The 71,669-nt window shown below is 42.3% G+C and overlaps 4 protein-coding genes across 9 annotated transcripts in view; 3 read left to right on the top strand and 1 right to left on the bottom strand.

The window, feature by feature from the left end:
* Nucleotides 1–13,801: 13,801 nt before the first annotated feature.
* jund (JunD proto-oncogene, AP-1 transcription factor subunit) lies at nt 13,802–15,706 on the bottom strand. Its single transcript, XM_057333911.1, has one exon. The coding sequence runs from the start codon at nt 15,448–15,450 to the stop codon at nt 14,668–14,670; it is 783 nt and encodes a 260-aa protein (XP_057189894.1). The 5' UTR covers nt 15,451–15,706; the 3' UTR covers nt 13,802–14,667.
* A 170-nt stretch (nt 15,707–15,876) lies between these two features.
* pgpep1 (pyroglutamyl-peptidase I) lies at nt 15,877–26,704 on the top strand. Of its 5 annotated transcripts, none has more exons than XM_057333913.1 (9): nt 15,877–16,648; nt 20,229–20,364; nt 20,782–20,851; nt 21,239–21,319; nt 21,417–21,449; nt 22,226–22,278; nt 22,559–22,675; nt 23,867–24,099; nt 24,484–26,704. In XM_057333913.1, exons 3-9 carry the CDS (start codon nt 20,791–20,793, stop codon nt 24,674–24,676), a joined length of 771 nt encoding a protein of 256 aa, XP_057189896.1. In that variant the 5' UTR covers nt 15,877–16,648; nt 20,229–20,364; nt 20,782–20,790; the 3' UTR covers nt 24,677–26,704. The 5 variants fall into 5 exon arrangements, with proteins under 5 accessions (XP_057189896.1, XP_057189895.1, XP_057189900.1 ...); XM_057333912.1 differs by having other exon boundaries at nt 20,217–20,364; XM_057333917.1 differs by lacking the exons at nt 15,877–16,648; nt 20,782–20,851 and having other exon boundaries at nt 19,569–20,364.
* Nucleotides 26,705–27,164: 460 nt separating this feature from the next.
* On the top strand, nt 27,165–44,996 carry upf1 (UPF1 RNA helicase and ATPase). Of its 2 annotated transcripts, none has more exons than XM_057334160.1 (24): nt 27,165–27,519; nt 29,115–29,251; nt 29,679–29,768; nt 29,889–30,056; nt 31,473–31,653; nt 32,132–32,293; nt 33,339–33,423; nt 33,667–33,765; nt 35,513–35,621; nt 35,742–35,901; nt 36,076–36,194; nt 36,830–36,994; nt 37,416–37,530; nt 37,767–37,910; nt 40,373–40,586; nt 40,734–40,851; nt 41,354–41,510; nt 41,691–41,833; nt 42,594–42,768; nt 43,049–43,130; nt 43,245–43,406; nt 43,607–43,830; nt 43,917–44,039; nt 44,407–44,996. In XM_057334160.1, exons 1-23 carry the CDS (start codon nt 27,349–27,351, stop codon nt 44,034–44,036), a joined length of 3,300 nt encoding a protein of 1,099 aa, XP_057190143.1. In that variant the 5' UTR covers nt 27,165–27,348; the 3' UTR covers nt 44,037–44,039; nt 44,407–44,996. The 2 variants fall into 2 exon arrangements, with proteins under 2 accessions (XP_057190143.1, XP_057190142.1); XM_057334159.1 differs by having other exon boundaries at nt 33,339–33,426.
* A 3,184-nt stretch (nt 44,997–48,180) lies between these two features.
* Nucleotides 48,181–71,669, top strand: part of LOC130553758 (homer protein homolog 3) — a 58,642-nt gene continuing 35,153 nt past the window's right edge. The window contains exons 1-3 of the mRNA XM_057332889.1: nt 48,181–48,523; nt 49,181–49,230; nt 61,932–62,088. Coding sequence (XP_057188872.1) covers nt 49,208–49,230; nt 61,932–62,088 — 180 coding nt within the window. The 5' untranslated portion in view covers nt 48,181–48,523; nt 49,181–49,207. The remainder of the gene's footprint in view (nt 48,524–49,180; nt 49,231–61,931; nt 62,089–71,669) is intronic.

The raw sequence follows: 71,669 nt of genomic DNA, 5'->3' as shown, positions 1-71,669 counted from the left end.
GTTTGTTCAGTTTCAAATTGAAAATCAAACTAACAAGACGTACACGGACCACGGACCCATATTTAGGCCCAAATCCGTTTTTTAAACAGCAAACGCAAACGAAAAATAAAATATCGGGCCAAAAACAAAATTTCCGTTTGGTGAACTAAACGAAAAAACGAGAAACTAGTCATTTTTCAATTTCTCGTTATTTGATTTCGAATAGGATATCAAATGAATAAAACGTACGACCCGGTCCGTGGACCGGTACACGGACCCCGGTAGCTTCGGATAATTCATTTATTCGTTTTTGTTTTCAAAACAGAAAAACGAATAAACCGTTCATTTTTACATATTCCACCGTATACGAGACAAATTTTTGGTTTGTTTTCCTCAATATTTCTTTGAGTGCATCAAATTAATATACAACATAACCAAACCAAAACATCACGTATTTTTCTTAACAAAGCGCATTTTAGTCCACCGGAAGTTCAGCTGCACTGCAGCCTCTGGCGAGGAGTGGTAGTAGCACAAGACCACTCTTATAATTATACAGTATAATAAGACACTATAGTGCACATTATAGGAGTAGTGAAAGTGGAATATTGTTCTTAAGGAGCAGTTATCTGTTTAGGAGGGAGATTGCCTGGGGGAAGAAGCTGCTTCTGTGTCTGGAAATCCTGGTGTTTGGTGCTCTGAAGCGCCGGCCAAAGGGCATTTTTGTCGTATTATATTACACATATTTATTTATGTCTTGTGTTTTGTGTTACAGGTGCTCTAAGAATTTTGTTGTTTGTTTTGCCTGCAATGACAATAAAAGCTATTCATTCATTCATATTCAGGTATGTAAAGGTTAACCGGTCATAGTGACCCATGATAAAAGTAGGGAAGAAATAGTTTTTATAATATACAGTCTGCTTGATCAACATGTAATGTCTCATATACTACACACCACTCACTACATTTGATTAAGAATTTTTAAAAAAACAATAGAACCCTACCCAAAACACAATAGAAAATGTAATGGATTTATTAGTTATAATGGGAATTTAGTTTTGGTTTTAATGCATAAAAACCCAAAGGTTCATAATGGTATTTACAAGGAAACCATTACATTTTATATGGTATTTTGGGCGGAGTTCTATTGCAATGTAATAGAATGTAACGTGCAATGAAAAGTACAGGTTTTTGATTAACTCAGCTTATTTTTTATAAACATAGCATCATGTCGATCTACATACAGTATAAAATATAAAAGATAAAACACTTCTACATGTATGTAGAAGTGATTTGTCTTTTATGTTAACATTTTTATGAACAGTGCAAACAAAGTGCAAATTTTTAACACATTAAAGTGCAAAACGCGCCTCTCTCACCATTTAAATTGTATTTATACATGTATATAACACTACCTACTTACAACATTATACATTTGCACAAAACAGTACATACAATCTGTTAATAGGCCCATGTAAATTCTACTGTATACTACCCTGTACAATGTGTCACGGTTCTCGGGTAAGGTGAGACAAGGAGAGAGGACCCAGACGCAGACAGCGGGTAAGGGGTTAAACAAGGCTTTTTAATAAATAAAACACAAAACAAAATCCCACGAGGGGGAAAACAAGGGTATAATAAGAACAAAGACTAACTACACTAAACAAGACTAAAAATAACATTAACAACATATTACACAGGACTAAGCTACACTTAACAGGACAAGAACTCACCCACACGAAACAGGACAGAGTACAATGAACCAGCACGAGACAGAAGACACAAGGGCATTATAAAGGGGATAAATCAAGAGGGGACAGGTGCAGGACATGAACTAATTAACAAACAATAACGAGGAGAAGAAAGGGCGGGAACAGAGACGCCACACCGGAGAGTGGAAGACCATCAGGGACAAAACGTCACTCTCCACATAAAACAAGAGGTTCTGTCATGGTTCTGCCACTAGGTCAAGAGAAGCAAGACAAGGTGGGGCAGAACCATGACACAATGTCTCTTATATGTTATTATCCCCCATTTTCTGTACAATAGTCTTTTATTTTATATATGCATATTTTAGAATCTTTTATACTGTAAATATTATATTTGTGTTGTCATTGTGTTGAATGTCTGTACTAGAAGCTTCCAACACCAAAGAAAATTCCTTGTGTGTGCAAGCACACTTGGCAATAAAGCTCTTCTGATTCTGATTCTGAAAAAAGTGCAAAAAATTGGCAAATCAGCATTTTGACTAATCACTGTAGAATGACCAACAAGGTAATAGACCAGATAAGGGAGATCTTCAAGTGCAGAGAGATAGCGGAGTCGCATTTTAACATTTTCTGTAGATAATTGTTTAGGATATTTATTGTCCTGGGATAGAAAATCGGCTATGTCTCTAAATCGGCTAGTGTGCGTTTTGGCTGATCTGTAACGCCTGCCAGATGGGAACAGTTCAAACAGACCGTGACCAGATTGAGAGCAGTCTAAGGTGATTCTTGTAATTCTCAACCTAATAAACTTTTATTTTAGACACTCACTACAATCTCTTAGTAGTTTTAACTTTTTATCAAACTCAGCTAGCCTATAATGTAATATGGGAGGGAAAACAAGGAGCAGATCCAAGTGCAGTTTGAAATTTAATTAAATAAACAAAGACAAAACAAACCAAGGTAATCTACGAGCAACACAGGAACGCAAAACAAGGCATGATACAAAGACCGACACCAAACAAATGATGAAACACTAGGGCTTAAATACACTGGGATAACAAGGAAACAAGAAACACCTGGGGAAACTAATTAACACAAAAAACTACAAAGGACTACAAACATGGCACACAACAGGAAATAACATAAAAGTCCAGAACAACATGGGAACACAGACTAGGATCGTGACAGAGCCCCCCCTCTAAGGGTGGATTCCAGACACCCCCCAAAAATAAAGTCCAGGAGGGCGGTAGAGAGGAGGTGGAACCGAGTGAGGGTTGGCGGGTCAGGCCCATGAAAGGGAATAGGTCCAGGGTTGTGGAGCAGAGGCGGACCTGGGCCGTGGTGAGGCGGCCAAGAAGGAGCTGGCAGGGCTGGAAGCCACGGAGGCGCTGGCAGGGCTGGAAGCCACGGAGGCGTTGGCAGGGCTGGAAGCCACGGAGGCGCAGGCAGGGCTGGAGGCCATGGAGGAGCAGGCAGGCAGGGATCTCAGGAAGATCACAGGAGTCCATCTTGGACGTGGTAGGAAACTCAGATACGCCGGACGGGACCGGCTCGAAGAACACAGGAAAGCTGGACAGGACTGGCTCGAAGATCTCTGGAAGGCCGGACGGAACTGGCTCACAGATCTCTGGAAGGCCAGACAGGACCGGCTTGAAGACCTCTGGAATGCCGGATGGGACCGGCTTGGGGAACATTAGAGTGGCCAGCTCATCAATAGCCTCAGGAACGGGAGAGCAGTGCACTGCCCAAACACACCCCAATGCAGCAACCATCACCAGCGGGGCAGACTCCCAGGTCTAGAGCTGAAGATCTTTGCCCGAACCCAACGGATCGGGCTTAATTTCTATCATTTTACACGGGCTCGGGCCGGGCTCGGGTTTGCGCGGTAAATGAGCGGTCATGTGATGCGTTACGATTAGCGCGACAAAGATGCAAAAATGGATGCTGAGGGTTGCAACACATTCTCACTCCCGACTCGTCACATATTTATGCTCGGTCAGCGCCCTTCGGCGTCACTTTTGAACGCGCAGGGTACTCCTTTGACGTCGTTTTTCGATGTGAAGGGCACGCGAATTTCACCGTCTTTATGAAAATGTATATTAGATATAATTTGCAATGATGATGTATCGGGTTTAATTTAAGTTTAATGGCCAGGATAATTGCATTTACATGACACTATTCAGACAGTTTGAGCAAGTAATGTTTATTGAATGTTTAAAACAGTTTATTTATGGTAATATAAAACACATAATACAAGCAGTCACAATGTCGTTCAAAAATACAGATATTTCAAGGGTACCAACGCGAAACGATCGATTTGTATGAGGAACAGATGCGAAAGCGATCACCGTCCGCCGTAAATCTCAAATCCAGTGAAGAACGACGTTCAAAATTTGCCGCCAGAGGAAGTTACGTCAGCTTCGATGCCATTGGCTTTCCCGTGTCTCGTGTCCGATCGCGTCATTTCGTTGGCTTTGAACGTGAAACGGTATTGGCTCCCGCAACCGACTGCATCTAGCTGTTCCGGTTTATCTTTTGAATGGGAGCCTCAGCCGAGTTCATGTATTCACGGACACGCACGGCATCTCCATTGTAATGTTATCGTAAGGCTTTGGTGCAAAAAGGTATGCGAAACAAGTTGTTTGTTTTATTTTGTAATGCTTTTGGTCAGTTTGTGTAATAAATACCTGTGACTGTACTTTTATTCGCGTGTTGTGTTTTATATGGCTGAGAAGTGGTTAGGGTTAGGTTTAGGGTGAGGTTGGGGTTAGGTGCTACAAAATATTAAAACCATAAATAATTATGAAATGCTAAGAATGGCACGCATCTCGGTCTGGAGCATTTAGAAAACAGCAACGCAGTTCCCTGTTCGTCGAAAAACAACGCCAAAGGGGTACTCTGCGCGTTCAAATGTGACGCCGTGGGGCGCTGACCGAGCGTAAATATGTGACGAGTCGGGAGTGAGAACGGGTTGGCTGAGGAGGTGAAACGGAGGCTTGCCTCTGGCGATTACGTTTTGGTTGCACCAGCAACTAAAGCAAAGTCTGAGGTGTGGAAAAGTTTTGACCATGTGCATAATGAGAATAATGAGCCAGTGGGATATGTGAGATGTTACAGAGGACTTATTTATTTCTTTGTTCCAACATCCAAGTGGCCTATAGCCTACGTTAGTCATTAATAAATTATGTTAAAACATGTATAAATGACTCATTCTTGACAAAAAGCTGTGCGCGTGCGCACATTTGAATAGCCTAATGTCGGGCTGTAAACGGGTTTGGGCTTTTAAAAAGCTGTCAATCAAAATGTACTTGTCGGGCTCGGGACGAATTCTGTCGGGCTCGGGCACTGTCGGGCCTAACTTTTAAGGCCCGATTACAGCTCTACCCAGGACAGGACCTCAGGAGCAGACACCTCTATGACCACTGGACTTGGGACCACCGGCTTGGCGGCCATGACGGCTGGAGACTCTGGGCTGGCGGCCATCTTGCGAGCGGACTCTGGACTGGTGGCCATCTTGCAAGCGGACTCTGGACTGGCGGCCATCTTGCGAGCGGACTCTGGACTGGCGGCCATCTTGCGAGCGGACTCTGGACTGGCCACTGCAAACTCCGAGCCACCGCCTTCCCCCAAAAAAATATTAGAGGCGATCTCCTCCTGAACCTCGCCCACAGTAAAGGGGGAACCGACAAGACACAGAGCATAGTCCATATGTTGTCTAAGTGACCCTCGAGGACCACCACGGGTAAGTTTGTCCTTGAGTGGCTGGTTTAGTCCATAAATGAAAAAATCTATAAGCATGAAGTCCGGGAGATTGGAGGTATTGGCAATGTTCAAAAAATCCATAATGTGGTCCTCGAGGGTGAGAGTTCTCTGGCGTAGGCGGACTAGGGTGACTGCTGGATCCATAGGTCGGTCTTTCTGTATCGATGAGCAGAGGGAAACTAAGGAGCAGATCCAAGTGCAGTTTGAAATTTAAATAAATAAACAAAGACAAAACAAACCAAGGTAATCTACGAGCAACACAGGACCGCAAAACAAAGCATGATACAAAGACCAACACCAAACAAAGGAAACACTAGGGCTTAAATACACTGGGATAACAAGGAAACAAGAAACACCTGGGGAAACTAATTAACACAAAAACTACAAAGGACTACAAACATTGCACACAACAGGAAATAACATAAAAGTCCAGAACAACATGGGAACACAGGCTATGGTTAAACCTCCCTTGCTGTCAGCTTTGCACGCACGCATGCACACAACACACACACACATTCTTTATTTCATTAACTGTATACTTCTACATTGCTGAATAATCTAACTCAACTCAAGTTTATTTATATAGTGCTTTTTAAAATTGTCATTGTTACAAAGCAGCTGTACATGAGACATATTGACTATAAGCAAAACAATTAAAGTTATACCTGTAAAAACAAGAAAAAGGTGATAACACAGAAGACAGACATATCCACATACAAAACGATACACACACACAATATGCACACGTACTAACACACATAGACATAGACACACACACGGACACGCGCACACACACACGGACGCGCCCACACACACACAGACAGACAACCACACACACACACAAACAAGCACGCACACACACACACACACATACACAGACAAGTACGCACACACACACAGACACACACGTACGCACACACACACGCTCAGTGAGAGCACACATTTAAGATAAATTAGAGAGAAGCACAGGTCAAATATAACAGACTATAAATTCCTATATGCAATATTAATTAAGTAAAACTTTAAAATTCTAATTCTAAAGCAGCCCCCCCGGCCAGGCAAATAGTGCAAAGCAGTATGCAAATGGTGGCGAGGAACCCAAAACTCCAAAGGAGAAAACAAACCTCAGGAGAACCCAGGCCCCACCAGGGGATTCCAGTTCCCCTCTGGCAAAAGCTGCTGCCTCTGCACAAGCTCGACAGTGCTTGCACAACAAGGCTAAATAAAAATATATATAAACTTACTAATAAGGTAAATTATAGTTTTAAGATTATCATTAATAATCTAATAGCATTTTAAATTTTGTAGTGAAGACGTGTCAAGTCGCCGCATCCTTCTTTATCCAGCTCTATCATCTAAGCTCTGTCAGGTCGCTGTTTCCCATTCTCCGCTCTACTATCAGGTCTGGGCATGAACTGCATCCTGCTCGCTGTGGTAACCTTGGAACAATGAGACAAGACTGGCTGAGAGTAGAGTACGTCTCGGGTTACTTGGCTGTAACCCTGTTCCCTGAAAAAGCGGGGACGAGATGCTGCGTTTCAAACGCTATGGGAGAACAGTCTTTGTTCGACCGGTTGTGAAGCACGTGTGTCAAACACGCCAAAATTGTTTTGGCTTTAAATAACCTCGACAGGTGACGTGGCTGATTACACCAGCACCTGCAGGTTATAAATACGCGTGAAAGCGGACGCGTCTTCAGGTTCCAACTTTGTCTGAAAGGACGTCCGGGCACGCCTACAGTGCGGCATTGAGGCGCAGCATCTCGTTCCCACTTTTTCAGGGGTCAGGGTTACAGCCAAGTAACCCGAGACGTTCCCTTTCAAAAGCTACACTCGATGCTGCGTTTCAAACGCTATGGGAACGAGAATACCAACGCCGCCGCACTGGAAGTGTCTGGACACCCCCAAGGTTGTGTGGTGTGTGTGCACAAGCCGAGAGGAGGTCTCAGACGTGAGTCTGGGATGTAGACTCCAGGACACCTGCGCCTGGAGTAGCATGGACATCCAGACTGTAAAATCTCACAAATGTGTGCGGAGAGGACCAGCCCGCCGCATCACACACTTGCTGCAAGGGGACACCTCTTCTGGTCCGGACTGGGTGGCCGAACTGGTCCGGAGTGGGTGGCCGACACTCCGGACGCTTGAGCACGGCGGGGGACATACCTCACGAACGCCTCCTCGTGGCGTCTCGCCTCCCGGAACCTGGTGACCACGGTGTTCACCGCGTCACCAAAGAGTCCGGAAGGCGAGATCGGGGCATCAAGGAGGAACGCTCGGTCCCTGTCCTTGATGCCCGTGAGGTTTAACCACAGATGTCTCTCCGTGGTGACCAGTGCAGCCATAGAACGGCCGATGGCACGGGCCGTCTGCTTGGTAGCACGGAGAGATAAATCTGTGGCCCGGCGTAGCTCTGAAAATGACGTCTCATCTATCACCCCGCCAGTGCTCACGTCATCAAGCAGATCAGACTGGTACGCCTGCAGAACCGCCATGGTGTGCAGTGCAGCACCAGCCTGACCCGCTGCCTGAAAAGCCTTCCCCACCAGCGCAGATGTGACTCTGTAAGGCTTGGTGGGGAGAGAAGGCTTTTTCAGGGACGACGATATCCCAGGGGAGAGATAGCACGCCAGAGTCTCTTCCACACGGGGCACCGTCATATACCCCCGTGGTTTCGCACCAACGATAGTCGAATAAATCGACGTCGATGGCACAAACACACAGGAGGAGTGAGGCTTCTGCCACGAGCGAGATAACTCGCTGTGGAGATCCTCGAAAAAGGGGAGAGCGCGATGTTGCGGCTCCTCCCCCCGGCCACCCGACAGATATCTGTCGTCAAGTTTTGATCCCTTGGGGGTCTCTTGTTCCTGCGGCCAGTCGAGCTTGAGGCGGTCGACTGACTTGGTTACAGCCCCGAGTAGATCCTCAATCGCTTTCACATCGCGAGAGGACCGCCCCGAGGGGGTACTTTCTAACCCCGCAGAAACAAGGGAAGCCTCGTCCTCTGCTGGCTCAGAAGAAGTGCCGAGGAGCGCTTCAGACGCGGACGCGAGGACGTCGCGGTTCGGCGAATGCACGGGAGAAACGGACGGATCCGTCTCCCGTGCCTCAGCAAGCTCAAATCGCGAACCCCAGGACGAGGAAGAGGTGGATCGGTCTCGCTTAAAAAAGGCGAGCCGAGCACGCAGAACCCGGAAGTCAAAGACATCACAAAGTTCGCACTCTCCCTCAAGTCCCTGGGCGGCATGATCAGCCCCCAAGCATTCAAAACAAAACTCATGCTTGTCGGCATCAGAGAGGATCCGCTCACAGGGAGGGACACATCTCCGATCCGAGTCAGCCATGGTAAGATCTTTCCTGTTATTTAACACTAGGCTAAGTGACTAAAAAGTGCTTAGACACTAGCGAAAAATACACTTTACTTTCTTTACTTTGCAGCTCTCTGCAATCAAACATAAGAGGGAGACTTCTCCCTCACAACACAGACACAACGCACACAAAGCGGTGCTTGAAGACAAAAGAACCTGAAGACGCGTCCGCTTTCACGTGTATTTATAACCTGCAGGTGCTGGTGTAATCAGCCACGTCACCTGCCGAGGTTATTTAAAGCCAAAAAATTTTTGACGTGTTTGACACACGTGCTTCACAACCGGTCGAACAAAGACTGTTCTCCCATAGCGTTTGAAACGCAGTATCGTGTGTAGCTTTTGAAAGGGAACTGTTCTGCACTCTTTGATGCAACAAGTACATCAGTTGTTGTTGGAAGTGTTCCTGGTTCCGGTTGATCTAACTAATGCAGCCTAAACCCTCAGAGGATTTATATTATGGAAGTGTAGTGTATGCAAGATTAAAAAGATGCGACTTTAGTCTAGATTTAAACTGACGGAGTTTGTCTGCCTCCCAGACAGTGCAGGGAAGACTATTCCAAAGTTTAGGCGCTAGATAGGAAAAGGATCGACCACCTGCACTTGATTTTGAAATTCTAAGTATTACCAACTGACAGGACGCCTGAGAGCGTAATGAACGTGAAGGACTGTAATACAGGAGAAGTTCACTCAGGTACTGAGGAGCTAAATCATGTAAGGCTTTATAGGTAATAAGCAAGATTATATAGTTAATGCGATGCTTTATAGGTAACCAGTGCAAGGTTGACAGAACCGGGCTAATATGTTCATACTTTTTTGTACGTGTCAGAACTCCAGCTGCCTCGTTTTGGACCAGTTGGAGTTTTTGTAATAAACCTGCAGGGCAACCATCTAACAGTGCATTACAGTAATTGATGTCATGAATGCATGAATTAACTTCTCTGCATCTGACAGCGACAGCATATGACGTAGTTTAGATATATTCTTAAGATGGACAAACGCAATTTTACAGGTTGTAGGGTCTGGTCGGATCAAAGGTTACCATTTGGGATCGTAAAACACAACAAGCTTCAACCAGGCACCAACGAGTCTGGTCCAACTGCCCTATCTCAACACCTTCATCACTGACCAGGACAGATTCTAATACTCTCCCCTGGACTTCAAAGGAGGTTCTTGGGGGGGACAGGGCTGTTCACCAAAGTGAGAAAAGCCATGTGGCCCCCAGGGACTGAGAGCCTCAAATTCTTACAAAAGAATGTAACTTTCTCTTTCCTTAGCCACAAAAGACAGGTTTAAAGTGTATATACATGTATCCCCACATTGTATGCTTGTCCCCATGTTATTCTCCTTCACCTATAACCTCAAAGGCATGTGTGCTTAGTGGTATTCTGTGTATATTTACATTCTTGTACAAACTACAGGTCAATGTAATTATAATCCTTTCATGTTTCATATCTAAATGTTTCCCTCTTCATTTCTTAGAATATGGTGTATAGCACATTAATGTATTTTATACCATACTCATTTTATTTTATTCTAAGACTATTCCTGCTCCAAACTCCCAGGCGACCATAAATGCAAATGAGTTAGTGTGCCGGACACAAGAAACATGTTTTCGCGCCCAAAAGCATCTCATCATATTGGACCGCCCACCTTGGAGGGGCGTGACGCCCCCAGGGTTAAAACATCTGTGCACGGAGGAAACAGCGCTCGCTCGTGTGTGTTCGCGCTCACTCGTGTTCGCGCACCCTCTCGAGACCTGTCTCTCTCCTCGGAGACAGCTTCTTCTGGCAGTTTGCTTCGGCTAAGTTCGTTCTACCTTCGTCAGCCAATCCGGTTCTAAGAAAAAGAATCCGACGGACTCACCCGCTCGCTTTGAACTCATCAGGACTCTGAAACCTTTTTGCACGCACACCAGAACTTGTCCCAGCACAACCAGGAAGCCAATGCAAGTATCTGATCTATTTCTAAATAGCTGAGCTTACGCTTTGCCCCTTTTAAATAAGGAGATTGTCCTTGATGGTTTATGCAGATGCGAATAGCTGATTTAATACTGCCACTCTTTGCTTTGTCTATTTCTTTCATTCTTTACTGCTTTTACGTTTTATGTTTGTTTGTTAGTGTTTGGTCTTTGTTAGTTAGTTGGTTTTATTTCCCCTTTAGTGTAGTAAATAAAACCGCATTTGTATCCATGCTCGAATCGTTTCTGTGTTTATTTATCACATATCAACCTCACTTAAACTGCTTGATTTCGTTAAGATTTCTGAAGTGGTACTGTACTACAGTAAGAATATTGTTTTTCCAAGGCCAGGAAAGTAATATTTCTTAGAGTTGATATACGATCTGCTGATCACTCGCTGGAGGAGTACATTTAGTCTGTCGCTATTATTAATTCTGCTGCATCAGATAAAGTGTATAAAATAGTTAATGGTTAATCACCATTAATTATACGTATGTTATTGTGGTTAAACTCATAGTTTCCCCGAAATACACTACAAGGTGTTGGCGACATGGCTCTCAGATTACTATCGAATAGAACGCCAAGATTCTTAGCTGACAAGGGTTTTATGGAACATCCGTCAATAGTTAAGAAGTATTCTTGGTTGTTACGGTCCAATAAGTAACACTTCTGTTTTGTCCGAGTTCAGTAATAAAAAGTTGTTACTCATCCAGTTTTTTATATCGACTATGCATTCCATTAGTCGATGTTACTGCTGTGTTTCATGAGGCTTCGAGGAAATATAAAGTTGAGTATCATCAGCATAGCAGTTGAAAGCTAACTCTGTGTCGCTTTATTATATCTCCTAGAGGTAGCATGTATAATGCGAAGAGCAGAGGCCCTAAGACTGAGCCCTGTGGTACACCGTACTGGACTTGCGATTTGCGTGACACCTCATTGTTTATTGCTACAAATTGAAAATGGTCAGATAAATAAGATTTAAACCATTTCAAAGCTATTCCCTTAATGCCGATGTAATTTTCGAGTCTATGTAGGAGTGTGCTGTGGTCAATGGTGTCGAATGCAGCACTAAGGTCTAGCAGCACCAGTAACGAGATACAACCTCGGTCAGACGCCAATAGCAGATCATTTGTAACTCTGATCAAAGCAGTCTCTGTACTGTGACATGCTCTAAATCCAGACTGGAATTCTTCATTGATGTCATTCCTTTGGAGGAAGGAGCATAATTGAGTTGAAACTACTTTTTCCAGAACTTTAGATATGAAAGGTAGATTCGATATAGGCCTGTAGTTCCCTAGTTCTCTAGGGTCGAGTTGGGGTTTTTTGACAAGGGGCCTTATAACAGCCACTTTATATGCTTTAGGCACATGTCCTAATGTCAGAGATGAGTTAGTAATACCAAGAATAGGATCTATAATTTCTGGGAACATCTCTTTCAGTAGATTTGTAGGTATAGGGTCTAGCATGCATGTTGTTGATTTAGATGATCTAATGATTTTAGACAGTTCATTGTGATCTACGGTAGAAAATAATTGCAATTTCTCTTTAGGGATGCTGTAGTTAGTTTATTCAGCGGGTTTCACTTCTGGTTGCATTGTCATAATTTTTTCTCTAATATCTTGGATTATATTTGTGAAGTAGTTCATAAATTCATCATGGTTATGCTGATATCCAGAATTTGAAGTCGCTGACAATTTATTTTTTGTTAATTTAGCCACTGTGTTAAATAAAAACCTAGGGTTGTGCTGGTTTTCTTCCAGTGATGAAAAGTAGGCAGATCTAGACGTTTTTAGGGCTTTCCTGTATTTTCGAATACTATCCTTCCATGCTGTACGAAATACCTCTAATTTAGTTTTCTTAAAGTTGCGCTTGAACCATAACTGTGAGTGTAATCTAAGAGTAGGCTAAATAGTATTCTAACCATTTATTGTTGGTTATATGGCTGTAATTTTGTGTATATTGCGTGTGTGAGCTTTCTAAATAAAATCAGAGACGTTTTGTGCAACAATGCATTTTATCACTAGATGGCACATTTTCCTCCTCAACAGCTCAGATGTGCATTGACATTAGGACAGTCTAGCTAGGGGACATCAAAAAATGTAATAGACATTCAAATAAGATTTAAAAAATAAGATAAAACAATCAAGATATGTTTTAGTGTTTGGTTATTTCATTACTAATATACACCCTTACAGTTATACCATGATGCAGTATATTTGAGAGGGTGGTGGGAACTGTGAGTGTAGGGCCTTAAAATATTGTTGTGAACAATGTGTGGGTCTTAAAGTCAAAAAGGTTGAGATCCACTGCATTAAGGTTAGTTTTTGATATCCACAATTATAATCTTAATTTACATGGCCTATTTTTATACACACTGTACATTTCCATGTCACATCATACTTTGTTTCAAATATTTCAGTATGTAAATAACATATTTATTTTCTTTTTCTCAATATCAGAATAGAACAACGGTTGGATTTTAAATAATTTTATTGCTTTTGTTTGAGTGGATGTGAAACACTGGCATTTTATTAAAAAAAAAACATTTTCAATGTTTAATCATTTTTTATTCTCTGGCATTTTTTTCTAACCATTTTAATAGCCTTATTATTTTGTTATGCCCCTTTAACTAATAACAAGCTAGTTCCTTAATGGTGTCATCCTTCAGGAAGTGACATAATTTTTGTTGCAAGAACCAAAACAGTGGGTAGCAAAAGACTTGATACATTTAAGGAACTAAGTTTGTCTCACTCTAATAAATGAAATTATGTTAAAAAATTATTTCAGAAAATCACTTCAAAATAAAATCTAAATTCATTAAATTAACTACCAATGGAAAACTTTTGCTCTTTATTTCCACTCATTGTGTCCAGCTCAATTGCTTAAACACATCAACACTTTGAACAAAAGTATAGCCTATTCCGTTTTAAACATAGTGTTCAGGAGGCGCTGCGTAACAGGAATGATTCGATTCAGATAAGACTTGTCCCGTATATTTAGAGGTGTTGAAAAACGTCATTCAACACAGATAAGCATGGTGAACTGAACATATTTTAATGACACTTAATGTACAAATCACACTGGAAACATATAAAGATCAATACAGGACATGTGACAGGTGAAACGTTTACATTTACATCACGACACACATAATCCAAAACAGCATAAAATAAGACATCATATAGTATAAAATAGATACAGTTGTTGATTAATAAGAACTTGTCATGAGAAAAGGCCTTTAACATGAAGCGTACATGCATGACATCTTTGTTGGGTTTGGGTGCACTCATTTTGAGTTTGTCTCAAGCATGCAAAAATACAGCTGCTTAGATCTTCAGTGATGAGATCGAATAATGTTGCACGATCGTCTCTCAATGCAACCGGGAGCACGAGTCCATTTGCTACAAAAGGTTGTAAACATAACTTTTATTTACATCAGCACCTGTAGTGTCCACTTCAACAGTCCAAAGAGAACAGAGACATCATTGGAAGGGTCAGTATGCTCTTTACGCATCAGCGAAGGAGACTGTCAGTGTTTTAAAATAAGCTTAAAACTTGTGTCCTTATTATATGTATTATGAAAGCGACAGGGCACTTGAGGCTGTGCTGTATTGTTTCCCACCTGGAAATAGGAGATATTGTGGTTTCCAGACCTGGGAAAGTCATGGAAATATTTATAAAGGTTTCTGTTTTAGTTCCTCTTCGTTCTGTCTCCACGCAATGATCACAAAAGCGCGTTATGGAAATAATTCAACAACGTGCCCAACAACGCCCTTTAGTCGTGACTATTCACAATACAGCCCAGCTTGTCGTGCATTGCTTAAATACACAATAAACCGAAAAGCATTCTGTTTTATTTGTCAACTACTGAAATACTGATGTGTGGAGATGAATGTCCTCTAATAAGCTTGAACTTGGTTGGGCAGCAACTGGCACCCGTTATTAACGTGATTCATGACCCTCTGTTTCAACTGCGCCACTTGTTCTCTCAACACGCTCGCCGTGGACGCCAACTCCGTGTTCTGGTTTTTTAGGCTTTTCACTTTGTCCTCCAGTCGGGATATCCGCTCCAGTTTCCTCTTGCGGCACTTGGACGCGGCGATCCGGTTGCGCAGCTTCTTCCTCTCGGCCTTGATGCGCTCCTGCGTGTCCATGTCAATGGGGGAGAGCGGCGGACTGTCGCCGAAGCTCTGCATGTCCGGTACAGTCTGCGGCTCGTCCTTCAGGGCCTGTTGCGCGCTCGCGGGGTGCGCGGGTGGTTGCGGCGGCGGTGGGAAGGGAATAGTGTCCGTGGAGTAGTTCACCGTGGTGCCGTACGCGCTCAGGTTCGTGTACACGGGTAGGTCCGTGGGCATGGTGAGGGTGCTGCTGGTGAGTCTGTTGAGCGGAACGCACGGTCCTCCGTTCAGCTGGTTCTGCTTGTGGAGATCCTCCAGGGCTTTGACGAAACCCTCCGCGAACTCCTGCTCGTCGCTTACCGACTTAGGGTAGACGAACTGGGACGTCGGGGTGGTCGTCACCATGCCGTTGGACTGGATGATGAGCCTCTCCAGCTCGGGAGACGCCAGCTTTAGGAGACCCAGGTCCGGCGAGTTGAGGATTCCCTCGGCATCCCTCAAATCCGGCTTTAAACTGGAGCTGTTCTGGTCGTCCAGGTTCAATCTCATGTCTTTCTTCATCATTGTGCTTGATATTCTTTAGATTTACTCTTGTGGATAGAAGCTCGTTCCCATCCTACACCCTGTGGAGGGGTGAGCAGGGTTTAGTGTCCGAATAACGCATCCGCTTTCTTCTGCTTTCACGCAAAGTGTCCCGTTTGTTTTCCCTTGTACTCGAAGTGACAGCGTTTTACTTTCACTTGATCGATTTATGATGTTGTTGTCATGATATTGTCGTTTCTTCCCAGCGCGATAAGCCTTGTCTATGGGCGTCAATACGCATTTGCAAGTTTTCTATCCCTAAAAATTCCATTATGTCACTTCAGAGCGTTCAGATTGGACGAAGATGACGTTTTCTTCCGGTTGTATTTGCATAGGGGGCCGCGCTCGCAGCTGTCGCCATAGGGACGGCGAATAAACGGCAAACAGCGCGGTGCATTGTGGGTTGATGTCATAGAGAGTGCGTAGAGCGCGCGAGGGTGGGGACAGAAACAAGGCTCTCTGTCTGGTAGAAAATGTTATTTTATTGTATAACATGTGAAGGGTTTTGTTGTTTGATGCAGTGTTTCCACTGTAGTTTTAATCTAACGTAATAATTCACACACGGCGCGAGTACGCTGTTATAACAGATAATGAAACTATAAAGTGCACTTAAAAGGGAATGTTCGGCCAAAAACAAAAATTATGTCATTATTTATTTCCCCTCGTGTAGTTTAAAAACTGTATATGACTTTCTTCAGTGGAACACAAAATAAGATATTTTGAGAAATGTCTCTTGTTGTTGTTTTCATTCATTTTAAGTAAGTGGGGTTCAATGTTGTTTGGTTATCAAAAAAAATCTTCTTTTGTGTTCTGGAGAGGACAGGTTTGGAATGATATATGCGTGGGTAAATAATTATTGAATTTCTATCAAGCTCTAACAAGTCTATAGAGAAAAATCTGCATAAATGCCTTAAAAACTAATAAATTACTTTTTGACCTTTGTAATAAAACATATTTTAGGGACGCTAACGATGATTGGAAGATAAATTGAATAATTTCAAGAATTCAATTGTGTGGTGTGCTGTTGGATTTCTAAAAATATCTCTGCAGGCAGGGAGAGAGGATGAGGGTAAACACATGAATGGGAGGCGATGACGTACAGAGACGTGTGCATCAGAGAATAGAAGCAGCATCATCCGTTGCTATGGCAACAGTGACATGGGGCCTGACGCAGACGCAGGTGAATGGAGCGGGGGTGAGGATGTAGCTGCAGCAGATGTAGCTCATGAGTGGGTGGAAAAAGTTTTTTTTGACAAAAAGGTTTTTTCTATCATTTAAAAGAAGAAAAAACAGTAGACTCACACACAGGCTATTAGAGTTTATTATTATTTATTTGTTTATTTTTATACAATACATTTTCTTCAATATGATGCTATTTCCCAGATAGGTCAGGTTTTTAAAAACCTTTCATGTTCGATAGATTCTTTGCACATTTTACAGTTCTTTTTATTTTGCAAATACAGGGTAAAATAATGAAATAATGAAATAAACCTAATTCAAGACATTACGTCTTTTCTTACAGCTTTGCTTATGAATAAAAATATATCTCAGTTAATTGATAAGATACTGTCAACTGAGACTCAAGACATTTAACTTAAATGTTTTTTATACATTTAATGAACAGGATAGAAAAAACTGTCAGTAAGCAATGAAGTTCTCTTAATGTGTGTGTCATGGCTCTGCTTCCTTAGTCAGGTTTTTCTTGGTCCTGTAGCAGAGCCATGACAAAGTCTTTGGTTATGTGTGGAGAGAAACGTATGATTGTCCGTTTGACTATAATATACGTTCTCTCCAGTGTCTTGTCATTGGCCCCATTCCTCTCGTTTCCTCGTTATCTTTCCCTGAGTGTTTAATGTCTCACACCTGCCCCATGTCGTTATCCCTCGTTTGTGTTTCCCATAAATACCCTCTTGTTTCTTTGTCTTGTGTTCGTGGATTGTGCGTGGTGTACCATGTTTGGTGTTTGTCAGCGTCTCAGCCTTGCCTTGTAATGTCCGTGATCCAGTTTTGTTTAGTAAGTTGTTTTAGTGTTTAGTGTTGTTTGATTACGGTTCTTGCTTTTGTTTTGCCCCCTCGTGGGAAGTCTTTGTTTTCTGTTTTGGTTTAGTTCCTGTTTGATACCCCCTCGTGGGTTTTTCCTTTGTTTTGTTCATTTAATAAATATATCTTTGTTAACCCCTTCACTGCTGCCTGCGCTTGGGTTCTTTTCTGCCATATCGTGACAGAATCCACGAACCAACACCGAACCCAGCGGGCAGCATGGAGGAGACGGACGAGGCGTTTAGGAGCCGCCAGGCTCACACCTTGTTCGGCTTTCGCCAGAAAGGCATCCCCGTCAAGACCTTCGCCATGGACTTCCTCTCCACTGCGCGCCACTCAGGGTTCGACGAGGCGGAGTTGAAGGTTATCTTCAACAGCTGCCTCGACGAACCCTTTGAGCCTGCGGAGATGCGCAGGTTGAGGCCCCTGGGCTTCGTAGACCAGCTCCAGATCGCGATGGATCGCGAGGAGTCCAGGGGACTGTCCGTGGCGGGGTCTTCTACGGGGCTGGCGACGATCCCGGAGGGCCAGACCCTGCAGCTCGGAGTCGTGGGCATTGCCACACCGCTCTCCTCAACCCCTGCAGCCTCCCCACCAGTCAGCCTACGAGGTAGGCGAGGAAGGAGGGAGTCTGGACCACCTCCGAGGAGTCCCAGCCGGAGCCAGCCGTGCCTTTACCTCCTTCCATACCCGACCACCAGCCGGGTGGCTAGGCGTAAGAAGAAGAGGCAACGGCGGGCAGCGTGGTCTCCTTCCCGGCCGGTGCAGCCGGCATCCAGTCCGGTGCAGCCGGCATCCAGTCCGGTGATCAGCCGGCGTCCAGTCCGGGTCAGCCGCGTCCAGTCCGGTGTCCAGCCGGCGTCCAGTCCGGTAGCCCGTCCAGCCGCCGCGCGTCCAGTCCGGTGAGTCCATGCCGGCGTCCAGTCCGCGTGATCCAGCCGGCGTCCAGTCCGGTGATCCAGCCGGCGTCCAGTCGGTGATCCAGCCGGCGTCCAGTCCGGTGATCCAGCGGCGTCCAGTCCGGTGATCCAGCCGGCGTCCAGTCCGGTGATCAGCCGGCGTCCAGCCGGTGATCCAGCCGCTCAGCCTGATCCAGCCAGCGTCCGCCGTGATCCAGCCGGCGTCCAGCCGGGATCCAGCCTTCCAGCCGGCCTTCCAGCCGGCGTCAAGCCCTGTCCAGCCGGCCTTCCAGCCGGCGTCAAGCCCTGTCCAGCCGGCCTTCCAGCCGGCGTCAAGCCCTGTCCAGCCGGCCTTCCAGCCGGCGTCAAGCCCTGTCCAGCCGGCCTTCCAGCCGGCGTCAAGCCCTGTCCAGCCGGCCTTCCAGCCGGCGTCAAGCCCTGTCCAGCCGGCCTTCCAGCCGGCGTCAAGCCCTGTCCAGCCGGCCTTCCAGCCGGCGTCAAGCCCTGTCCAGCCGGCCTTCCAGCCGGCGTCAAGCCCTGTCCAGCCGGCCTTCCAGCCGGCGTCAAGCCCTGTCCAGCCGGCCTTCCAGCCGGCGTCAAGCCCTGTCCAGCCGGCCTTCCAGCCGGCGTCAAGCCTGTCCAGCCGGCCTTCCAGCCGGCGTCAAGCCTGTCCAGCCGGCCTTCCAGCCGGCGTCAAGCCTGTCCAGCCGGCCTTCCAGCCGGCGTCAAGCCTGTCCAGCCGGCCTTCCAGCCGGCGTCAAGCCTGTCCAGCCGGCCTTCCAGCCGGCGTCAAGCCTGTCCAGCCGGCCTTCCAGCCGGCGTCAAGCCTGTCCAGCCGGCCTTCCAGCCGGCGTCAAGCCCTGTCCAGCCGGCCTTCCAGCCGGCGTCAAGCCCTGTCCAGCCGGCCCCTGGGAGACTCCCAGGGTCAAAGACTGTTCCCCCCAGACTCCTCCTAAGTCCCCCAGGACTCGCCCCTCGAGCGCAGCCGGGACTGGGACTTTCCCCACCCCCATGGACTGCCCCCATGGGCCTTGTTTGGCCCCACCCCCCCTCCATGTTTGTTTTTTTTTGCTCACCCATCCTTTGTTTTTTGTCTTGTCTGCCACTGATTTTGTTTTCCATGTTTTGTCTTGTCTGTCTCAGTCTGCCCTGTCTGTCCGTCTACCCCTTGGTGAGCACCTGGAGGTGCTCATTAAAGGGGGGGCTTCTGTCATGGCTCTGCTTCCTTAGTCAGGTTTTTCTTGGTCCTGTAGCAGAGCCATGACAAAGTCTTTGGTTATGTGTGGAGAGAAACGTATGATTGTCCGTTTGACTATAATATACGTTCTCTCCAGTGTCTTGTCATTGGCCCCATTCCTCTCGTTTCCTCGTTATCTTTCCCTGAGTGTTTAATGTCTCACACCTGCCCCATGTCGTTATCCCTCGTTTGTGTTTCCCATAAATACCCTCTTGTTTCTTTGTCTTGTGTTCGTGGATTGTGCGTGGTGTACCATGTTTGGTGTTTGTCAGCGTCTCAGCCTTGCCTTGTCCTGTCCGTGATCCAGTTTTGTTTAGTAAGTTGTTTTAGTGTTTAGTGTTGTTTGATTACGGTTCTTGCTTTTGTTTTGCCCCCTCGTGGGAAGTCTTTGTTTTCTGTTTTGGTTTAGTTCCTGTTTGATACCCCCTCGTGGGTTTTTCCTTTGTTTTGTTCATTTAATAAATATATATTTGTTAACCCCTTCACTGCTGCCTGCGCTTGGGTTCTTTCCTGCCGTTCCGTGACAGTGTGTGTGTGCGTGTGTGTGTCTTCACCTCATTTCCTGTGTTGAGTGTGACTCATAGGTATACACCAGTTTGAGGCCTCAAGGAACACTGCTAATGAAGTATGAGAATTCATTCTCTAAGGATACAGGCCCATTGAACAGCAACAGGGAACACAAACACGTCTAAACCAGATCTCAGCTGGGTGTTGGCACAGGTCTGTAACACCACACACTCCACAATAAACCAGATCCTTGCTTGATGCATTTATATAAGTTCAGTTACAGATAGTTAACGATAGTTTTGGTGTGTTTTATATATGTGCTTGATATTTTTTTCAGCCTAATGTTTTTTTTGGTCAAGCACACTTTAAGCTGATATGCTTGCTTTTGTTCTGTTGTATAGATTTAAAGCTATACTCCACCGTAGAATGAAAATTCTGAGCGCAGATTGTTGGTTACGTTGCTTTCTATGGGCAGGAGTCAGAAAGTTCCGGGACCTCTTTAGATTCAAAACTTTCTTAATTTGTGTTCCGAAGATGAATGGAGGCCCATGACAGAAAATCATGACAGAATTTTCCTTTTATGGCAGACTATCATTTTAATCAGCACATTGTTTGGGTCCAACTTTATAGAATGGACAGATGAACAGAACAGAATGGAATGGAATAGAATCTTTGGTGATAGAATCTTGCACATATCCAGGTACAACATCAAGATATATAATAATGCAATTAAAGAGTCAATGGAAAAATCTAAAAACATAAGACAAATTCACAATGTATATTCTGTGAATATGTTTACAGATGCTGTGCAAAGGGTTATGTATAGTATCATGCAATGTAAGTCGCTTTGGATAAAAGCGTCTGCCAAATGCATAAATGTAAATGTGACAAAGACATAAGTAGGTAGAAATGAATTGAACATGTTGCTTGCGAAATTATTCAAACCCCTTTATTTTATTCACATTCACATGTTGGGGCCTTGTGTTAATCTACTTTAACAGTTCGTGACAGAAATGGCCTGGGAAAAAGCTACTCAAAAGATAAAAGCACAACTCTGTGATTGTTGTTTCTGTTAATGCACCTCCAGGGCGACAGGTGGCGCAGTTGCGCATTCACCGGTTGATCTCAGTTCAGAGGAAGAATAGTACAGGAAGAATCCTGGGAGATGGTGTGTTTATATTGATCGTGTTTTATAAAAATCTCATCTGATGAAACATTGTCCTGTTCCTCATCGAAGATCACTTTCATTCCTGTCGTAACATCAGAGATGGACCAGAAGAAGACGGTTATTGTGACAGGTAAGCACCGTTCATAATCATATCCAGCGAATGTGTGAGTGTTTTGAGTGTTTATGTATATGACAGTCGTCTGTTATAACAGATGTCATGGTAGACAACAAACATGTGTAAAATGGAAAGAAAATTAATTTGACACTATATATTGGACTAAAACACGAGAGACTTCACACTTTATCCGAGAGCATCAGGAACAGACATGAAGTACCATCATTGTTGCTATAACCACAATCCAGGGGATGCTTACCTAAAAGTTTTAAGCTTACCTAATTTTAAGAAAAAAAACAGAACATGTAAATAATACAAAGTTTGGTTCACCTGAAAATCACATGCAAAAGTTACACATTACAATCAGACCTTAGACTTTGATCTACTGCGTTAGATTTTGCTGACACTGCTTTTACTGAACACCTGTTGAGTTATATATGCTGTAAAAGCTATGAAAGACATGTTATAATGTGTGGTCAGATGGTCTTTAAAGGTCTCTTATAACCCTGAATGAGTTTACTTTGTTATAATGAGCTCGTCATTCTACTTATTCTATCACTACATACCGCTTACATAAACAGAACTAAAATCAGTTTACTGTGTGAGAATAAAGACAGTGTGAAGAGATACGAGAGATGAAACCAACATAGCTATGCAGAAAGTGTACAGTGTAGTGGTCAATACACAAAAATATTTGACCTGTCAGAATGGCGTATTTCAGACATATGTGTATTTTAACAGATATACATGACTGTTTCCAGAAAGTTTTTTGTTGTCTTGTGGTTTTCTAGGTTTTGAGCCTTTTGGAGAACACACTGTTAATGCCAGCTGGGTGGCAGTACAGGTATGATATTTGCACATGTAGAAAATGTTCAGCATGAACTATTGACATAACTATGATATGTTTTTTAATTGTTTCCTTGTAAAAATCTGCACCAGGTTAACATAATTTGCATAAACACAAAGCAATCCAATACAACTGTAATAACACAGTGATCACTGGGCACTTTTATTAGACTTTTAATAATCCTACTTTTCAGATAAATCTCTGAGAATACCATTAACTCTTGTAAGCTATTCCAGCGTAACCTCTAAACAATGAACATTAACTGTCCTCCTCTCAGGAGCTGAAGAAACTGGGTTTGGGTCACAATATAAACCTTCATGTTGCTGAAGTACCTGTAGAATATCAGGCGGTCCAGACTCTTCTACCTTCACTATGGAAGCAACACCTGCCACAAGTAACGTATCAATATTTCTCCACATTGTTTAAGAGATGTGAAATGTTAATATAATCTTTTGGTAAATATAAGTGGATCAACCATTTCACTATATTATTATGTAATTTTCAGGTTCCAGTTTAATATTGGGAGTGACCTGAAAATAGGGCTGTTCAACAATTAAAGGATATTTCACCAGCAAATCAAAATGTTCCCATGTTTTACTCACCCTCAAGGCATACTGACTGAATATGACTTTCTTCTTGAAGAATAATGCAGTCGGAGTTATAATACCCCATATCATTTTACTTCCAAGCAGTAGAATGGGAGTGAATGGGCGTCGACTTTTTGAAGCTCCAAAAAGTGCATCCATCGATCAACTGCTTGACACGGCTCCGTGGTCTTAACAAAGGTCTTATGAAGCGAATCGATGCGTTTGTTTAAGAGAAATATCCATGTTGACACCACTATTAACGTTCCATTATCCCTTGACTGCACGTGAACCTGGTGACAGATGCAAATGACGGTGACAAAAGTTCCCGCTTAGAAGAGGCGATATGCTATTGGAACAAAACAAAAAATGCTGTGTTCCTCACCGGCCTGCGTCATTTGCAGGAAAAACAAGGCTCAGTTTCACGTGCAGTCGATGGATAATGGAAGCTAGACATCAACGTTAATAGCACTGTCAATATGGATATTTCTCAATATGGATAATTCTCTTAAACAAACGCGTCGATTCGAAGATTCGAAGACCTTCGTTAAGACCACAGAACCGCGTCTAGCATTTCTTTGATCGATGGATGCACTTTTTGGAGCTTCAAAAAGTCAACGCCCATTCACTCCCATTCTACCACTTGGAAGTAAAATGATACATGGTATTATAACTCAAACTGCATTATTCTTCAAGAAGAAAGTCATATTCAATCAGGATGCATGCATTGAGGGCGAGTAAAACATGGGGAAATTTTGATTTGCTGAAATATCCCTTTAATCGCATCCAGAGTAAAAGTTTGGGTTTATAAATACAAAATGAATATGCACAGTACACAGACATATATTATGTAAACACAAACGTTTGTTCTGGATGCGATTAATCGCAATTTAGTTTGCTATATATAAATAAAATTCAAATATAATAAAACATCATCATAAAATTCATAATTATATTTTATTACTACAAAAAATTTGAATTTTGCTTTTCTTTTGGTAAAGTTAGTGGTCCATGTTGGAGTTTCTGGAATGGCCACCACGGTAACACTCGAAGAGTGCGGTCATAACCATGGTTACCTGCGTGTTGACAACTGCAGTTTTTGTCCTGAATCTCATTGCTGTATGGAGGGGGGGGCGGACTGCATTCATTCTGTCATAGACATGGATGCTGTGTGCAGAAGAGTCAACTCCTCTGGGCTTGGAGTCACTGTGTCTGTATCAAAGGATGCAGGCAGGTATGGACTGTTCTCTAACTTCAACTACAACACTTGTATTGTGCAAAGTACTTCACTTTTTACATTTATTTTAATGGAGTTTCTTGTTAAGAAACAGTGCTTACAACCATGAGCATAAAAATACAATGCATGTGTAAATATAGGATTTAAAAATATATTCATAAAATTAAAAATAGTGTAAAATATAACATTTTTATTTGGTTGTATTCAAATTATTGTTTTCAACTTTTGTCATGTCTTATTGATGCATTGTGGGATTAAATTACCTGTGAAGATTGCATGTTGCCATCACTAGAGGTTTAGAGTTTGTTGCTCATTGGGTTTTGGACAGAGCTATAACGTGTATGAATATGTTCTTTATGTAGAATTTTCTTTGTTCTTCAGATATCTGTGTGATTACACCTATTACACGTCGCTGTACCTGGGCAAGGGCAGATCTGCGTTTGTGCACGTCCCCCCCCTTGGTAAGCCCTACAGCGCAGAGGAGCTTGCGCGCGCCCTCAGGGCCGTTGTTCTGGAGATGCTGGAACTGATGGAGCACAACGACGGGAGGAAACACTGCCTGCACGATCAATGAGACCTCGCTTAACATGTAGCATCGTGTGGGATTCAGGGGTCCTTACACATTCAGTGTCTTAACTTGTGTGCTACATTAAAAGAGCATTCAGCTGGTTTGAGATACACCCTGTATTTTAGACTCGATCCAACAGTTGTGCTCAAACAGGATAGGAGCACTTTTATGGGGTATACTTGAAACATGCAGGGATTGGTATTGTGCATGGAGTCCTTTAAAAGCTTTTAAAGGAACAGTTCATCTAAAAGGGAAAATTCTGACTCATTTTTTTCTTATGTGTTGTTGAACACAGAAAGTGACAACGATAGCTGCTTGTGTAATGTGAATGGGGATTGTGACTGTCGGGCTTTATGGTGCTTTTATGGGTTGTTTTAATTTGGGACCTCGACAGCTTCAGACCCCAGTCACTTTTACTATAGAGGAGTAGCCAGTGTATTTTTAGACAACACACATTTTGTGAATAAAAGTCAGCCATGAATTTGGAACAAATAAGTGTGAGCAAATTTTAATTTTATGTCAACTATTAGTTTAAGCATTCATTCAAAATACTGGTGGTACTGGCTTTTCTGTATTCGTTTTCACTGGATCATGTATTTCTGCAGTATACAGTGTTTAAAAAAGGTTTATCATCTGCAGCTTTCAAATATACCCCAACACACACACATACTGGGCAGAAGTGCAGCCTCCCTGCACATGAGCATTTTTTTTTTCTCTAAGAGGAACAGTTCATTTGTAGCAGAGATCTGAGACTACATCCAAGTGAAAGTAATGTAGACTGATTGGATAGCAGAAGATATCATCTGCCTGCTACCATTGAGGATACTAGTATTATTAAAGTGCCAAAGTCCACCAAAGTACAGTGTATATGGAATAGGGTTACTGCCATCATAACTTCAGAATCCAAATAATGCATAAAAGTCCCCACCAAACACAAAGGAAACTAAATATGACAACTTTGTAGTAACCCAAGGTCTATTGCTATCAGTCTGCTGTACTTAAGACATCAGGGCTGCTGTATTCTCAACCAACTGTTCACATTTGTCTTCACCAATTATATAGTGTAAAATTGTGAGACAAGTGTAGAATCATGTATCTCAGTGGACATTGTTCCATATTTCTTGTTAATGGACAATATGATATTATATATGTGACCCTGGATCACAAAACCTGTCTAAAGTAGCACAGGAATATTTGTGGCAAAAGCCAACAAAACATAGGCCTATGGGTCAAAATTATAGATTTTTCTTTTATTCCAAAAATCATTAGGATATTAAGTAAAGATCATGTTGCATAAGGATATTTTGTAAATTTCCTACCGTAAATATATCAAAACTTTATTTTTGTGAGTGGATGCTGCAAAATCTCAAACAAAAATGTCCAGAAACACACCTACAAGATTCCAGAGTTTTAAATAGTTGTATCTCTGCCAAATATAGTCATATCCTAATGAACTATACATCAATGGAAAGCTTATTTATTCAGCTTTCAGATGATGTATAAATCTTGATTTTGAAAAATTGACCCATAAGACTGGTTTTGTTGTCCAGGGTAAATATAATTATAAATATGTTATATAACTAAGTTTACTTTTTTTCTTTAGCTTCTAGCCTGATTTTCTAAAGTTTTTACTGGAATCAAGTCATCGGTCAAACACATTGGACCAAACAGGTGATGCTGTGAATCTTAACTATTTTCTGTAATGTTTTTTAATGCTAAAATCATAATGTCTCGAACACAGTGTTCTTTTCAGGATTCCCATGTTTTTATTGTGTTACGTGTTCTGATGTGTGGGTGTTTAATGTGCTCGCCCTGATGATGTCTCCATTCTTGTGAACATACAAGTTTGCCTTTGATTGGACTTTTCTTACTTTCCACACTCTTTTACATACTGTAGCTGTCAATAAATTATGTCTGGCTATAATAATGTTTTATTTTATATCCAAACAAGTTTTAAAGCTCTGTGATCTCTAATTCTTTAACTCTGTATTAGTGGTTATGAAATTGACAAATAAAATGGACAGAGACTTTAACAAGAACATTTTTTGTGTTATCTCTAGATTATTATGAGGTCATGAAAACCTTGTGCATAACAATTATACAAGAAATGTGAATAAATGTTTGTTAAATATATACCTATATACCAAAGTAGGGCTGCTTGTATGTAGTACTATGGTGCACGTGCAAAATTATTTGTCCAAAATATTTATGAATGTACAGTACTATGCTAACTAAATTTGATAATTTTATAACCCATAACGTACAATTTATATGACATTATAGAGAAGCCAAAGTTACTCGCACCTCAAAACAATTTTACATTTTATTAATAAGATTTTTTTTATTATATTTCATAACGGGCTGTATGTATGTTTATGACAACAAAATATTTACATTCCCCACCGCGAACCAGGAAACTTAAGTACACGTCGTCGCCTTTCTGTGCTCTACGTACGCTGCGCTCGCGCCCGTGACGTCACCGCGCGTCGAGCGCTCGAGTGGGAGTCGAATCTTCTCCGGAACCGTTTGCTTTCATTTCTGCACGAGCCTGTAGCGCGCCGTTTCCTTCTCGACGCTTCGTACCAAAACAAACGTCGCACGACGCGCTTCAATCCCGCATCTTCGAGGGATTATTCGGTGTTTTGTGTCAAACGGTGGTGAATAAAGGTGGGAATAAGATGAGTGTGGAGGCGTACGGGCCGAGCTCACAGACGCTCACCTTCCTGGACACGGAGGAAGCGGAGCTGCTCGGGGCCGACACGCAGGGCTCCGAGTTTGAGTTCACCGACTTTACGTTGCCTAGTCAGACCCAGACGCAGGGCCAGACCCAGAGCCAGCTCGACAACCAGGTACAAGTGCATCGAAACACGCCAAAAAGCACAAACGCGCGTTCTGTCAGGCGGCCCGGACGCTCTCGAGCCCAATATGGCGAGCTAGCCGCGCGGTAGCGTTAGCAACGACAGAGCAGGCCGCTAGAGAGAGTGAATGAATGTTTTCGCAGGAACTCTTTAATGAACGACGTTGTTTTTCAAATACATTTCAGGTATTAATATACCAAACGACACCTCTTGTTTAAGCTTTGACGAGCACATGTGTTGTGTCAGGGCTTGTTTTGCGATTTAGGCTGTTTTCAGGTGTGCAATAGTGTCTTGAGTGCGCGCGCGCGTTTTTTAGAGGGACATTTGTGAACGACTTTGTTGTTATAATAGATTTCGTTCATTAGCACCAATAGACACGTGTCACCTTTTATTTTTAAGTGTTGTGTCAGGACTGGTTTTTGGAAGTTAGACTGGCTTCAGGTGTTTATTTTTACAGGGACTTATGTGAGCTACATTGTTGTTATTTATTAACATAACGTTACTACACTACATATGTTTACTCTTATTCGAGCGGTCACTAAGACGTGTTGTGTCAGGGCTTGTTTTTGTGAGTTAGACTGGAGTTTTTCACATGCACTTTTGTGAATTATATTAGAATTTTGAGACATTACTTAATTGTATATTGAGAAATGTGTTATGTTTTATTTGAGCATTGGTGAATCAGGGCCAAGTCAGTTTGTTTGGTGTGTTTTCTGTATTCAGAGAGTCTTTTGTCAATTGCTTTGGTGTTATAACTCTATTGTATTCACACTTATTGAGTATTGTATAAGGCTTTTATGTGTAGGTATGTGTGTATTTGTGTACTTTGGTGTAACTACATGTTATGATAAAATTCTGTCTGATGTTTTTGTAAGCTAGACCAAGCTTCAGGTGTGTTTCAGGGAGTTTACTACATTGGAGTTAACATATTGCACCAAACTCTGAAAATATTTCCTTATATTTAAGATGTGGCAGAGTTTAAATAATTTCACCTGTGTGGTTTTTGTACTTCACTTACATTATTAAAATAATATGGGTTAATTTAGCTTACATGTGTTGTTATAATTTTTTTTAAAGGTTTACACATAAAATTATTGTGCAGTGAATGTGTTCTTTACATTTAAAGTGCAATATATTGAATATTAATCGTAATCGTCAATTTTGGCCTTAAACAATTACAAAAACAAAATAATCGAGGTAAAACGATTATTGTGCCGCATCCCATTGTGCAAGGGTCCTCTCTTTTCTTGTGGTAAATCCACAGCGCACCCCTTTCCTTTACAGTGGATCAACTGTGCCATTTCTTTACATTTCTTTTCAGTTTAAATTTTCTAATGAGTAATCGTGTTAAATAACCCCGGTTGCATCTCAATATTTTCCTAAATAATTGTGATTATGATTTTTGTCATAATCGAATAGCCCTACATTTAAGGCTTCAGTAGGGTAGAGGGTATGTTACCCAGATGGTCTGTTTTTTCGTTTGGGGATAAGTGTGAAGAATATTAAAAATTGGCCTTATTTTCATGTACACAGTGCTGAATTTAGACATCTTTTCCTCCTGTTAATGGACTTGTTGGGTTGTGCAGGTGAATGGACCTGATGGAGTTCTGCCCAATGGAGAGGATGCAGTGGTGAAGACCAGCCAACTTCTGGCCGAGCTGAACTTTGAGGAGGACGAGGAAGACACTTACTACACTAAAGACCTGCCGGTGCACGCCTGCAGGTACTGTTGACACACCTGCCCGGATCTTGCACTAAATACAGCATCTCACTGGTGTCAGACTCACAAATTATGTGTACAGCTGTCTGTGAGACTGACTGAATATAACACACCTGTCTGGAATATTTGCATCTGCTTATGACATTCTGCAGTCATATATTTTTTATTAAAAAAGCAAAACTATTGCCCCAGACGCTAGTGCTGGTGTCATACCTTTTGTATTACTTCTATCACTTTTGTCTGACTTAAGAAAATTTAAGTTGCGTATATACAAGACATGTAAATGTTGCTACCAAGGGCATGCATGAGAGCATATGAAAGTTGTCATGTGGTTTAAAGAGAAACAAAGTACTATTTATACACAGGCTTAGAATCATTGTGAACCCATATGTGTTTGTAACCATTCTATGGACTGATTTTTATGTTTTAGTTATTGTGGCATCCACGACCCAGCATGTGTGGTCTATTGCAACACCAGCAAAAAGTGGTTTTGCAACGGCCGCGGTAACACTTCTGGCAGGTGGGTCTGAAACAAACGTATTCCATCTGTCAAATGTATATTTGGTGTGATCTAAAGAACTCACAATACCTAAAATAAAAGGTTTTGTTTTTAATTTGTCTGCATGTTTGTTTTTGCTAGTCATATTGTGAACCATTTAGTGAGGGCCAAATGTAAGGAGGTGACCCTGCATAAGGACGGCCCGCTGGGCGAGACTGTTCTAGAGTGCTATAACTGCGGCTGTCGTAACGTCTTCCTGCTCGGCTTCATCCCGGCTAAAGCAGATTCTGTTGTGGTGCTACTGTGCAGGTAAAAGTTCAGCTACAACCTGTATACGTTCGTGGTTTCACAATTCACTTGTGGTTCAAGAGCCGCAGTTGCTATGAAAAAGAGGAACAATTATTTGCATGATTTAGATGACTGAATTAATCTCTTAGAGAGCACAAACACAAAGTATGAGGTTTTTTCTAGCTGCTATATTTCTGGTTTATTTACTGCATTTACAAGATTTGTCTTAAGATAGTGATATAGAATGAGCAATCACAGGTTTTAAGTGGCTTTGTACTCAGAATTTACGGCTTATATAAAACAGATTTTAAGCTAGGTTCTAAACTCTTCTGTACTTTTTCACCTCTTTAAAGCTTGTGTCTACCGCTTGGGAAAGTCCCTAGCATCGCTCGCATTTTCATTTTTGCGTAATGAAGCTGGGCGTGAGTTTAAGAAACTGGGACTGCACTTATTTGCGTAATCGGATAATGTGCGACATGTTTACCTCATTTGTAAGTCGATTTGGATAAAAGCGTCTGCTAAATGACTAAATGTAAATCAGGTCTCGACATAAAGGACTGCCCAATGGCCCGGGGCCAGCATGGGAGATCCTCGGGCCAGTTGAGAGAACTGTCACTTGCCCGATCGGGCCAGTGATGTATCGTCATGGAAAATTATAATTTGTACTTTTTGAGACTTGCCTATTAAAATATTCCCAAGAAGATGCAAAAGAGGACTTGATTCTGTTCTCAGTTTTGTTCATCAAAGAACGAAGACAAAAACACTCACTGCTCTTCGCTGATTAAATTATAACTTTAGTAAGGTTAAATCAATATTATATTTAATACATTGAAGACTGTAAAGTATTTACATTATTTAATTTCTGCACCTGATAACTACTATTATTAGATAAACCTTAAACTTCTGAAATTCACTGATTATTTGTATGTCATATGTTATTACATTTATCTGTGCTATTGCACATACTTTGATTACTTGATCTTATTTTATTACTCACTAATTAGTTGTCTTCAACAAGATTTGAAATGTTATAGGCTAATAGTTTTTATGGTATCATACCCTTATTTATTAAGATTACATGGGTAATAAAAAAAACCTAGATATTATTTAATACATTTTGTGTTGGGGCCAGTAAAAATTTGAATCACGTGCCCGACCGGGCCAGTAGAAAAAATCCTTAGCATTGAGCCCTGTAAATGTAAAATGTACAAACTGGAGTACATTAAATTTGAAACAAAAATGTTTCATATTAAAAATACATAAAAGGAACAATCAATAAAACCTTTTTCCACTATGTTGAAAATTTGTTAATCACACAAATAGAAATATCTGTTGGCCATCTGGTTGTGGTTTTATCAGTAGCTGTCATGTGTTATCATGGCAGTGCAGTTCCTCTGTATCTCACGCGTGTGTGTGTGTATTTGTTTTTGTTTTCAGGCAGCCGTGTGCCAGTCAGAGCAGTCTGAAGGACATTAATTGGGACAGCTCTCAATGGCAGCCCCTCATTCAGGACCGCTGCTTTCTGTCATGGCTGGTGAAGATCCCATCCGAGCAGGAGCAGCTAAGGGCCCGGCAGATCACAGCCCAGCAGATCAACAAACTCGAGGAGCTGTGGAAGGTACCAGACCTCGCTCACTGATTCACAGGACAGTCAACAGTCTGTCTGTGGATTTTACATACAGCTTAAAAAAGCTAAAATTACTTGTTTTCTTGTTTCATGATATTTCTATTTTTTTATGCAATAGGTAAAATATGGTTAAAAAAAATCACGGTACATTTCCCATGTTTTTCAAGGATCCCAAAATCAGATTAATGTTTTTATTTGCATGTAACAATCTAATTTGATATGCGTCAAGTAAATCTGTGTTTGCTTCAGCTGATTTATTTAGATGGGCATAAACATTAATTTACCAAAATCAAGCAAGCTTCTTAGTTTAAAATCTGAAATGTTTTACAAATATTTTTCCTGACACACTCATACATGTGTGTTGTGAGTCCAAACTCTGCTATAGTCTTTAGAAAACTTCAATATATGTGCATTAAAATATATAGTTGTAGTCTTGTTAACATCTCTGAATGTCTCTTTATGATGGCAGGAAAACCCGACGGCCACCCTGGAAGATCTGGAGAAACCCGGAGTGGATGAGGAACCTCAGCACGTTCTGCTGCGATATGAAGATGCCTATCAGTACCAGAACATTTTCGGACCGCTTGTCAAACTAGAGGCTGATTATGACAAGAAACTTAAAGAGTCCCAAGTATGAAACTTGCCTGTTCTCTGTTTGTACACATTTGTGAATTAGTATACTGTTTGTTAATAATGGTTTAATATTTAATGTATCTAATATTTATCATGCAAAATCAATTTACCTCGTTTTGGAGGTGTGTCCTCAAAGCAAAGAGTAACAGCTAGCTGGCTAACAAAGGATCTGTTCTTGAAGCACTGTTACATAGATATTTTACTGTTTTCTCTGTGGGACTGTTGTGGCTTTAGGCATGTTTCTTAGTCGGCGTGAAATAAAAAAATCTAATTCTAATTGTTTTACACAGTGGTGAAGTATTTATTATAAATTATTTATCCGTGCACATCATTATTTTAAAAAAATGAATTTGCACTTGTAATCTTTAATCAAAAACATTAAACCCTCTCGAAACAACCTCTCTTCACTTCTGGTCACGAGGAATGGCATGAGGGCAGGGCTGCAATGATTGACAGATACATATTTTCACCTTTTAACGATCCAATCAGTTGTCAGTGGATGAAATCTGCCCTACATTTTTTTTTTTCAGAAGTCTTTTCACTCGCCTATATGTCACGATACGAAAAAAAAGACTACTTCAGTTTCATGCCGACTTGAAAAATGTTTATTTGAACAGATGGAGGTCTTTTGCATATTCTTACAGAAAGATTTTAGGTTAAGAGCAATTTAAGATCTATAAATTAATAAATAATCTGTGCCATGCCGTTACAGAAAATATTGACGTACACGACATGTGAAATTCAAATTTCTGCTTTTAAACCCTCTAAGCTGTTAACCTTGAGATCATGTTAAATCAATAAGACATAACTAGAAGCTCGTCCACCTAGAAAAACTATTCCAAAAACTTAGTTGCAAATAGCAAACATTTTTTACAAAATAATTATTAAAGTTGTGTAAATTTTAAACAGAAAAAGTAAGTTTTTCTGTCTGTGGCTACAGGAAATAAATCAAGACTTCTCCCAAAAGAGCTTAATTTGTATTGAAACTCCAACACTCTCAAAATATTTCTTTAACAAATAATGATTTCTCTCTTTTGTTTCAGACTCAAGACAATATAACTGTCAGGTGGGATTTGGGACTGAATAAAAAGCGGATAGCTTATTTCACCTTGCCCAAGACGGATTCAGGTGGTAATATTTTCTTTCATAATCTTCTGTGTCTACCAGTGCTTCATGATATCCATCCCATCCCTAACACCGTGTTCCATGCATCTCTCATCGATGTGTGCACGGATCTGTCCACCTAAGTGTGTGTGTGTGTTGTGATTTATGTATGTGATGGATATACGCCAGTGTTGTTTTTGGAATATGAATCAGAAAAATATTCGGTTTGTCTAATTGCGTTTCTTGCATGTGGGTGATGTTTATCAGACATGCGACTGATGCAGGGTGATGAGATCTGTCTGCGCTATAAAGGAGACATGGCTGCACTCTGGAAAGGGATCGGACACGTCATCAAAGTCCCCGACAGTATCTTTTCAGCACAGATCTCAAGATATGTTTTTACATATGTATCTAATGGGTTTCTCTTTTCTTCAAAGTCAACATGAGGGAAGATCATGATTGTTTATTCTTAAAATAATGTACAGAATAATCTGGAAAAGTTTGAAAAAAGGTTTAAAAATGTGTTGTCCTCATCCACTCAAGACTGTGTTTTTATCTAAAGAAGGAGGTACTCAAGTAAGGAAAGACCTAAGCATCATATAGGCCATGAGCTCTTGTGACATGGGCCTGTAGGCAACCACTCACAGTGTCCTATCAACTATTTAGGCATCGTAGCCACAATCACACTTTCTTCTAAGAACGTAGCTGGTTAATATTTTTGACTCGGGTTAAGTTTTAGTGAAGTGTTCTGTAAACATTTGTTTAAGTATAACTGATGAATCACGCACAATGATGTTCTTATGAATTTTTAAATTGCTTGTTTTTATTGTAATTATTTTTATATGATTATTTTAAAGGAGCTGTATGTAATAATTTTACTGTATTAAATCAAAACAATAGCTTAATATGTTCGTAGACATTTCGAATATTCATATATTGGTTTGTCCAAAAAACAACGCTATAGCCAGTTATTCCACTCTGAAATGTGCTTTCCGTGCCGGAATATCTGTTTTTGTTTTGGTCTGTGTGACCCCGCCCACTGACGATTTACCCACTAGTGTATTTCGACAGCTCATTTGCCAGTTGGCGACAATCACAGCATATTGCAGCAAACAAACGATCTGGGTCAGATCAGATTCCACCCTTTCGGTACTATTACGTTGCAAACTTTTTTTTACTATATTATTTTACAACTTAAGAGGAGTAATATACAATTTTGTTATGGTTATTTAAACTATACAGCAATATAAAATGCAACATCCAGAGGATGCAACCTATGAAAAGAGCTGCTGATTGAGTTATATTTGCAAACAACAAAACCACTGCAAACATAAATTATCAGATAAACTTACAGTGTAAGAGTTCCCCCAGCACTCCAACTTGTTTCGGAAAGTTTTTTATTAGTCTGGGTCCCTGTTTCGTAACGGGGATCCGATTCCTTTTATTGGGCAATTCTCCTGGAAAAGCACGTCCATAGCAAGGTGAAAGAAATAGCCCCCCCATACGCCAACCACGAGCGATAGGAAGACCCGCTTGTCAAGATTGGCTGTGCTGTGGGCCTGCAGCTGCAGCTCGTTACTCTTGCAATGGTGAGAGAAGTTGAGGTGTGTTTGTTTGTTCGCGGCATTTCAGTGATGGATGTTATATAAACGGTGGATATAACGCTGGATTTGGAGATCGTTTGAAACTGATAGATGATGTTGTCCCAGTGCTTAAGCATGCCGGACATGAACCACACGCGGTAAATCAAGCTAAGTCATATGTCTGTGTTTTGTTTGCAATCGGAGTGTACGTGCATAATGTAAACAACACGAAGGGATAATGCGATGATGTATTGTGTGCTCGTGCTGTAGTTCTGTCCCCAAACTAAATACTCTTCGAAGATACAACGTATGCAATACTACTGTATAGGGACTCAAGACTAATATGAGATTGACAGAAACTACGGCGTGTGTTACATCCCATCTTTAATTCTTTTTATATAAAGCACTTTGAATTACCATTGTGTATGAAATGGGTTATATAAATAAACCTTGCCTAGCATTGTGAACGGGTATAAGAATGTTTAAGGATTTTGTACAGAGATGTTGGTTCTTTAACAGAGATTCTCTAGATTATGGTGATGAAATCGCCATCGAGCTGCGGAGCAGTGCTGGAGCTCCTGTGGAGGTGCCCCACAACTTCCAGGTGGACTTTGTCTGGAAGTCTACATCTTTTGACCGGTTAGTTTCAAGACCAGTTTCAAGGGTCTATCAAGCCGTTTTTTTTTTTTTTCTTTGACATTTGTATGCTACATAAATTTACGAACCTTTTGTGTTCATCTTGTTTTGCCTGTTGTGTAGAATGCAGAGTGCCCTCAAGACGTTTGCTGTGGATGAGACGTCTGTGTCTGGCTACATCTACCACAAGTTGCTGGGTCACGAGGTAGAGGATGTCATCATCAAATGCCAACTGCCCAAACGCTTCACTGCGCAAGGACTGCCAGATCTCAACCACTCACAGGTACACAATCCATCAAAATTATTCAAATGATTTAATTAACGTTTTAATTCAGAGTGATTTTAGAAAAGCATAAAGTAGTCAAATGTACATTCATATTAAATCCTTCAACCTCATACTACAACACAACATTTTGTTGTAGAGTTTCTGAAAGTCTTTGTTTTGTTTGTGTTGTAGGTTTACGCTGTGAAGACTGTTCTGCAGAGACCCCTCAGTCTGATCCAAGGACCACCAGGAACCGGCAAGACTGTGACCTCCGCCACCATCGTCTATCATCTGGCCAGACAGGGCAATGGGTAAGACCCCCCCACCCATGCCACTATTAGAAAGAACACCTAAGTGTGTCCAAAAGTGCATTGTCAACATTTTATTCCATATTGTGATTGGTTTCTCGTGTAAAACAGCATTAAACAGAACATTCAAAGACTGAAAGATTACACAGACAAGATGTGGTACTTTAGAATAGGGTGCACTGATGCACATTAAAAATGATTTTATTGCAATCTTTATACAGGGTCCAGAACATGTGCCAAACACCAAATGTGATTGATGTGTGTTTTTCGACGACTTACCCATAGACCTTTATCAAGAAAGCCGAAAGATTTTCTTTGGCTCCAGAACACGATGTGTCCATGTTATCCTGGCGTTCAGCCACCCAAACAAAAATGTGAGGAACAAAATTACAATGAGTAGTGTTGTAAGAACATATGGGCCGAGCTCTGTAACACAACACCGAGTACCATAATACCAATAAATCAGTCTGTGAACATAGAATGTTTAAAACCTTAGCGCTTTTTTGCCCTTTTTGAAGCCAGTACATTTTGTCAGTTGTCTTGACGGGTGTAGAATTTATTAAATCTCTGCACTTACTGTTTCACACAACATATTGTTATCAGTATAATAATATTGTGGCCTGGTTTTTTGTCTTTAGACCAGTGCTGGTGTGTGCTCCCAGTAACATTGCGGTGGACCAACTAACTGAGAAGATCCATCAGACAGGCCTGAAGGTGGTGCGTCTGTGTGCTAAGAGTCGTGAGGCCATAGACTCGCCTGTGTCCTTCCTGGCTCTGCACAACCAGATCCGCAACATGGACAGGTACAAACTTTTCTACTCTTAAAGCAACACTTTAGAATTTTTGCTCACGGCTCCCCCATGTGGTTGATAAGTGCAATTGTCTGTTACTTGTGTCGTAAATAATGTTGCTGTATGCATGGTTTTATTTACTAAGCTGATGAAACCTGCGAATGCAGAAACGTACTCAGGTAGCAGCAGGAGTAGAATTTGTCTGGTTGTTCTACCACTGAAATAGTTTTAGAGATGGTATCTTAAGGTCGAAAAACTACAAAGTGTTGCTTTAATGAATTCTAATCAGTAAGAAGCAAAAAACCTTGTTCTACAATTTGAGCAAATTCATTTTCACTGCATGTGTCCTTCACATGTAAGTCGATCCCAGAATGCTTTGCAACAAGGCATCTTACTAGGGTTTGAGCTCATGAGTATTTTTTTTTCTCTGCAGCATGCCAGAGTTGCAGAAATTGCAGCAGCTGAAGGATGAGACTGGCGAGCTGTCGTCATCTGACGAGAAACGATACCGAGCTCTCAAGCGAACCGCAGAGAGAGAACTGCTCATGGTACCTGTCTGACTCCACATCACTTCTCCATCGTCTTTGTACTTTACAGATGTAAAAGTGCTTGACTTTGGGAAATAAAAATCTGTTTGACTAAGTAGTGGAGCAGTTGCAGAGGAATCAGAGTATCAGAATCAGTACAAAAGCAGGATTTTGTTTTGTTTGAATGATCCTTAATGCCACCACGTAATAGCCGTACATGGCACCCTACAGCAATCCTCTGTCGTTGTCTTTCTCAGAACGCAGATGTGATCTGTTGCACATGTGTGGGGGCTGGCGATCCTCGACTGGCGAAGATGCAGTTCCGCTCCATTCTCATCGATGAGAGCACCCAGGCCACAGAGCCCGAGTGCATGGTGCCAGTGGTGCTCGGGGCCAAACAAGTACGAGACAGAAATCATTAAATTATCTTTGATTATGTTGCCTGCAGCTAGGGATGCACCGATACCATTTTTTAAAGACCAAGTACGAGTACCGATTTTTTTTTTTGGTACTCGCCGATAGGGCTGTGCCGATAAACGATATCATATCGAATCGCGATAGAATGTATTTCAAAAACGATGATAAGCTATTGGCATTTTGACTCGATATGGATGAATCTTACAGTCTAACAGAACGCAGAAATAAACGTAACAACAGTCAGTCAGCGTGCAGCTTTTATCATGCGCGTCAAAGTACAAAGTCCATTTCATACTGCACTTGGCAAAGAAAACTCGACATGAGGAGGAAAACATTACTGGAAGCGGAAACAAAGGTGAAACTAACCTCGAGTTGTCATCACGTGGTTTATCAAGTGTCTTATTTTTTTTTCGCAATCGCCGGTTAAACAAAACAAACTTGAGGCGCAATTGCAAGCGAGTTAACGTTACTTTGAAACTCAAGCACAAACGTTTTTATATCCATCATTAACATGTCTGCTAACATGAGCTGGTGCTTATGAAACAAACCAGCGCCGCCCTGTACAGATTAGAGATGTAATGAAGTGAGTTTGTGTGCACATTAAAATATTGAACCTTGTATGTAAGATGCTTGCATGATTAAAGAAATGTACTACAGTTTATGTGAGATGTCTTTAAGGTTCACTGAATACATTGAATGAATCCCACTACTCGAGCAAGACATTATTGCAGCGTTATGTATGTGCGCAGGTGCTGAGCCAATAGCATTCGAATGTACACAGTAACGGAGCCCTTTCATTGGTTGAACTGAATGAACATTCCCTTTACTTAACGAGTCAATTGAGTCAAAATGAGACTGAATGAACTGGTACATGTTGTTTATGGCCTAATATCCTCTGTGTTGCAACAGTGCATTCATTTAATTGAATTTTAACTGGTTAAAGGTTAACTTTTGTTAATAAAATGTATTTAAAATATTCTTTTAAATACAGTTTTTTAATTAAATATTTATCGAAATAAATATCGTTATCGATCAATATAGAAAAAAACTATCGAGTTTACTTTTTTGCCATATCGCCCAGCCCTACTCGCCGATACCGATACCTATAACCGATGCCTGTATAATGTTAATAAACCAGTATCTTACTGGTACATTTTCTTTTTTTCTTTTGTTTTTAGGTCTACTTCAATTTAAGTACTATTTTTTAATCAAGTTCTATTTTTTATGATAAGTAGCACAATTTTACTAGCACATTTACTTCAGTTTACTAAAGCAAACAATATACTCTGGTCAAATTATAAAAAAATTTAAGGGGGTGTGGTAAAATGTGAGTTGTTCAAGTCAACTGGACTTTTATTTTGACGGATCGCCGCAAATGATGTTTGTTTATGTGTTCTCGTGTCCTCGTGCAGTGAAACGCTGGCGCTGAAAGCTCCACAAGCACAATGCGTTCAGTACAAGCAACCGCCACCACTCTTTCACACACGATAACGCAAAACAAGCAGAATACATGTTTAAAGGAGTCATATTGCACGGCTAAAACGAATATTATTGTTTGTTTTAGATGTAACGCAATGTGTATACACCATTTAAAGTTTAAAAAACGTTGTATTTTCCACATACCGTGCATGTTTGTATCTCCTCTTTGCCCCGCCTCTATGAAACGCGCTGATTTTTTACAAAGCTCATCGCTCTAAAAAGCGAGGTGTGCTATGATTGGCAAGTTCACCAGTGCGTAGTGATTGGTCAAATACTGCAAGCATTTCACGGAAATGTAACGCCTCTTACCATATTCGGAACATCAGGTTCCAAAGCAATTATACTGACAAGCGATACAATGAGATTTACAATTACGCCCACCTTAACTAAGTGTAGATTTGGGCGGTCTTAGTCAAATCATGTTACGAAGTTACGTAGATTCGCCGGGGTGTGGTTACAAGAGGCGTTTCAGGCAAGTCTGGTTGAGCATTCGCTTTTAGATAGAATGCATCTTTTGTTCCCACACTTTCATTTGTGCAATTTTACGTGTCTAATACATGCATGGGCAACTTATAACACACCAAAAACACAGAAAAACACGTACTTCCGCCATATGACCCCTTTAAACAGTATCTGAATATTTCGTTAACTGTTACGTTAGCTGTTCAGCGCTAATTTCTTGTTAGTAAATGCCTGGATTCCTCGATTCCGTCCGCGTTTTCCGCATTGCGGAAATCATAGGGTTCTATGTATGTCACGTGACGTATCGGTCTTTGGTATCGGTGTGTCATTACGAGTACATGAGCTTGGTATCTGGCCGATACCGATACTGGTATCGGTATCGGTGCATCCCTACCTGCAGCAGATAGTAAACTGTATTATTTTATACATGTTAATTATGATAAGTAGTGTTTCTGTAATGTAAATGGAGATGTTTAGTAAGTGTCCCATTTGCTGTGTTTGACAGCTGATTCTGGTGGGCGATCACTGTCAGCTGGGTCCTGTGGTCATGTGTAAGAAAGCAGCTAAAGCGGGACTGTCTCAGTCTCTGTTCGAGAGGCTGGTGGTTCTGGGTATCAGACCCATCCGTCTGCAGGTGCAGTATCGTATGCATCCAGCGCTCAGTGCTTTCCCCTCCAACATCTTCTACGAGGGATCACTGCAGAACGGAGTCACTGCCGGTACTTGTTCTTATACGTGTTTGGGTCAGATTGTTCATTCGGTCTTCTATAGATCAATTTGTTTAAAGTGGTTTGTGTTTGATAGTTGTATAGAGACAGAAATTTTTTGTTTTATGTGCTCTGATAATGTTTATTTTGGTTCTTCAGCTGACCGCATCAAGAAAGGCTTTGACTTCCAGTGGCCTCAGCCGGATAAGCCCATGTTCTTCTATGTGACTCAGGGCCAGGAGGAGATCGCTAGCTCTGGAACCTCCTACCTCAACAGGTTCAATTTACTGTCATGTCATTTGGAACTGATATCAGGTTGGACTTTGCGAAGAATAAATCGGTCTGTCCTAAGAATAAATGTAATAGTGTATCACGCGTGCGATACAGTTTGGCAGGTGCATTAGACAGAGGCACTGTTTGTGTGAAGTGCGTTTGTCGTTGTGCTTGTTCGTGTGTGAGGTTAGCTAATGGCGCACCACTATTCATTTTCGGTTTTATTTCGTTTTTTGCAATTAAAACTTGTTTACCGGCTTCATCGAGTTCATTGATCTAGAGATTTTGGATGGCTTCAGAAAATCCAAGGTTCTGTTTAAAACACTTCTTTGATCTCACGGTTTTGTTTGAATCTAAATAAACTGCGATCTAAACCATCTCATGCTAAAAGACAAATTTCTGGCTGTTGAAGATTGAGCTTGCTTAGGAAACTGGAAACAGTCTTTCAACTCTTACCCAAATACTCTCTGATAGGATCTCTCACCTCATCTTCTATTTGCTTTCAGAACTGAAGCGGCTAATGTGGAGAAGATAACTACCCGTCTACTGAAGGCTGGAGCCAAACCCGACCAGATCGGCATCATCACCCCGTACGAGGGCCAGCGCTCCTACCTGGTCCAGTACATGCAGTTCAGCGGCTCACTCCACACCAAACTTTACCAGGTACAAACATCATCCCTGTAGACAGATTTTAGCCCAGATCTATTCTGATTCATGTCTTTTGACAAGAAGCTTTTTAGAAAATCGGATAATCTTTATAGAATAGCGTAGAAGAATGAAGCTGTGATAGTCGGTAGTTGGTAGTTTGACCCATTAGTGTTGTTAACATCTCTGTTTCTACAGGAGGTGGAGATTGCCAGCGTTGATGCATTCCAGGGCAGAGAGAAGGACTTTATCATCCTGTCTTGCGTCAGAGCTAATGAACATCAGGGCATTGGTTTCCTGAACGACCCACGCCGTCTCAATGTGGCACTCACCAGAGCCAGGTAACAACACCACCGCCTGCAGATTAGTTTCATTTGTTGAACTGTACTAAACATAACATTTGTATGTTATGACTTACACTACTGGTCGTAAGTGTTTGGACACTTACTCACTTATGTGTTCATATTTTTTCCTTATTTTAGAATAATAATGAACTCATCAAAATTATGAAATAAAACAAATGGAACAATGGGAGTTATGTTGTAACTAAAAATAAATTAAAACGTGTTATATTTTATCATCTTCAGTGTCACCTTTTGACTCGAATTTGCAGAGATGTTTTCTTGTCATTTTCTCAAGCAGCTTCTTGAGGTCTCACCCCGAGATGCTTCTTAAACAATATTAAAGGAGGTCTCATCTATTCTGTGCTCTTATTGGCTTGCTCTTTCTTCAGTATTCAGTCAAAGTCATCCATAAACATTTTTTATGAAATAAAATGTTAGTTTTGTCATGAAAAAAAACATGTTTGTTTGCAAAATTATATTTTTGTCTACTAAACTAATTTCAGACATTTAAGCATACACTTTCAGATCAAAAGTTTTTTAAAATAACAGAAAACATTTCACTCAAGTGTCCAAAACTTTTGACCGGGTGTGTATGTTGAAAAGCCCCATACAATCATCATGTGAATAGCATGTACACAATCTTTTCTAAAGGCTTGCAGATGATATGAATATATTTACCCAGGAATCATTTTGTGAGATGCTATTTGATCATATATGTAGGTGATTGATTGATAATCGTACATGTGTCTTTATTCAGGTATGGCGTGATCATCGTGGGCAATCCTAAAGCTCTCTCCAAACAGCCTCTCTGGAACCATCTGCTGAACTATTATAAAGAGCAGAAGGTCCTGGTGGAGGGACCGCTCAACAACCTGAGAGAGAGTCTCATGCAGTTCAGTAAACCACGCAAGCTGGTGAACACCATCAACCCTGTGAGTACACACAGCTGCAGATCAGAGTTTCAATGGTTTATAAAGACATTTGAAAGAATGCTTGAACTTAACGAGTCAGATCTCATGGCCTGTAAACAGTTTGATATAACCTGTTAAGTTGTCCCTTTAACAACAGACACATAGCTTGCTGTATATCATAAAAAAAACTTTAAGCACTGAAGATGAGATGGTAACAGAATAGAGCTTCAAATGAGCAATTTCCAAAAAAGCATCCTCATAACCCTCCTGTTAATGAAATGTATGTGTTTGTTTTTCTCAGGGTGCCCGTTTCATGAGCACTGCCATGTATGATGCGAGAGAGGCCATGATTCCTGGATCTGTGTATGACCGCAGTAGCACCGGTGAGAATACTGTTCATCGTTCAGTTCAGTTACACTGTGTCTCCAATGTTCTATGGTTAACTTGTTTTTTAAACACTTTATTCTGTGTATAATTTGTGACCCTCTTCTTTTCAGGACGTCCATCTAACATGTACTTCCAGACCCACGACCAGGTTGGAATGATCGGCACTGGGGGGAACCCGATGGGCTCCATGAACATCCCCATCCCATTCAACCTGGTCATGCCACCCATGCCTCCGCCCGGGTACCTGGGCCAGGTGAATGGACCGGCTGCAGGTGAGATAACATCACGGTCATGTACGAATGCACATAAAATCCTCTGCTGCCTGTACATCTCATCCTGATGCTAAACAAGTGTGGCATTTTAAGGCATCACTTACGCATTCAGCACACTAAATAGACACCACAATTATGCTTCAAGACAGTACCACAGCTATAGGGGTATGACCGTCTATTCTCTCGCTTGCTGTGTGCAGGTCGTGGTGCACCCAAAAGTAAGACCGGGGGCCGCGGAGGTCGTCAGAGGAACCGCGGCACAGGTAACCACGGTAGCGGGCAGGCCAACATGCCGAGCAGTCAGGCGAGTCAGGACCTGGTGTCGCAGCCTTTCTCTCAGGGTCCTCTGACCCAGGGCTACATCACCATGAGCCAGCCGTCACAGATGAGTCAGCCTGGACTGTCTCAGCCCGAGCTCTCACAGGTACACGCACATACACTCAACACCGTTCACACATTTGTTATAAGCTTATGTTGTGTTGTTAACTTTTTTTGCGTGCTGTGAAACAGGACAGCTATCTTGGCGATGAGTTCAAGTCCCAGATGGATGTGGCGCTCTCCCAGGATTCCACCTATCAGGGTGAACGGGCTTATCAACATGGAGGAGTGACTGGACTCTCACAGTACTAGAGTGTAAGACCACACACAAAAGAGAGAAATGCTCTGGTTGATGTATTTTGGATGACTTAAATGGGCGTACTCACACGTTCTTTTTTAGCACCTTTTTTAAGTGTCTCATGTGATGAGCGCAGCATCTTTTAGATTTTCATTGATCAGTGTTATATTTACTTAGCCATCAGAAAAAAGCTAGGGTGGGCACATGTATCAGGTGTATGAATATTTTGTTTTATGTTGAAAGCAGTCACTTACAAGGTTTCCATCTCACCCTCTCAAGAATACCTGCCCACAAGCCCACCGTTGATATGCACCTGTTTAGCTGTTTGCGAATGTTTGCGAGCAAGACCAAAAGTAATCGTGCTGTTGGTGTTTGTGCCCGCAGGTTGTTGGAACAGGAGCTAGGCCTGTGCTGAGCTTAGTTCATCAGCATTTTAAATATGGGTAAATATAAAAAAAGAACAAACATGGATGCCCGTTTACCACTGTTACAACTGAAGCACCATGATGTGGGAGCAACAGGAGAGAATCTAACCAATCACAGGAGGGAGTGAAGCTGGACAGGAGGAGAAGAGAACGTGAGAATGGAGGTCTACATCCACCATTCGTTGAGGACGGGGAGGAGAGGGGAGACGCAGTGTTAGGAGGAGACGAACCGCGAGATCTTCGATCTACAACTCCGCAACGTGGAGGAGGCTCCTAGAGTGCAGGGGCCCTCCCGGGCCCCTCTATATCTCTCTCTCTCTCTCTCTCTCGCCTCTCTCGCCTGGCTGTGAAACGCCAGCCTCAGGCCTTGCCCTGCCAACCAGAGACGGAGCAAAGATGAAGTTCTCTTAAAACTACCTGCAAAAAACCACGCGTGCTCTGTCATCTCCACGAGCTGAGAGAGGGGGTGACGTATCTAAAAATAATTACAAACGCTTTTCAAGCAGCTGATTTTGGGAAAATCGAGTTCCCCTCAAAGTTGAGATCTAACATTCAGGTTCTATCACCGGACATCTTCGAGGTCAAGGATACCTGCGGCAAGAGATCCGAGTTTCGTTCGGGTTTCGGAGAAGAGGTCTGCACTCAATGGATGGTGCTAGGACGCTCTGAAGAGGGATTCAACTTTGAGGAAAGTTTTCCGCCTGAAGTGCGGGAGGGTAGAGGTTCTGTAACCGAGGGCCCGTCACATCTTGGTCGCTAGGTGATTCAAAAAAGGAAAATGGGTAGCTTGACTAAAATGGCTTCGGGAATTTGTTTTTCTTTTAAATGTTTGTGTCCGGAGAGCTGACGTGGAAGGGGCTGACGCATTTGTCCTTTCTTGTTTTCCCTCTTTCTTTTTAAATCATTTTTGTTCGAGTAGAATAAAAGCAGCGAGGTAGATAGCCTGCTTGATTTAATGCGACTTCTCGATATCTTACCTTCCTGAATAAAATCAATCAAAGTCCCCAGACTTGAAGTAATCTCACCAACTGAACAGTGCTTGGTCGGTAAAGTAGAAATCAGGATCAATGATCTTGTTGTGAATTGACCCGACTGACATTTCAGTGCTGTGTTTCTCAGTAATCATATACGCAATAAACCCCTCCCACTGCAGGTTCTGTCCAATCAGAACGACAGACGACGTAACGCTGTTGTTATAGAAATGGCCAAACGCTTCAATGAAAGGTGTGACGATGATGAATTGCGCCTCACAAGAAAGCGGAAGGAGATGGCAGAGATTCTCGCTGTTTTTGTGTCTGACTGTAAGAGACGATGTCGTGCGCTCTTACGTTATGATGATGATGTCAGTGAGATCGGGCGGAAACCAACTACCCCAGCGGAGCGTGTTTGTGCGTGCGTGTGTGTTTGTGTGTTTTCAGACAGCCCTCCCTCATTATTATTGTGTTGTGGTAGATGTAGGTTCGCGTTGTTTTCCCTCTGTTCAAGTTTGCTTTTTTTTGCCGCCTTAGTAGCTCGTATTTTATTTGGATGACCTGGTGTATGTATAACCTCTCTCGGTGTGGAAGTTGCTCCTAATTTCAACTTCTTTTTGGTTTGGAAGGACCCGTTGAGTTTTGTGGCAGCTTTAACATCTGTTCCGACTGATGCCAGTCACCTCAACTTTGTACTTTTATTTTGGAGTGTTTATACTTTGCTGTTACTCCATATTTACCAACACACACGTTTGACTGTTTGATATTACTGAAGTAGGCCTACAGACACATGCATTTTATAGCGCTAAGCGAAAATTCCTTTTAAATTGACACCCTTTGGCTGTTTTTTTCTTTACCGATAAGACAATCATGATCCCTTCATAACCAATGCGTAGGTTGCAAAAAAATGTCAAATAAATGTTATATAGTTCTTAGCATGTATGAGTGTCTCTGACTGCTATTCTGACTTTCTCATGTTTATCCTCATATCATTTTAGAATGAACTTCATAGAGTGTTTCTTAAGAGTTTAGTTTTCACATGGCATACTTTGGCTGTAAATATCAGTGATCAGATCTGACATTACACCAGTCCGATTATTTCCCTACTTACATTTACAATGTGGCCAAGGTTGATTTGCAGTGACGTGTTTCAGTTCTGATCAGAAGTATGAAGAGGTTGGAAAAACACTGAGGTCACATGTATGCACAAGGTTTCTGACAGTAGAAGTTGCATTGAGATATTGATATCGGATACAACATTTTACTGTAAAATAATATTGTATAGCCTGCAGGAACGCTGGAAGAATAAAAACTATTAGAACATCAGGATATATGAAGTATGATGCAGGATTTTATTTTGTGGAAAGAATGATCACCCCTATAGTATGTACTTCTTGTAACCTTACAAATAAATGTTGCTTTATTTCACCCAACTTAGACTCCATTGCTTGATTTACTAAACTGTTCAAATGAAATGTGAATTAAACTTGATACGAAAAATGTCTTACAGTTTTGGGTACGTGAATACATTGTTTTTTTAACTAGGAGATGTTTTAACAGTTTTGTTGTCTTGGCTAATTTAATTCTCTTGGAAATAAGCACAAGTTTAATGCCACACGTGGTAAGTTTTAAAAAGCATCTTAATCACTGAAATCTTTACTGTTGTTTCTGAGAAAAGTTTACTAGCCTTCTATTGTTCATAAACGTACTAGATGGCTTCAAACTGAGAAGCATTTGTAATTAAAACATTATCTATTACATTTCATTTACAGTTGAAAAACATGTTTGTGGCCGTATTTGTTTTTCCAGACTCATTGTGGCTCATTCTACAGTTTTTCATTTTTGATCAGTAGTAATTAATCTTGTTTAATTCAAGGACACACTAAATAAGTAGGATTTAATAAAGGTTTAATAGTGAAAGATATAGTCATGTGGTAATATATAGAGTACAGAAGTGCAGGATTTCTATAGCAATTCTACAAACATCAATGAAACCTTGCTCAAAATTTGGGTTAAACAAGTTGACCCTGCAATTAATCTAGAATTTCTTATAACTATATTTGTGTTCATAATAGAAATCATACACCTGTAATTATAGGGTGTGCAATTGTTATACCGTGATGCAACATATTGTGATACAAAAATAACGTATTATAGGCCACTTTGGAAGACGTAAACTTCCAGAAGAACTTTCTCAACACTACGCAAATGTTTGAACAAAATACAACTAACAGAACATTTATGACTTTATTATTTTTTATATCTCTAAGATTTAACTGTAGGCTATATGTAATATTTAACATGATAATAATAAATAGACTAAAATCGGACCAGTGTTTACATCTTGCGAAGAGGTCTATAGGGCTATGGCAACATTTTTGCAATACGATGTTTAATTCTGTTGTTTGAACTCTCTGTTTCGACATTTTTTGTTTTATTTTTAATTTCGTTAAAAATTAAGACATTCGTGCAGTTTTGCTTTAAATTAACGTTAATTATCTTTAAGTTAAAATGTAGTCATATTTTTCAGTGACGCATTTTATTCGATATGTCAATGTTAAAACATGTTGTATGTACAACAGCAGAAGAGAGTATTTTCTCGATATGTCGCGTTGATCAGGGATATTTACATACAGATCACTAGAGGGCGAGAAGAGTCCAAACACCCGTGATATACATAACGCAATGATGCTGCTCTCTCTCTGACCCGCTGTGCCTGTGATTCCCGCCGCTGGAGGGCGTCCACGCGTCATTTAAAAAGCCCGCCAGCAGCGGCGGTCGAGGCACACACGCAGCGGCTCGTGCTCGGGACATCAAAGCTCGACTGATTACAAAGTAACAACCGCGTCGCGTCATCAAACATCAGAGAGTCGCCGCACGCGGGGATTTCCAGGGAGTCCGCGAGCTCGCTGAAGTGCGCGCAAAGAAAGAAAAGAGGAATCGGACAGGCGCGTGGTCATCACGAGGCAGTTTCAGTGGGCTGTAGTGTTGCATTCGCTTGTTGCCATGCAAATATACGTCCTGTTCACTGTATAGAGAGACAGATCACCCGGATTACTGCTGCACGACGTTGTTTGACATTCTGTGCGTTTACAGCGACATGGGGTGAGTGTCAATAACCTGTCACGTGTCATAACCTTCAAATGTGATCCCGAACATGACTGAGCAACTTTATGGAGCCTTTCAAGACGCCTTTAGACAAAGTTCCTGCAGCTGTCGTAGATTCAAGACTCAGACTTTTGTAAAGTGTTTATGTGACGAAAAGTAAATACTTATTCGTGTTTCTAAGCAATACTGTCTTCGTGGAAAATGAGGATGTAAGAATTGTTTACGTGTGTGCTTGGAATGAAATGTCAGGCATTTACAGAACACTTGCACTGTCAAGTACAGTCGAAACTTGGTTTTAATGTAGATAGAAGATATACACGTTCCATTTTGCAATTAATCTGTAAAATAGTTTAAAATGTTTGATTTAACAATAACGTGGATGTGGTTTGTGAAGTACAATGATCTTTTGCATAGCCACTAAATAGACGTGTCACATTTTATAATGTATGGACAAGTCTTTCTGGTCGATAGACAGTTACTACATTTATGAATATTTTTCTAATTTAACCCTGATATTCTTTTATAAAATCCCCACCAGTATAATTGAATCCACCAACGTTCTCCCCGACCTTTTAAACTTGTCATCCATAGCTTGTGAAATATGATCTATTTGTCTGAACTGATTTTCTGTTTTTCTCCCCTGTCCTGTACTAGAGAAAGAGCTCCGTCTGTCCAGTGAGAATGTTTCCATTGCACAGAGAGAGGTGAGTTACTCTGTTATCTTTGTCTACAATTAGACGCTTTTGGTTTGAGAGATGTGATGTAGGTTTAGCATCTTCATCAGAGCTCGAGAGTTTTTCCATATCCATGCATGGAGATATTGTTCGAGGTCAATGCTTGATTTTTATTAGTGACGGGTTGATGTGTTAACTAGGTTGATTCATTGGCACATTTCTGTGACTGATTTAATCCCGTCAGCGTGGTTGTTGTTTCTTTTTGTGACAGCCAGAAAAAAGTATATTGTTTAAAGTATTGTAATTTTGTAATTTGGAGTTTTGTCTCATCTCTGTTATACTGCCATGTTGGTCGGAACTGCACCCAAGTTTTTCACCTACTGTTGCACTTGTGTATATGGTTGAGTGACAATAAAGAAATTTGATTTGATTTGTTTCAGAATAATAGATATTTTCTGACTTTTTGGAGTTTATATAAATATGTTTTACAAAACAGTGTTGTTTTTACACACATGTAATATATCTCAGTTAATATAACAGCATTGGCCATTACAGTATATACTGCATGTATAAAAAAACAATATATTACATTTACTATTAAATGAAACAATTACATTATAAAATCTCAAGGTAATTTTTAAACATAGCATTTGTCTAATAGAATGTTAAAAATACACATCTGACTTTCAAGATAGAAAGGACACTTGTTTTACAGAACGAATAATTTACTGTGTTGTCATTGGGATGTATTTATGGACATGATGTACTACGATATGTTGCATAGATGGGATTTTGTCTCATACTCTGACATTGATAATCTACTTAAAATGATGCCGCTGTATCTCACGCCGACTGCTGCTGTAAAAAAGGTCATGGGATTTTGTTTATCAAACGGCTTGTATTTTTTTGGTCCAGTTGCCATGACTACTGCTCAATGTGTGTTCTGTAGCGTCTCAAGTGTCTGTGTGGATGAGGTGTTTCTTTACTGCTGTGTGTGTGTGTGTGTGTGTTCATGTTTGTATATCCCGGTGGGGACCTAAACCTGAATACACACCAACACATGGGGACTCGTGTCACCGTGGGGACCAAAATTGAGGTCCCCAGGGGCAAAAAAGCTAATAAATTGTACAGAACAATATTTTTTACAAATCTAAAAATGCAAAAAGTGTTCTATGATCTTTAGGTTTAGGGATAGGGTTAGGGATAGGGGATAGAATATACAGTTTCGCGTGGAAATATTAAAGTGATAAGTTCTAACGGTTGCCTTGAAAAAAACTCATGCCAGGGAGTCATTCTGAAAATTTTAAACTTACGTGTGAACGGGTTTCAATACAAAAAAAGCATACTCGTGCTATTGTTGTTTACTTACAATATTTGTTCATTTGAATTATTTTGGTAAAAACACATTCGGACTGTCAACCAATCCGCATTCCGCAAACACTGACTCACGTGACCCCACCCTAGCACCCTCGGAGACGTTTGCCGCGCATAATTAACAAAATATAGTCCTTGACTGAAAGTTGCTAGCTAGCAATATGTTACAGAGATCCCTGCTTAATTTTTCATTAGGACACAAGGCCTAATGTTACAAGCTGTTCCGTGGAGCGCTTATTTTCATCAGTAAATCGAATCAAAACCAGCAACATAGCAACTATGCTCACTGAAGACTCTTCTTTTCCTTTCGGCTGTTCCCTTTAGGGGTCGCCACAGCGAATCATCTGCCTCCATCTAGCCCTATCCCCTGCATCCTCTTCTCTCAGACCGACTACCTTCATGTCCTCCTTCACTACATCCATAAACCTCCTCTTTGGTCTTCCTCTTGGCCTCCTGCCTGGCAGCTCTAACCTCAGCATCCTTTTACCGATATATTCACTCTCCCTCCTCTGAACATGTCCAAACCATCTCAACCTGGCCTCTCTAACTTTGTCTCCAAAACATCTCACATGTGCTGTCCCTCTGATGTACTCATTCCTGATCCTATCCATCCTCGTCACTCCCAAAGAGAACCTCAACATCTTCAGCTCTGCTACCTCTAACTCTTCCTCCTGTCTTTTCCTCAGTGCAACTGTCTCCAAACCATACAACATCGCTGGTCTCACTACTGCCCTGTACACCTTTCCTTTCATTCTTGCTGGTACTCTTTTATCACACAACAGACCTGACACTTTTCTCCACCCATTCCAACCTGCCTGCACACGCTTCTTCACCTCTTTTCCACACTCCCCATTACTCTGGACTGTTGACCCTAAGTACTTAAAATCCTGCACCTTCTTTACCTCTTCTCCCTGTAACCTCACTGTTTCACTTGGATCCCTCTCATTCACACACATGTATTCTGTCTTGCTGCGACTAACCTTCATTCCTCTTCTCTCCAGAGCAAACCTCCACCTCTCTAGACTTTCCTCCACCTGCTCCCTGCTCTCACTACAGATCACAATATCATCCGCAAACATCATAGTCCATGGAGATTCCTGTCTGACCTCATCTGTCAGCCTGTCCATCACCACCGCAAACAAGAAGGGGCTCAGAGCCGATCCTTGATGCAGTCCCACCTTCACCGTGAACTCCTCTGTCACACCTACCGCACACCTTACCACTGTCCTACTGCTCTCATACATATCCTGCACCACTCTAACATACTTCTCTGCCACTCCAGACCTCCTCATACAATACCACAGCTCCTCTCTTGGCACCCTGTCATACGCTTTCTCTAAATCTACAAAGACACAATGCAGCTCTTTCTGACCCTCTCTGTACTTCTCCATCAACCTTCTCAAAGCAAATATCGCATCTGTAGTGCTCTTTCTTGGCATGAAACCATACTGCTGCTCACAAATGCTCACTTCTCCCCTTAGCCTTGCTTCCACTACTCTTTCCCACAACTTCATTGTATGGCTCATCAGCTTAATACCTCTGTAGTTTCCACAACTCTGCACATCTCCCTTGTTCTTAAAAATCGGCACCAAAACATTTCTCCTCCATTCCTCAGGCATCCTCTCACTCTCTAAGACCTCGTTGAACAACCTAGTTAAAAACTCTACTGCCATCTCTCCTAGACACTTCCATACCTCCACTGGTATGTCATCCGGACCAACCGCCTTTCCTCTCTTCATCCTCTTCAAAGCTCTCCTAACTTCACCCTTGCTAATCCTTTCTACTTCCTGCTCAACAATATTGCCTCTACTACTCTTCTCTCCCTGCCATTTTCCTCATTCATCAGTTCCTCAAAGTACTCCTTCCATCTTTCCCTCACCCTCCTGTCACCTGTTAACACATTTCCATCTCTATCTTTAATCACTCTAACCTGCTGCACATCCTTTCCATCTCTATCCCTCTGCCTCGCCAACCGATACAAATCCCTCTCACCTTCCTTACTATCTAACCTTGCATACATATCCTCATAAGCTTTCTGTTTGGCCTTTGCAACCTCTATCTTAACCTCACGCTGCATCTCCCTATATTCCTGTCTACTTTCCTCCGTCCTCTCACTGTCCCACTTCTTCCTAGCTAACCTCTTCCTCTGGATACTCTCCTGAACTTCCTCATTCCACCACCAAGTCTCCTTGTCTTCTTTTCTCCTTCCAGATGATACACCTAGCACCTTCCTACCTGTCTCCCTGATCACTTTGGCTGTAGTAGTCCAGTCATCTGGAAGCACCTCCTGACCACCTAAAGCCTGTCTCAACTCTTCCCTGAAAACAACACGGCACTCTTCCTTTTCCAACTTCCACCACTTTGTCTTCTGCTCTGCCTTTGCTCTCTTCATCTTCCTCACCACCAGAGTCATCTTACACACCACCATCCTATGCTGTCTAGCTACACTCTCTCCTACCACTACTTTGCAATCGCTAATCTCCATCAGATTACAGCGTCTACATAAAATATAGTCCACCTGTGTGCTCCTGCCACCACTCTTATATGTCACCCTGTGTTCCTGCCTCTTCTGAAAGTACGTGTTCACCACAGCCATCTCCATACTTTTAGCAAAGTCTACCAACCTCTGTCCTTCTGGGTTCCTTTCCTGAAGACCAAACCTGCCCATCACTTCCTCATCCCCACTATTCCCTTCACCAACATGTCCATTAAAGTCTGCCCTATCACCACTCTCTCACCTCTGGGAACACTCTGCATCACTTCCTCAAACTCGCTCCAGAATCTGTCTTTCTCCTCTTGCTCACAACCTACTTGTGGAGCATAAGCACTGACAACATTCAACATCACACCTTCAATTTCCAGCTTCAGACTCATCAACCTATCTGACACTCTCTTTACCTCCAGAACATTCTTCACAACTCCTCCTTCAGGATCACTCCTACTCCATTTCTCTTCCTGTCCGCACCATGATAAAACAGTTTAAACCCCGCTCCAATGCTTCTAGCCTTGCTCCCTTTCCACCTGGTCTCCTGGACACACAGAATGTCGACTTTCCTCCTCTGCATCATATCTACCAGCTCTCTGCCTTTACCTGTCAACGTACCAACATTCAAAGTCCCTACTTTCAGTCTGAAACTCCTGCCTTTCCTCTTCTCTCTCTGCCTACGGACACGCCTTCCTCCTCTAACACACCTTCCTCCTCTACTTTGACCAACAGTAGCCCAATTTCCACCAGTGCCCTGTAGGTCAACGGCACCGATGGCGGTCGTTGTTAACCCGGGCCCGACCGATCCGGTATGGAAGTCATGTTAGTGATTCGCATATTTGATTTGGCAAAAGTTTTATGTCGGATGCCCTTCCTGACACAACCCTCTCTATTTATCCGGGCTTGGGACCGGCACAAAAAGTACACTGGCTTGTGACCTCCTGTGGCTAGATAAAAAGGACGAATCCAACCGTTTGGTTCAAATGGCTTAGTTATATTTGACCCATCAATGAGTTAAAACACACCTAGCATAGGTTAGTATACAACTCAGTGGTTGCGTTCATCCCTAAAAGGAATAACCCATCATTTTTTACTTTTTAGAGTGTATGTGTAGTCTACACGGTGTAGTAGTGGCCAAAAGTGATTTCCGAAGGGCATGTATCTTACTTTACCTTCTAAGGTATTTATTGGACGAAATTATTTGACAACAAAGCAGCATATCAGGGTATAGGGGTTTTATTCTATCTAATATACAAAAATCCACAGTAAATAAAGCAATAATTGAATAGGGTTTTATCATCAATTTTTAACATTTTGTAAATAGTGTTTGACTACAACAGTTTTGCTCATGTGTGTGTTGTGTGTTGTTTTTGCCAAACTGCCTTCAATTTCTTTAAAGATGAACTTTGGTTTACACTCCAAACACAAGACGAATACGAAATGTTTAATGCATCTTTTGTAATTTATTTGAATAAATAGGAAAGCTTCTCAATTTTCCAAATTTGGATATCACTTTTGGCCACTATTGCCACTGCATACTACATTACAAATAAAGGCACATTTCAGAGATATGAGTCAGGTCCTGGGTTTGCATCAGTCCTAAATAGCATTCAAAATAAGATTTAGTGAAAGTCAGATATGATGACCCATACACTGTAAAAAGCGAACAGTTGAATCAACTTAAAACAATTACTTCAATTGGTAACACCTAAAAAAATTACGTTTTTTCAACTTATTATTTTGCTTTTGACCAACTTAATATCGCAAGGTCAGTTAAACTCACATTATTACATTCATTCTATCCTAATATTTACATTACCCTAACATAATTTTACTGCATTCCAACTTAAATGTATTCAATGTTTATTTTATTACAAACATTAAATTCATACTTAATTATTGCTAAAAATATATTTTTTATTTGTGATTTTTCCTGAAAACAAATTTTATCAAGAGACTCAAGCTGCTTTTGACAATAGAATTTATTGAAAACATACACAATGACAGCATTCTCTGCATTGCAAAAATGTTTACAAAACAAACTGAACATTTCATTAACATTGACTGATCCATTCCATTTTTTATACTGCACCAAACCTTATATGCCCACAACTGAGCTTTTAAAATATTCATAAAAAATATATTACAAAAACATCATGACATACTCTTTATAACAGCACAGTAGTCACAGAGCTACATGGAATCAATCCATAGATATAATCATAATAAACATTAAATGAGAAGTGCTTCAATGTGACATATTTACTCTAATCTACTAAAAAAAGACTCTGAACTCTGTGTGACATTTTGTGTTGATCAAGTTGCAAGAAAACTTTCTGGAAGACCTCGAAAGTAAATCGAAGGGGTTTCGGATAAACCAAGTTGATTACGTACATCATACCCATGAGAAGTGCACAAGCTGATGTGACCGAAGTCACTTGATTCAAAATTTTCACACCCTCAATCACAATGCATATGTCGTCAGGCGGTTGAAGAAATTCTCCTCCCTCCTTCCCGAACAATGTACACTGCAATGGTGAGCTGCGCAAGGTCACTTTCACAATCATCTGCCTGGTCAACCTAAGGTAGTGTAAATAAAAAAACAATCATTGCCTTTTGCCGGCATAACACAAATAAACTTTGTTCTAAAAATAAAAAATATGCCACTTGCGTACTCTTTGATTAGGTCTTTCGGATTTTCTCCCAGGAAAAAAATAAGAGCCTTTAGCGCACAGTCCCTCCTGATGTGAATGTTTCCAGTCTGTGGTAAAGCAATTGAAATTATTTATTTTATTTTTAAACATTTTTGCATATAGCAAAGGACAAGAAAAAAAAGACAAGTAAAAATTTGTATCAATAACTGCACAGATAATTAAGCAATGTATCTTAATCAGTCACTAGTTACATTTATAATTTTGTCTAAAAATGTTTAAATTACTAACTGGTTACCAACACGCCATGAAACACAAATTTGGTCATCAGATTACGTTGCTGATACGTAACAGTCACATATTTTGGCTAGCTGGGTAAGCTTGATATAGTAATGTGAAACACACTCACCTCATCCAAACCTTGAATAGGCCCTTTTCACAATGACATCACTTAACTTCCGCCTTTTCGCAAAGCAGTGTATCATAACATCCGTCTTGCAACAAAGAAGAAGAACTTCCGTTTTGCCGTCGCGCTGGAATTTAACAACAGTGAAATAAAACTGACAGAACACGTATTCAAGTACTTATCCTAGCACCTTTGCTAACACAAAAAGAAAACAAAACGCTTACCTTCATAATCAAACAGGTACTGTTCAACGAAGAATTTGTATCCTTTATCTAGCTTTGATCTTGTCGTAAAAGCGAAAATTTGTCTGCAAGACGTTGTACATCATCTAGGCGTATTTGTGGCAGATGTGCAAGGGACTTGGTCAACTCCATTCTGAGACGCTAGCGGAAGTAACTTCTTCTTGAGTTTTACTGGTGGATGGCAAACCAGCTTGTAGGTGCATTACCGCCACCTTATGAACTGGAGTGCTAGCGGAAGTAAAGATACACTGCTTCGTGGCAGAACGTTAGATGTGTGACGTCATGTGAAAAGGGCGTATTAGTGCAGCAGTCTTCTCTCAAGGGTTGCTCCTCCCCTTGAACAGATCACTCCTATTAGATTACCCATGTATGCATGGAGCTGAGCAAGAAACATGTCTTCCAAAGCTCCGCATTGGTCTGAAATTAAAAAGGAAATATGAACCAACAACAACAGCCAAAAAAAACTGTATTATACAAACCAAAATAATGTATTTGTCAAGTAACACCAGAAACTAACTTTAACCTGTTTTTAATACCTCAGAATGTCTGAAAAGCGCAGGCCACCTCGCCTTGAAGTCCTTAACACTGGGCTCCTGGTTCACTACCCCTTGCCACCTGTATGCAAATGTGAGAGCCATTTTTTCCTTGATAAACCTTTCATTTTGCCTTTTGTCAACCTCTGTTAAAAGTCTTTCTTTTTCAAGACTTTCTTGAGTCTCTCCGACAGGCAGGGAAGGGTAAAAGATGCTTCTGCACGTTTTGGCCTCTTCACTTTTTTTGTAGGGAAAATTCATATTATCTATTATCAACTATTAGTTTTTTTTTGTTGTAGAAGTTACTTACCATATACAGCAAAATGTCCTCAGTAATCAATAAAGAATCAATAGCTCCAGGTCCTAAGGGGGAAAAGAAGTTGCAGTATTTTTAAGTGGTCGAAATATGTTTGCTATAGGTCAAATATACTTTTTTTAAATCAGGACCTCTTCTAAACAATTACGATTATTTTCTAAGGATGAAGCAAAACACCTCAATCTGTTTATCAATCCTGTTCCTCGAGACTCCCGCTCTGCATATTTTGTAAGTTTCTCTTACCCGCCTTCAGGGTTTTGCTCAATTTAAATCAGGTGTCTTAAACAAGAGAGATAATGCAAAACATGCAGAGCGGGAGGTCGCGAGGACCAGGATTGAGAAAAGCAAAAGAAGCTAGCGTTAAGCACATGTTTTTACTTAGGCCTTTAGACGTTCATCGCTTTTGCCGATCAAATGGATGCATAAATGACAGCATTGGTGTAAGAAACAAGAACCCATAACGTGAAAAAGCGAGAATCCTTTCAGGCTCGACCGTTGCCCTCTCCTCAGGCGCATCCCGCCCACGCCATTTCAAATATCTCACGCTGCACTTATAATAGGATAATAACGATAAATGAGACATCTACTTTAATTTAAACGCATGCTCTCAAGGTCCAAAAATATATTTTTACTTAACAAATGAGTAAATGCAACATATTTAGAGTCCTAACGTAATTTAACCTGGCGCTAACCTGCATAGTGCAAACGTGAGGTCGAGCAAATTTATTTGCAAAAATATTCAAGTATTCACGATTTCGTCGACATTTATGCTGACAAACAACTGAAACACACGCTCAAACATTACATTATCAACTATATCATGAATTTAAACAAACTTTCAACTTACTTTTTCATCTGCGTGCGGGAAGAACAGAAAATGGCTGCCGAAGAGAAATCTCAAGTCCACAGCTCATGCGTCATGACGTCAGAAAATACGTCTGACGCATGATCCTTAAAGTGAAATTTTAAGTTGGCTCAAAGTGATAAATTTTAGTAGTAGTGTGTCTCTGCGTGTCAAAGTTGAAAGAATGTACAATTTTGAGTTACAATTCGGAACGCAGAAAGGCAAATTGGTTAGACTCAAATAGTTATAATAATCCAACTTAGACCCATATTCACTTTTTACAGTGTACCCAAAATGTGACCTCTGCTTTTAACCCATCCAGAGAGTAGTGAACACACGCACAGCAAGTCGTGAACACACGTACACCCGGAGCAGTGGGCAGCTATCACTGCAGCGCCCAGGGAGCAAGTAGGGGTAAGGTGCCTTGCTCAAGGGCACCTCAGTCGTTACCTGCTGGCCCTGGGAATCGAACCAGGCAACCTTCTGGTCACGAGTCCGACTCTCTAACCATTAGGCCATGACTGCCCCTTTAGTGTGTCCTGAAGAGTAGTACACTGAAAGTACCTAAATGGTGTACTATCTCCACCGAAAATTGAGTGCATATTCATGCACACTCTCAGTTTAGTGACACTGCACTGATTTAACAGATATTACAGAAGTGCTGTAAAACTTCCTGGTATACAGCTGCGTTGACCTTGGACCTCAGAAAACACAGTGGACCAACACCAGCAGATGACATGGCACCCCAAACCATCACTGACTGTGGAAACTTTACACTGGACCTCAAGCAACGTGGATTCTGTGCCTCTCCTCTCTTCCTCCAGACTCTGGGACCCTGATTTCCAAAGGAAATGCAAAATTAACTTTCATCAGAGAACATAACTTTGGACCACTCAGCAGCAGTCCAGTCCTTTTTGTCTTTAGCCCAGGCGAGATGCTTCTGATGCTTCCTGCTGCTGACCAACTTTATGGAGATGCAGATTTCATTTTCCAACAGGACTTGGCACCTGCACACAGTGTCAAAGCTACCAGTACCTGGTTTAAGGACCATGGTATCCCTGTTCTTAATTGGCCAGCAAACTCGCCTGACCTTAACCCCATAGAAAATCTATGGGGTATTGTGAAAAGGAAGATGCGATATGCCAGACCCGACAACGCAGAAGAGCTGAAGGCCACTATCAGAGCAACCTGGCCTCTCATAACACCTGAGCAGTGCCACAGACTGAACAACTCCATGCCAAGCCGCATTGCTGCAGTAATTCAGGCAAAAGGAGCCCCAACTAAGTATTGAGTGCTGTACATGCTCATACTTTTCATGTTCATACTTTTCAGTTGGCCAAATTTCTAAAAATCCTTTCTTTGTATTGGTCTTAAGTAATATTCTAATTTTCTGAGATACTGAATTTGGGATTTTCATTAGTTATCAGTTATAATCATCAAATTAAAAGAAATAAACATTTGAAATATATCAGTCTGTGTGTAATGAATGAATATAATATACAAGTTTCACTTTTTGAATGGAATTAGTGAAATAAATCAACTTTTTGATGATATTCTAATTATCTGACCAGCACCTGTATATAGCAAAAATTGTAAAAATATAATGAATGAAGGGAAACTGCCGCCACTTCCATCTTGTTTTAGTTTATCCCTGTATTTGCATAATATGCTGCACGCTCATATACTTTCCATTACAAAAAAAAGAGTACACACTTGCATAGTATAAGTGAATTAGGATGCTTCGTATGTCTCTTTGTAACTTAGGCTGTTTTAGATGATTTAAAAATGGTCCCTCACTAATGTGAAACATTTCAGCATCTTGATGCTGAAGTCTTGCTTGATGTCTGTAATATTCCTAAGCAGCTGTGATGTTTAAGACATTATCTCATATACAGTATATTATCTCAAACCTTGACATGTAACTAATTTAATTGTGTATCTCTCAGGCTACGTTCACACTGTCAATTTTTAGGAGTGACAACCGTAGTTACTTAGAGGTGTGAGTCTCGTAATGTCCTGTTCACATTGACGTGTGGAGCCAGCAGAGGTACCCCATGGAATTCTGGGTATTCAGGGCAGGCTATAAGAAGCGCTGTGCTCTTGTATCGTTGTGGCGTCTTCGGGGCTCTGGAGGGAAAGTGATCTTGACACTATGTTTGAAAGCTCTGTGTAGTGTTGAGAGATCAGAAAGCATCAGTCATGAATCTGATCTCAACGAAGACTGTCAACATGTTTTGTTTGTATAGGTAGACATGTAAAGGTATAATATATTATCAAGCATAAAGCAGATTTTTAAAGACGTGTTGGTCTGTGGGAGCTTGTGGTTAAAAATGGCAAGCGGGCTTTAGCAACAGAACGCCGAATGAAAGAAGTTCAATCTTTCTCCAGGTCTCACGGCTGCTCTTAGCGTGCGTTACGTAAGAAATCTACATTTCGTTCAGATCTCTGACAATAAACCTTTTCAAACATGACTCACATTGCCTTTATTATAGCAAATAATATACTGAGAATGGATGGTTTTACCCAGGAGTAATACTTCATTTCATTCTTTAGGTTTGGTCAGACTTATAATGAAAAATAATTTATATTTCATGCATGTATAGTAGTAATGTACAATGGAACGAACGGTTGATTTTTTTACATTAAAGATGAGGCACTGTACATTATGTCATGCTGAATATTCTCTAGTGAGTTTTCTGGGTTCATTTCCAGAAAGAACATTATGGGATGTTGTCAGGTATAAGTACAGATAGTCTTTCAACTCTGATACCCATCCTTCCGCTTCTTCTGTTAGTAATGGCGTTCCATTATGGATATTTAATTCGATATCTCTGAAATCCAAACGTTTCAGTATCTCCTCTGGATTTCATTTCATGATCCCATAATTATCCCAAAGCCTCTGCTGATGTCTGCTGTCTTGGTTTGGTGTGGTTTGATTTAAATCATTATTTGTGTGTTGCCGGTCTAAAAGATTCATCAGAGACATTCAGAAGTTCCTCAGTGCATCACGCTGGACAAAATCAAGATGACTAAAAATGAAGCTGTCAGGGGTGAAATGAGCTTTCATATGCCGTTTCACCGTATCACATTAACTGCCACATTAACTCACGCAAGTGTCCGTCAGAAATTCAGCTTTTACAGTACTGCAATAAATCTTTCTAACATCTTTTTAATGATGTAACATGCTTGTAATTTAATAAGTAATCATTTTAGTGCAAAGTTCAGTGATTTATAATATTTTTTTGTATAATTGTATAAGAAATTATTTATACACATTTTTTATTAATAATAATTATGATACAGTTGTTAACACATTTTAATTATTGAATTTTGGGTTTTCATTGTCTGTAAGCCATAATCATGAAAATTTCAAGAAATAAATGCTTGAAATATTTCACTCTGTGTAATGAATCTATATAATATATGGTTTTCACTTTCTGAAATGAGTGACAAAAAATATTGACCTTTTTCATGATATTCAAATTTCTTGAGATGTACCTGTATATCAGAAATGTCTTCAGACATGTGCGTGTCACGTGACTTCGTCTCGCGTGTGTGTGTGTGTGTGTGTTCATGTTTGTATATCCCGGTGGGGACCTAAACCTGAATACACACCAACACATGGGGACTCGTGTCACCGTGGGGACCAAAATTGAGGTCCCCAGGGGCAAAAAAGCTAATAAATTGTACAGAACAATATTTTTTACAAATCTAAAAATGCAAAAAGTTTTCAATGATCTTTAGGTTTAGGGATAGGGTTAGGGGTAGGGGATAGAATATACAGTTTGTACAGTATAAAAACATTACGCCTATGGACTGTCCCCACGGGGATAGTCAACCAAAGCCTGTGTGTGTGTGTGTGTGTGTGTGTGTGTCGCAGGGAGCAGCCCATCTTCAGCACACGAGCTCATGTGTTCCAAATCGATCCTTCCACCAAACGCAACTGGATTCCCGCCAGCAAGCATGCGGTCACCGTCTCCTTCTTTTATGATGCGAACAGACATGCCTACCGCATCATCAGTGTGGGCGGGACCAAGGTGAGCATCTTCTCTCAATCTCTCTCATTCATTTGATTCTGTTGTTAAAGATGATGGATATCTGAGGGTTATAAACTTTGTCATGAGGTTTATGATGAGTTTTAAAAGGAGAACGACCATTTTTTTTTCTCTTTCAGTCACAAGTTCTTATAAGAACCATTTGTTTCTTTTTTATAATCTAAAGAATCTTTTTCAATTACAAGACACCTGTTGTGAAACAGAAAGGTTCTTCGGATGTTAAAGGTTCTTTATAAAGCCGTTCTAACAAAAATGATTCTTTTATGACAACATGAAGCACCTTTATTTTTAAGAGTGTGTAGTAATCCATTCAACATAGTCATAATCCTTTTTCCAGTTGTTTGAAATAAAGTAAATAAAATCACTTCCAATTCATTCATAACACTGGAAATGGAAGTCAAACGCATTGCATTGTGGGACACGGTATTAGATCATCCATCCTGGGTGCAGTAAATGGGTTTTTTTTTTACACAATGCACATACATATAGTAGTTTTGGTCAAATGTCATTTGAATCGTGGCCCAGAGATCTACACAAACTCTCACTTTCACTGGTTTTAATGCACCGGGGCGTCACGCCAGGAAATCCATCCCACCTCTGCAAAAAGAAAGTCTGACGGTGATGTGATAAAAGCACCTTACAGCGTCTTACAACCCTTTTAGCTTGTGATTATTATTGACTGGATGAGATTAGACGTGCAATGAAATACTGCACACGAGAGCACGAAGCTTTACAGCTTCACACCTGATATCTGTGAGAGGTTTAATAATCAGACAAACTCAAGAAACATGACTTGCATCCTCCTCCGGCGGGATAATCGATGCCTGTTGATGGAGCCAATCAGAGCTGGTCAGTCAGCCAGAAGATGTGAATGAAGTGTCGATCGCTACGGACGACAGACAGCAGGTCACACGCGACCTTGAGTAAAGCAGAACGGGGTAACATGAGCCGGCAGGTGGGATAACTGCTCGCTCGTCCTGTATGAAGATGAAAATGAAAACAGGCCTGATATTCATATTAACAACTTTTGTTTGCATAAACGTTGTTCTTTTGTGTATTTATTCTTATTCATAGGAGTGAATAGAACATTCAGAATTCATTTAGTTTGATATCTGGCTGCACAGATTACAAACTGAATGTTTAGATGTGAACAAAATGAGTTTTGTGTTTATTTTCACTGCATCAGGGATATTAGATTAATATGACATTATCAGTTATTTTTTAGATTTTGTATAAAATATTTTTTTAAATCCAATGAACACGCTTTGGTCCCTGTAAAGAAAAAATATTTATTTTTTAGGCAAGGGAAGTTTATTTAAATAGGCACATTTCATACACAATGGTAATTCAAGTGCTTTACATAAAAATAATAAAAAATAATCACAACAATAAAAACAAGAAATTTAAAAATGATTTAAAATTTGATTTAAAGTGAATTAAAACGGTTAAGAATAAAATGATTATACATGAAATGCAGTGCAGTCAGTTCGGACATACAGTATCTTGCAGAAGTGAGTACACCCCTCACATTTTTGTAAATATTTTATTATATCTTTTCATGTGACAACACTGAAGAAATGACACTTTGCTACAATGTAAAGTAGTGAGTGTACAGCTTGTATAACAGTGTAAATTTGCCGTCCCCTCAAAATAACTCAACACACACCCATTAATGTCTAAACCGCTGGCAACAAAAGTGAGTACACCCCTAAGTGAAAATGTCCAAATTGGGCCCAATTATCCATTTTCCCTCCACGGTGTCATTTGATTCATTAGTGTTACAAGGTCTCAGGTGTGAATGGGGAGCAGGTGTGTTAAATTTGGTATTATCGCTCTCACTTTCTCATACTGGTCACTGGAAGTTAAACATGGCACCTCATGTCAAAGAACTCTCTGGGGATCTGAAAAAAAAAAGAATTGTTGCTCTACATAAAGATGGCCTAGGCAAGGGGTGGGCAAACTTTTTACCTCGAGGGCCACATCATGTTTTTGAATCCTTGTTAAGGGCCGCATATTAATCGCACATTAAATTAAATCTTTTTGTAGAGTATGTACATGCAATTCCTTCTACCCTGTGTTTTATACATATTTTTATATAGAAAAAATGGCAAAACAATTGCGAACTGTCATTTAAGACACATTATTATAATAATTTACAGTATACATCATTTTTTATTCTTGACATTTTCAAATATTCCTCTAATTCAGGGGCGTGCAATTAATCCCAAGGGGCCACATGAGAAATGGCACTGTAGTGGAGGGCTGAACCAAAAGGGTCAACTTAAAACTCATAAAAACATGTTTTTTATTATTGTAACAAGACTTCAACGGGACAGGAAGGAAGAGGCTGGAATCAGGGTCGAGCTGACGACTAAGAACTTTTATTTACACAAAAGAACACACGCGCTGTACGCGCCTACTCAAAACACTTGCCACTTCTGTGGCCGAACAGTCTTTCTAGTGGTCAAAGCCTCCCGCTTTACTTCCTCTGGTCACTCGTGCAGAGCCACTCGCCACCAGCCGTCAGCTCCGGTCTCTCTCCCCGACTGTCTCTGCCTTGCTGATTTTAAGCCTCTCCACGCCAGTTACTGGAACAAGGCACAGGTGTTCATTATTTGTGTGAGCGCCACTCACTCACCGCTCGTCTCCTCACTCTCTCTCCTGCTGCAGACTTCGCTGAACCACGCCCACCATGCCACATACCCCCACCGCCCGACTCAGGCCGGGGAGCCATCCGGCCTGCAGCCCACCCCCCCCCCTTGCCGGGAGAGGAAGTCGGCCACAGCCATCTGTGCACCCGGCCTGTGGACCACCTTGAATTTAAAAGGCTGTAAAGCAAGATACCAACGGGTGATCCGGGCATTGGTGTCTTTCATGTGGTGGAGCCATTGGAGGGGAGTGTGGTCCGAACAGAGGGTGAACTCCCGGCCCAGCAGGTAATATCTGAGGGTGAGGACGGCCCACCGGATAGCCAAACACTCCTTCTCTATGGTGCTGTACCTAGCTTCCCTCTTCGAGAGCTTGCGGCTCAGGTACAGCACCGGCCGCTCCTCACCCTCCACCAGCTGGGACAGTACTGCGCCCAGCCCTCTGTCCGACGCGTCGGTCTGCAGGATAAAAGGGAGAGAAAAGTTAGGGGAATGCAAGAGCAGCCCGCCACACAGGGCAGCCTTCAACTTGGTAAAAGCCTGCTGGCACTGCTCCGTCCACTGGACCGTATCGGGTACTTCATTTTTAGTGAGATCAGTCAGAGGGTTGGTGAGCTCCGAATATATAGGCACAAACAGTCTATAATATCCCGCCAACCCCAAGAACTGTCTCACCTCCTTTTTGGTCTTAGGCCTCGGGCAGGCCGCAATCGCTGCGGTCTTATCAATTTGGGGACGCACCTGCCCATGACCTACGCACACTTCTTCGGATTAGCCGTGAGGCCCGCCTCCCTCAGCGACCTCAGGACCGCTCTCAAATGCTCCATATGCCGCTGCCAATCGTTACTATGGATAATAATATCATCTAGGTAAGCAGCGGCATACGTCGCATGGGGTCGGAGCACACGGTCCATGAGGCGCTGGAAGGTAGCCGGGGCTCCAAACAATCCAAACGGAAGTGTTACGAATTGGTGTAATCCGAACGGCGTGGTGAAGGCTGTCTTTTCTTTGGACACCGGCGTTAGGGGGATCTGCCAGTACCCTTTTGTTAAGTCCAGCGTCGAATAAAAACGAGCCGAGCCCAGCCGGTCCAACAATTCGTCGACCTGGGGCATCAGGTAAGCGTCGAATTTCGACACAGAATTCACCTTGCGGTAGTCCACGCAGAACCTGACCGAGCCGTCTGTTTTGGGAACCAAAACTATCGGGCTCGCCCAGTCACTGTTGGACTCTTCTATCACCCCCAAATCTAGCATGGCCTCTAATTCTGCCTGAACCACCTTTTTTTGTGTTCAGGTAAACGGTGGGCTCTACTACGCACCACCACCCCTGGTTCGGTTTCGACATAGTGCCGTATGAGGTTCGTTCGGCCTGGAAGGGGGGAAAACACATCGGCAATCTCCGCCTGCAGGCGGGCCAGGTCAGTGAGCTGTGAGGGTGAGAGGTGGTCTCCCCCCGGAGCCAGAGCGATGGAATGCGGTTTAACATTCGCTTCTGGACCGAGATCCTCCTCTGCGGTTACCACTGTCGCCAGCATCACTGCCTCGTCCTCGCTCCATTTTTTAAGGAAATTGAGGTGATAAATCTGAAGTGCACCTCCCCTATCAGCCCGAATAACCTCATAGTCGAGATCCCCGACTTGCCGTGTGACCTCAAAGGGTCCTTGCCACTTCGCAAGTAATTTAGAGTTAGATGTTGGGAGCAACACAAGTACCTTCTCTCCCGGTGTGAATTTCCTCAGGTTAGAACCCCGATTATACAGACGGCTTTGTTTGTCCTGAGCCTGTAGCAAATTCTCCATCGACAGCCGCCCCAGTGTCCGGAGTTTTGCTCTCAGGTCCAGGACATACTGAATTTCATTTTTACTGGTGGAAGGCCCATCCTCCCAGTTCTCCTTCAGGACGTCCAGCACCCCACGGGGCTGGCGTCCATACAGGAGCTCGAAGGGGGAAAACCCCGTGGAGGCTTGGGGGACCTCTCGTACTGCGAATAAGAGAGGCTCTAACCATTTATCCCAATTTTTGGCGTCCTCGTGGACAAACTTACGAATCATGGTTTTCAACGTGCGATTAAATCGTTCCACCAGTCCGTCGGTCTGTGGGTGGAAGACGCTGGTGCGAATCGATTTAATGCCCAATAATTCGTACAGTTCGCGTAATGTACGTGACATGAATGCCGTGCCTTGGTCGGTGAGGATCTCGCGGGGGATCCCCACCCGGGAGATGATCCGAAACAGTGCGTCCGCCACACTTTTCGCGGAAATGCTGCGGAGTGGCACTGCTTCGGAATATCGCGTTGCATAGTCCACCAGAACCAATGCAAAGCGATATCCCCGTGCAGATCGCTCTAATGGCCCGATGAGGTCCATGCCAATTCTCTCGAAGGGGACCTGCATCAATGGAAGAGGGCGCAAAGGCGCTTTTGGGGTGGCCGGTGGGTTTACCAACTGACATTCGCGGCAAGCGTTGCGCACCTGCGCACCACCACCACTGCGCACCACCTGCGCACGTTGTCGTGAATGCCTGGCCAAAAGAATCGGGCCATGAGGCGAGTCAGTGTATTACCCTGCCCTAAGTGCCCTGCCATTGGGTTACTATGAGCCGCCTGGAAAAGCATTTCCCGACAGCTTTTCGGAATCAACAACTGGGTTATATCCTCTTTTGTCTGGGTGTCTTGGGTCATCCGATATAACCGATTCTTTCTTATAGCAAAATACGGATAGGAGAGGGGCCGCGTGGGCTGAACCAGCTGTCCGTCGATGGATGCAACCTGCTCAAATGCCCTTTCCAGCATTGCATCCTGAGCCTGCTCGAGGGGAAAGTCATCGCGATCTGAGAGTACCACCCTTTCAATCTCGCGCGCCTCCCCGGAGTCTGGCTCCGACGGACCCGGCACCACACTGCCCACATGCACACCACTTCCCCTACCGTGCTTCGTTCGCCAAGAGGCATCCGCACACAATAACCTCAGTAATTTAGGGAAAAGCGGCCAATTCGTCCCCAGAATGAGCGGATGCCAGAGGTGAGGACTAACCGCCACCTCTACACTATGCTTTTTCCCCCTGAATTTGATGTGCAGGCTCAACAAAGGGTATTTCACCACATCCCCGTGCACACACCGCACCCTAACCTCGCGGCTTTTACCCCATGCCCCGAGACGAACCAGGCTTAGGTGGATGGAGGTCTGGTTGCAACCCGAATCCACCAAAGCCTGGTATGTACCCCCCCAATACTCACTGGTATTTGGTACAGGCCAGCCGGACCAGGGGCAGCTCGTGGCTCGTCGGGGACCCGGATCATGGTCCCCACATCCATCACCGGGCAACGATCTATGAAATGGTCCGGGTCCCCGCAGCGCCAATAAGCCGGCCCAGGCTTTCCCGCCACCCCAATGGCAGGGAGTGGGCTCACCAACTGGCGTGGGGAGGAAGAGGCAGACGGGTTGTAAGGCATGGTGTAGGGGTGGCCACTCGTCTCCGGCGCGGCGGACCTGCCGGCCCATGTTCCCCCTCCGTCGGTCGGTCCGGTCGGGTAACTTCCGCGTCCCTGGAGCCCTCCCCTCGGCGGGATCGGTGGCCTGGTCCGTGGTGCTGGTATTGGGCGAGCTGCCGGTGTGGGGAGAGAGACTGCTGGCAAAACTTACCCGATTACAGGGCACGCAACCAGGTGGTCTTCCGCCAGCTGGATGGCCGAGTCCAGCGACGTCGGACGGTGGCACTGGACCCAGGCCGCTGTTCTCCGGGGCAGACAGGTCGTGAACTGCTCCAGTACCACCTTATCCACGATGCTCGCGACGTCGCTATCTCCGGCCATCAGCCATTTGCGGAGGGATGGGCATTTCTGATCATATTTCATTTCGAGTACTGGACAGGTTTGAAAAACGAGTACTCGATTAATTGGGGGCGGGGCATTAGAGGGGGCGGGGCGTGTCCCCCATACCATGGTGACAATGAAAATATTTTAATTACAACACTGATACGAAAATTTATGTTAATAAAACTATAAGATTGAGTAAATAATTAAATCGACACAGTGAATTTTTAATAATCTAACAATCAATGTTTTTGAAAACAAAGTAAACATTTAAAAGAAATATCAGCGTGAGATGAAACGTCATCTCTGCCCTGTCACATTTCTGTCTGTCAGTGTCTGACGGTAAAGTCTCTTATGCTCGTCTGACAAGTCTGTCTGATAGTAGTGGTCTCACCTGACATTTTGTCTCCAAATATACTGGTGCGGAGCAGGGTGAGCGTTTTTAATCCATTCAATTTCTTATGAACTTCAGCGCACGTTCACGTGGCGCTCGCGGAGAAGAGGAATACTCGCTTTGCTCCGCGAGCGCAACGCGAGCTCAGCTTCCATGGGAATGGATTGAAAACGCTCGCCCTGCCCGCGAGCGGCGCGAATACAACAAACAGAAATTCTGTGCACACTGGATGCAGCGCAAAGAGACGCAACAAACGTCCAGTTTCTTTTTGCTTTCGCCATGTTGCATCGCGCCGCTCGCGTGCGGTGTAACGTTAGACAGAGTGTAAGATGATAACGGATCAAACTTGTAGTAGATTTGTATGTTTTGTATGCTGCTTGGCGCCGTACATTTTGCACTAGACTGTATTTTCGTCAGGTTTATCAAAGTGAAACCAAGCATCGCTGTGCGCTTTCAATATGCCCTTCTGTGCTCCGGACTTGACTCTGGACCGCAAACTCTCGCAACGCAACAATCAAATTTCTGGGCACAACCCGAAATGCCAGCATAACCAATCAGAAAGAAAGAAAATAATTAAAAACTGTATTTAAACCCCCAATCGATCATCGTTTTCACTATCGATCGTCGCTGTCGCGTTCGAGTACTCGAGTAATCGAGTACTCGTGCCCATCCCTAATTTGCGGCAGGAGTCCCGGAGCTGCTGAGCTAGCAGGTAGGGTCGACCGGTTTCCGCCAACCCCAGCGATCGGAATCGCTGGCGATACTCCTCAGGGCTCCGGCCGACCCGCTGCAAGATGGCCTTCTTCAGCTCAGCGTACACCAGGAGATTCTCCGGGGGTAACTGCTGCGCCGCCACCTGGGCCTCTCCAGAAATGAGTGGGATGAGGTGTAGGGCCCACTGATCCTCCGGCCAACCCCTCGCGATCGCTACACGCTCAAAAAGACCGAAGAAGGCCTCGGGATCATCTTGTGGGCCCATTTTCTGGAGGACCAGGTCGGCGCGAGGCCCCGTCCGAACCTCCCGGTGCACCCAGCTCCGGAACGACTCGCGGTCCTCTTGCTGAGCCAGGAGGACCGCCTGGAACCATACATCCTGGTCCTCCCAGAGCTGCAGCAACGCTCTATGCTGTTCTTGATGGAGGACCGCGAGCGAAGAGATCACCTCCGCAAACGGCGAACCGGACGGACCCGCCCCCCCGGTCGCGGCACTCCTACTTCCTTCCATCCCGGGTTTCGGCACCATTGTAACAAGACTTCAACGGGACAGGAAGGAAGAGGCTGGAATCAGGGTCGAGCTGACAACTAAGAACTTTTATTTACACAAAAGAACACACGCGCTGTACGCGCCTACTCAAAACACTTGCCACTTCTGTGGCCGAACAGTCTTTCTAGTGGTCAAAGCCTCCCGCTTTACTTCCTCTGGTCACTCGTGCAGAGCCACTCGCCACCAGCCGTCAGCTCCGGTCTCTCTCCCCGACTGTCTCTGCCTTGCTGTTTTTAAGCCTCTCCATGCCAGTTACTGGAACAAGGCACAGGTGTTCATTATTTGTGTGAGCGCCACTCACTCACCGCTCGTCTCCTCACTCTCTCTCCTGCTGCAGACTTCGCTGAACCACGCCCACCCTGCCACAATTATGTTATCATGTTTTTATTGTGTATTTTAGCTGTATGTTTTGAGTTATTATGGCTTAAATAAAAAACAGCTGCACTTTGATTGATATTAATTGGAATGCACAATAAAAATACATGATTTTTGATTGTTTTTTAAAATGGAGTTATCTCATTTTGGAACCAAACTCTTATGACGGGAACCATTTCACAGTCTGTGTCACTCCGCCATTAAGCTAAATCGGATTTATAAGAATTGAAAGTAAAAGCAGTCTCTCTTAGATTGACATGTCCGTCTAGCTAGCGCAATAGCGCATGTCTCCCTCTCTTTTCATTTTTACTATAGTATGCTGCATAGCAGACTCGCGCCATCTATGGATTTTGTCTGTATTACATCAAATTAGTAATTTTCATCAAAATCCTAACTGAAACGCAATGTTATTGAAAACATTTAAAAAACGCCTGGCGGGCCAGATGAAATTGCTTGGGGGGCCTGATGTGGCCCGCGGGCCGTAGTTTCCCCACCTCTGACCTAGGCTATAAGAAGATTGCCAAGACCCTGAAACTGAGCTGCAGCACGGTGGCCAAGACCATAAAGCGGTTTAACAGGACAGGTTCTACTCAGAACGGAACAGGCCTCGCCATGGTCGTCCAAAGAAGTTGAGTGCACGTGCTCAGCATCATATCCAGAGGTTGTCTTTGGGAAATAGACATATGAGTGCTGCCAGCATTGCTGCAGAGGTTGAAGGGGTGGGGGGTGGGGGGAGCCTGTCAGTGCTCAGACCATACGCCGCACATTGCTTCAAATTGGTCTGCATGGCTGTCGTCCCAGAAGGAAGATGATGCACAAGAAAGCCCGCAAACAGTTTGCTGAAGACAAGCAGACTAGGGACATGGATTACTGAAACCATGTTCTGTGGTCTGATGAGACCAAGATAAACTTATTTGGTTCAGATGGTGTCAAGCGTGTTTGGCGGCAACCAGGTGAGGAGTACAAAGACAAGTGTGTCTTGCCTACAGTCAAGCATGGTGGTGGGAGTGTCATGGTCTGGGGCTGCATGAGTGCTGCCAGCACTGGGGAGCTACAGTTCATTGAGGGAA

This window comes from Triplophysa rosa, linkage group LG5, assembly GCF_024868665.1.
Source record: "Triplophysa rosa linkage group LG5, Trosa_1v2, whole genome shotgun sequence".
NCBI classification, from domain to species: domain Eukaryota; kingdom Metazoa; phylum Chordata; class Actinopteri; order Cypriniformes; family Nemacheilidae; genus Triplophysa; species Triplophysa rosa.
This window is presented reverse-complemented; position numbering and strand designations above follow the sequence as displayed.

Coding starts and splice junctions, on each gene's coding strand:
- pgpep1 (XM_057333913.1), top strand. CDS start 20,791: ATGAACAGAACAGAATGGAATGGAATAGAATCTTTGGTGATAGAATCT. Junction 22,676..23,866: donor GGAAGCAACACCTGCCACAA/GTAACGTATCAA, acceptor CTTTTGGTAAAG/TTAGTGGTCCATGTTGGAGT. Junction 24,100..24,483: donor GTATCAAAGGATGCAGGCAG/GTATGGACTGTT, acceptor TTTGTTCTTCAG/ATATCTGTGTGATTACACCT.
- upf1 (XM_057334159.1), top strand. CDS start 27,349: ATGAGTGTGGAGGCGTACGGGCCGAGCTCACAGACGCTCACCTTCCTG. Junction 31,654..32,131: donor AACTCGAGGAGCTGTGGAAG/GTACCAGACCTC, acceptor TTATGATGGCAG/GAAAACCCGACGGCCACCCT. Junction 36,995..37,415: donor CAGATCCGCAACATGGACAG/GTACAAACTTTT, acceptor TTTTCTCTGCAG/CATGCCAGAGTTGCAGAAAT.
- jund (XM_057333911.1), bottom strand. CDS start 15,450: ATGATGAAGAAAGACATGAGATTGAACCTGGACGACCAGAACAGCTCC.